This window comes from Lycorma delicatula, chromosome 5 (genome assembly GCF_047948215.1).
Source record: "Lycorma delicatula isolate Av1 chromosome 5, ASM4794821v1, whole genome shotgun sequence".
NCBI lineage: Eukaryota > Metazoa > Arthropoda > Insecta > Hemiptera > Fulgoridae > Lycorma > Lycorma delicatula.
This window is the reverse complement of record NC_134459.1, coordinates 145,323,485-145,387,405: the sequence shown is the minus strand read 5'-3', so window position 1 is coordinate 145,387,405 and position 63,921 is coordinate 145,323,485. Positions and strand designations below refer to the sequence as shown.

At 31.0% G+C, this 63,921-nt stretch overlaps 1 pseudogene; it reads left to right on the top strand.

Annotated features, from left to right (window-relative positions):
* The first annotated feature begins 7,435 nt into the window (after positions 1-7,435).
* On the top strand, positions 7,436-62,308 carry LOC142325460 (methionine aminopeptidase 2-like; annotated as a pseudogene).
* Positions 62,309-63,921: the final 1,613 nt, after the last annotated feature.

Below are 63,921 nucleotides of genomic sequence, written 5' to 3'. Positions count from 1 at the left end.
TTCACTAAAATAATAATAGACAAAACTTGAAAAATTAGATCCGAGATTAAAAAATAACCTTTTTAAAAAAACAAGCCCGATTAGAATGATCCAGCAGCAAGGGACTCTGTCCAGGTTCTGCGATAAAGTAGGGAGTAATAGACTCCTGCCAACTTTGCATTCCATTAAATTCTATTAATCTACGCTTAAATTGTCCCTTAAGAGTAAATTCTAAAGTTTTTTCTGCTAGCTTTCTACAGTAAATCGCAACAATAGGGAATTTCTCTGTTGTTATTACTATAAAACCAAACACTTCTACGCTAGAATTTACAGGTAATTCGATCCGGTTACCTTTGTGTAAATTTTTATAAAATTCAGCGCTATATTTTTGCTCGTTATTCTTTATTTTCAATACTTCTAATGCGCTGGCGATATCTAGAGATTTTTCAGCTTGTTCGAAATTCTTTCTTGTTTCTTGGATAATTCCTCCAACAATTTTACGCCGTAAACAACACAACCTGTAGTCGGCACGATTTGCTGGATGTTGTAGAAATTTAAGTTGTTTTTAAGGGACGATTGTTTCTCTGGAAATCGTGGTTTACAATATCTTGTATTAAGCCCGTTTGTCCGGTATTTAAATTAACACATTTTGCGCTAAATAGAAAATTATAACCGGAAAAAAAGTTTCTCCTATTTTTACGTAAGCGGAGTAGAAAATATTTAATTTGTTGTTTTTCTCTTCCGTTTCCAACAAATTTATCGGCAGCATATTAAAGCTAAATCCGTTTAAAATGTAGCGTATTAATTTTTTTTTTTTTTTTTGCTTGTCTTTATCGAGTTTTATCTTGTATCCGATTAGTTTTTTAGTAAGAGAATTTGCCCGTAAACGATAATACAGTAAATCTTTATAAACAACGCAGCAGGTATATTTTAACACGCTACAGATTTTTCCCCGTTGTTTCGTAACAGACGCAGAATAGAACGGTGCATTCGTAAATATTTTTTTGTACTTTTCTAGTACATTCGTCGTGGTATTTTTAAGCTATCGCAAAAACTATCGCATGAAAATAAACAAGAACAAAACAAAAGTAATGAAATGTAGTAGAAATAACAAAGATGGACCACTGAATGTGAAAATAGGAGGAGAAAAGATTATGGAGGTAGAACAATTTTGTTATTTGGGAAGTAAAATTACTAAAGATGGACGAAGCAGGAGCGATATAAAATGCCGAATAGCACAAGCTAAACGAGCCTTCAGTAAGAAGAAATATAATTTGTTTACATCAAAAATTAATTTAAATGTCAGGAAAAGATTTTTGAAAGTGTATGTTTGGAGTGTCGCTTTATATGGAAGTGAAACTTGGACAATCGGAGTATCTGAGAAGAAAAGATTAGAAGCTTTTGAAATGTGGTGCTATAGGAGAATGTTAAAAATCAGACGGGTGGATAAAGTGACAAATGAAGAGGTATTGCGGCAAATAGATGAAGAAAGAAGCATTTGGAAAAATATAGTTAAAAGAAGAGACAGACTTATAGGCCACATATTAAGGCATCCTGGAAAAGTCGCTTTAATATTGGAAGGACAGGTAGAAGGGAAAAATTGTGTAGGCAGGCCACGTTTGGAGTATGTAAAACAAATTGTTGGGGATGTAGGATGTAGAGGGTATACTGAAATGAAACGACTAGCACTAGATAGGGAATCTTGGAGAGCTGCATCAAACCAGTCAAATGACTGAAGACAAAAATAAAATTTTTAAGCTAAATCCCTCTTCGTTATTGTTGTTATACACGTAAAACGTAGCTTCCAGGCGCGCCATCCCGTGTTTCTGTGAGGCTGGGCTTGTAAAAGTACTCTTAATCGTTTGTCTGGACGATTAACAAAATTTGCAATGCGGTATCCTATATCCTTTTTTACGCCTGGAGATGTCATTCGGCATACAAATTTATTGTAGATTTTTTCTCTTATATTCTTGTGCGACCAAGTTAAGCAGTCCGATCCAACAGTATTATCGTTTTGTACAATAATATTCGAGCATCTGTCATTGTAGTCGGTACAAGGAAAACAAAAGTCGAAATTTTCTGTTAAATATTGTTCCGTTTCTCTTATTAAAAATTCCTGTAAAATCCTGGGTAATATCGATGTCTGTCATAAAAATATCGTATTTTTCCAGCTGTTGTAAAATCTCTGGTAAATCTCTCAAAATATCGGATAATTTTTCGTCTGCTAGTTCTATCTTATACGGCAGAGAGACAAATTTCTTCGGATAAAGATCGTAATATCGCTGTGGAATTATCGCCCGGTATTTTTCTCGGTGAAATTGGATATTTTTTTCTATAATTTTTGTCGACATTTTTGCTTTTACTCCGCGTCTAGCTAAATTATATTTATGGAAAATGCTACGTAATAAAGAATCGTTAACGCTACACAAATTTTTCTTCACTAATCGGTCGTTATTTTCGTCCGTGCTGTCTGGTGGTAAAATTTTTATTAACATAATATTATCGCAAAACATTTCTGTTAACGGCGGGAATAATTTTTCTTTAGTTTTCCCTACGCCGCTATTCTCGGTGTAATTTATTTTGCCGAAGTCCGTCAATATTTTCCAGACAAAAAGTTCTTAAAATCAACTCACCACCTGCGATGGTTTTTCCCGGTAAATCCTTAACTGTTGTTTGGTATACCGTTTTCTCTGGTTTTCCACAATTTTTTACGCAATACTCTCGTAATTTTCGTTTTTCGTAAAGATCCAAAATAACCGCGCCCGGATTCTTCCTATTTTCTCTAAATTTCTTTAAATAATATTCTTGTCGTAAAACCTCTCTAATTTCCATCGCCGGAATCACCAATTTCCTAAAAGATTCGTTAATAATATTTTTAAGCCGCATGTTTTTATTATATACGAAAATTTTTTTAACAACCGTTTAATTTTTTTCACCGAAAATGTTTGCGCCACTATAAAATAATCCATAACGCTGTTAATTCTAAATAAGAGTCGTTTCGTCGAAAATATTTTGTAATTTTCTCTTGTTTCCCGTAAAAAATTATTCACATCGTCGAACTCAAATAGGATAGGCTTTTTCTGCACCCTTGAAATGAACGGTGAAATTACGACAGAATTTATTGGTCTTCGATCAAAAGTGTACGCGACTGCTGTTGAAGGAGATGAAGAAAGAGAGAAGAAATTGGCCGTAAAGAAGTCAAAAGGTGTTAAGAAAAATGTAGTTGAGAATGGTATTTCATTTGAAGATTATAAAGAATGTTTATTTAAGACGGTCGAAAAAATTAAGCGCATGAATTTAATCAGAAGTTATCACCGTGATGTGTATACAATTGAAGCGAACAAGAAAGCTCTCTCACCGTTTGATGATAAAAGATTTATACTGGAAGATTGTATTAGCGCTTTACCTTATGGTCATTATAGTATTGTTTAAGCTAAATCGATTTTAATGGGCTTCAGCCCGTTAAAATTGTGTTTGCAGCAGGTGTTTCCTTATTTTGAAATAAGGTATTACCTCTTATTTTGAAATAAGGGGGCGGTCGTACGTTTCTAATTAGAAATAGATACGCTTAAAATAAGTATGGTTTTCAAACCGGGTCTTATTTTGAAATAAGAGGGTAGTGTTTTCAAAAAAGTGCTCTTAATTTGAAATAAGGGGGTGCGGTCCAAAACCGGTAATATTATACTACTTTTGTGTGTGTGTGTGTGTGTGTGTTTAATATATGAAATATAAAAATGTTGGTTTTTTTTTATTACTAGGTTATTTTTTATATTGAAGTAGGAGTTTGTTACTTTTAACCGGTAGAATTTTTTTATTATTAAAAGTGTATTATTTAAAGATACTGTTGATCTTTACACCTTAATAATGTAAACTGGTAATCTGTTAACTCAATTCTTCTATACCGTCTTATTTAGGTAACTTTTTACTACAACATAAACATAGTACCTGAAAGATCTTAATTAGGTAACGAACATTTTAGACATTAAAAAAATGAACAAGCTTATAGTGAAGTTGTAATGATAAAATCATCGATTAAGTAATACTTAAAATTGTTTATAAAAGGATTGCCCCTAAGTACTACAAAATATGTAATGGAGCTGACTTTGTATAATCGCATCTGCTAAAACGAAGTTTATTTGGTTTTTTACGATTAAATCACCATAAGCTCAAAGTTTGTGCGTGTGGAATACGAACAAATTTTTCAGCGTTTAAAATGCGCCCGATCAGGATTCAAACCCAGGACCTCCGGATGAAAGGCCAAGACATTCAAAGTATCTTGTCTTGAAATGATTACGGTTATTAGAAATAAGGTTGTAGAATACGAGTTCATTTACGTACTTGTTAGGCTTATATATAAAATAATTTTTCTAGTTAAAGAAAAGTTAGTTTTAAAAATAGGAATTGATTTTGCCTTTTTTTATGCGGAATATTAGCGTCTTCGGTTCATCAAAACATTAAATGAAAAAAAATCTAATCGCGCATCATTTCTACGCTGAAAAATTAACTCTGTTTGTCTTGCTATGTTAAATATATATATATTTTTTTAAATTATTATCGATATTTTTTGTTGTCGTTATTTATTCGTGAAGCTTTAAAGTATAATATAGAAGAGAAACAACATGCGAGCAACACAGTAATATTTCATTAAGAATTAGGCATAAGTTAAACTTGTGTCGTATTGAAAGGTTTCAATGCACTTTTTAAAAGTTTTTATGCGTTTTAAATTAAGAATTTTTTTTTTAACCACCAAACTATCGTTTGAAAAATTACGTTGACTTGAACATGTGCTAATCATCTCACAACATCAAAGTTATTGTACGTTAATAATTTTATTATTGATTGTAACTTAAAAAAAAAATATATATATATAGCACATTTAAAAATTTTGATTTTTTAGATCCAAGATTGATTACAGCCATTTAAATTATTTACTGTTTATTTTCAATCGAGTTTAATTAGTTCATAATTGTATTTCACCCGTCATTTATTTATCCAAAACTTGTCAGAATATAAAAAAAAGTAAAATGTTAATCTAATATTTAAATATATTTAAGTAATAAAGAAAATTAAAACTTAGCAGACGCCACACGTTAATTAGTAGTTACTGTCTGGGTACAAGTTTATACAAAGTAAGTTTCTTATAAGCAGTATGTATATAAATATATTACAACTTTGGGTTACTGCAAGGGGCGATTGATAAAGTTCATGCAAAAATACTCAGTTTTTAGGAAAATCATTTTATTTAACAATCTTTGAAATCTATACACCTATTACATTAAAGGTAAGTTTTTTGATCCCATCCTTATAGTATGACAGTCTTCAAAATCGACAGATATATTGGCAATAACATCATCATTTTTTTATAAATCTCTTGCCGGCAAGCCACCTTTTCGTATTTGGAAACGGATAATAGTTTGAAAGTGTTAAAGTACTAAGTCTGGTAAGAACCTTCTTTTTCATCAAATGTATTTTTTTTACTCGTATATATGATCCATCAAAGATGCATAATATTGCACAGTTGCCATTTTACTCTTCTCAGAAAGTCAATTAGGATTCTTGCATAAGTAGCCATCACCTTTACTCATGATGAGTAGTGTTCTTCTGCTTTAAAACATATTCCCTTACCTCAACTCACTGTTTTAACTATTGAAAAATAGTTTAAAAATTCTTCTCGATTGAAACAGCTGCAAACTGTACTTAACATTCGTACTTTTGATCATTGGTGAGCAAACATGGCACCCAAATCTCACTGGACATTCAAATTCATTGGATGTTGGCTTGTATACTTGGATTATTACCGCCCTGTTTAGTTGCATATCAATCGTGACTAAGATTAAGGTCCGTTCAGTTGGACGTATCCACAAACTTTGTTTAAAATATTTGCTTAAAATAATTCCTCATAGTCTATCCTCAGTGCAATTGCTTTGAGTCGCTTCCAAAAAACTCCTGTTGCTCCATCTCTTCTCGCTTAATCCCAGTACATGTATTCCATTCTCTTAATTTGATATTCTCCAGTTTACCGCACCAAAGGAAAGTCTAACATTACACGATTCAATACATCTTATAAATATCTTTACATTTTTATCATTTTTGTGTTTGCAGCACAATCTTTGCGATTGTATAAATCATATAATTCTTTAGATTAATTAATTTTAGAACTTAATATTTAATAATAATTGAAGATGAAGTCGATAAGTTCAGAGAAAATTTCATTCCATCGATCGATTAGCCAGTAATATATTCTTTTCATTTTTCCCATATAGGCATTTGAATTCGAAATTTAATCGTATTTATTTCGTCAAAATTTAAATTCAGATGAAAAACACACTTTTGAACTTACCGTGTTCAATTTTTATATTATCACGTGATTTTCCGCATTTTTGTAGCCGCACACTTTGTAATGCTTCATTCTCTAGGAACGGAAAATATTTCACGTTCTTTTTCGCTGGTGAATCAGTTCTGCTCAAACAATTGGGGAAATAACACGACGGCATATTTACATTTGTATCAGAATAAATTTGTATAAAAAATAAACACTGTTTAAAAGCGAGTAGTTATAAAATCGATTGAATTCAGAGACAAACTATCCGTGTAAAAGCTAAAACAGAATTGTGTCTTCAGAGAGAAAATTCTTTTCTGCTTTGTCCAGGTAAAAAAATGAGTCAGAGTTGTAAAACAAAACAGATTAAGATATCAAACCTGAATGCAGAACAGTTGTTCTCTTTATTGCACGCGGTTTAAAATGGTTTACCTAGAAAATCCCTTGCATTTCATTTGACTCGTTAGAAAAATACGTTTATCGAATATAAAATTATTTTTCACTTAACAACAACTTTTTATTTTATTTTTATTTCAGTATTATAAAGTAATATTCATTTTGGTATCCGTAAAAAAATAAGTAATATCTCATTTTCCCGTGTAAATTAGATTATTAAAAGCAATTTCTTTCAAAAATTGTTTTGCGATAATATTTTTAATTAAACTAAAAAATCATCAATTCTGAAGATCGACCAAAATAAATAATATCAGATCTTTAGTTATAAAATTTTGAAGTTACACTTCATAAGATGTGTCCCCTGTTTGTTTGTTTAGGTTTTCATTCGTTATTTTGAATTTTATCTTAATTAACAATCAATTTCAATACTCTTAAGAATCAATAGACTTGTATAAAATATTTTTTTTTATTAAGGATTATTAAAAAAAAAAAAGTTATTATATTTAATAAATATTGGATTGTTAGCTCGTTTAATCATTATCATGTATTTAAAACTTTGTAAAATTTTTGTACGACTAAAAACTTTTGTCCCAAAATCCTTTACTTATATGTTCAAATAACCCGGTAGAAAATGAGATTTTGGGACGAGCGTATACGCATGCGCGCCGAATACTGTGCTACACCTTGTTATAAAATCTTCCAATATATATTTATTAGCTTTAGTTTTACTATAACATCTAACGTATGTTAAAGTATTACGGCCATATACTCGTCCGTTTGACTGTGATGAGATTCGGCGTCCAGGTTCTTCGCTCGTGTCTACCCTGCGTATTTGTTTTTACATTAGACTGTTATTATTGTGGGTGAGTACGTTACGTTAATTGTTTTAATAATTTTATTTTATTTACTTAATATTGTTTACTTTTATAAGACATAATTGCTTTAATTAGTTATTAAATAAGTGATTTTATTGCACGATATAAAAGAATTGTAAATAACAAATATGGCGGATGCAATACATTCGTAGTTTTGGTCTGCGTGGACAGTGATATTTTTATAGATATATTTTTTTAAATTTTATTATTTTTCCTGGATTGTAATATGACTTGAGTTTTAAATTATTATTTTTTCGATTATTTAATTGTAATTAATGTAGTGATGTGGACCGAACGTAAATTTATTTTCTAGCCTAACACTATAAATTTAGTGCGAAGTGTTGTATCGAGTAAAAGTTTTATTTCTTTTATTCGGTTAATTATAAACTTCGTGTACATTAAGTGTTTGGTGTTTCTGCCGGTGTATTGAGAATTTTTTAATTAAATTCATTCTTATTTTGTTGTAAGAATAATTCATGTTATATAGTGGTGTATGCCTACTTGCTGACATTGTGCTACAGTACCTGTACGTAATGTTTTGTAGCAGTATGTATTTTATTTCTGTTATTTTTAATTCTTGAAAATTCCATTGAAAATTATTTTAATAGTACATGCTAGTTTCTTCTACAAATTTTACATATTCCTGAATTTGTGTTGACCATTGTGCCCTTAATTTAACATGTTATGTTATGTTAAAGCAATAATTTTACCATTTAACATGTTAATTTTCACATATATGATAATGAAGAGGTAGGTTGTTTAGAAGTATAACACAATTATTTATATCTACGTAGAATATAAAATTTAATTTTTTCATGCTGTGTATATTGTGCTTACTCGATCATTGTCAAAAATATAGTATAGATATAAATTTTAAGATATCTTAAAATCTTTTTTTCTCTCTTTTTTAAATATAAGTTTATGTGTATTTTATTGTATTTAAATTATATATTTATTTATGTTTTCTATTTTACTTTATGTTGTAAACTCAAAATTAGTTATTAGTCAGATAGGAGTACACCTCGGACATTTTTGTTGCTGCTATATTTTTTTTAATAAAAAGGAATTCTATTAGTTGAACATTAGTTACGGTTCACTTACAGACTTAAAAATATTTGCTTGCCTTTTTTTGTGGTGTGGTTGGTATAAATTTAATCGTTGCTATTTATCTTCTTGATGATTTAAGTTAACATTACATTAGATTTTCTATTTTGTATGTATATATCAGGTGAACTTCTAATGTCATTACAATTAGAATCACTTTATAGTTTGTCTGATACCACGCCTTTTATGAATGTAATAACTTATAAAATTGTAAGCATTTTCCATAATAATTAACAGTTTGTCCAAACTAGAAAGTGCTGGCTTTTGGAGTTCTCTACGTGTTGAAGAAAGATAGTTTCATAAAACGATTGTAATTATTGCTTTTTCTTAATGTATATGATTATTTTCACTACTGATGGTATTAAATTGCATAACTAAAATTATTTAAATTCAAGAAATTTTTGTTGTAAAATATGGTAATTCTGAGCGATTGATCAACTTCAGTTTTTTTCATATTACCATAGAAGATGTTTAGGATCTAAATGTCCGAAAGCATGTTTGGATAGCGGGTGACCCGTAAGTCCACACCATGTTAGTACTCTAGTCCATTAGTAATCAGTTTTTGGAGTTATTGAGATTTGTTCAGTTTACTGTTCTGTTCTGTGTTCGGAGATTAGGGTTAAGGTTAGGAGTAAACCATAAACTAACCTTAATGGTCGTTAAGAGTCGAATCGAACTCTGATTCTGGTATTGAAGATGACTGATGGTGTTCTTTGTAAGGTGAGGTGACATCCATCATTCAAATGACCAATAGCATAGAAAATGTAGTATAGTCTCTTTATAGTGACCATATTTTCATTTAAAAATAAATTCAGCCAAGTGTTACATGAATGCATTAAGTATTGTCATACCTTGGTAATTTATCTCCAACCTCTCTTCAAAAAAGTTTAACCTTAACTCAACTTCTTGACAGAATGGATTAGCATCTGAGCATGTATCGATGATTCACAGAACCGGTTGCTGATCGGTTAGACTACTGTGATAACACGCTGCTGACTTTAAAATTGCACATGTCACCTGTTGGCCAAACCTGCTTTCCAACATTTAGATTTTTTTCTCCTGATACTAAGCATATTTCCTATGATATATTAAAGTATGAAGAGAATTAAATTGATCTTCTAGTTATTGCGCAAAATTACTTAAAATAAACTTTCCATTCTAAATGCTAATGCATGTTGAATCATTAAAAATATAAATTTTCATTTAATAATAGTAGATGATTTTTAAAACAAAAGTATGTTTATAAAGTTTCTGCATTCAAAATAGAATAAATCAAAATATGTGTGTGTTTTTTGAAAATAAAAATAAATATCGCGTTATAAGATAGATTAAAAATTTGTAAATAATAAATTACAGACTTTGCGTATAAAAATTCATAATTTCTCACTAGAAAATTTCTGTTTATCGAATTAGCATTTCATGATTATTTTATCTGCATTTTAAATAAAACAGATTTTCTGATTGTAAATGCTTTAGGATCTGTTTAGTGTGAGCAAAAAAGACCATGTTATATCTTGGGAAAAATTTCTATTTCATTGAATATACTACTGTAATTTTACTAATATTATAACAAAGTAGCCGAGTATTTCCAAATCATATGCTGTGTGTGAATATTTTGAAGTTATTCGGTTTGTTAAATTTATGTTTTCTATTTGTACTAATTTAAACAGAATTAAATAAATTTTAATTTTATGTTCATTTGGTTTTGTTGTTCAGTCAGTAACGATCTTTCCTGTTGTTCACAACCCTTCTCCCCCAAAAAAGGACAATACATATATGCATTAGTTTATGATTACAGCTAGGACATATTTTCAGTTAGTTCTGTTAATTGACCGCAACTGTTTTATAAGTTAAGTTACAACAAATATTAGTCTGCCATGAATTAGTATGCAACTGCACATTTAACCGACACACACCTTTACTACACCTCCATCTCTCATGGTCGTCACTTACATCCAACACCATATATTTGTACCGATTTTTCTTTAGGTAAAATGTTAGCATTTTGCATAAAAACAATACAACTATTTTTCGTTTTTAATATCTCACAATTAATCCACGACTTATTATTTAAAATGATTAACTCCATTCTCTGACCGAACTAGTACAATATTATTCATTTACTACAACGCACTTTGAAATAGAAAGGACTGGCCAGAACGTGCTTAACTATTAAATTCTGCCGGTGTATTTGTATTATAAAAAATAGTAGGGAATAGCTAACAAAACCTGTTATATATAACCGGTTTGTAATATATATTATTTAAAAAACAGTACATGTTACACCTTTTTGGGTCGAATGAATCGAGTCTTTTGACGGGATATTGCACTTAATAATAAGTAAATATGAACTGCGTTAAATGACGTGATCCGCATTTCTCGGTAGTTATGTCATTCCGTCAAATGACGGGAACAGCACTCTTAAGTGTTAAAGTACAATGATGTGTGAATTTTAGACATGATGGTGAGCAATAATTGCATTATTTAATAAATAGGGGCTCTTAGATATAAAATAATATTAGTATTAAAATGGCCGTCACATATTTGTTTCTAGAAGTAACAGTTACTACTGATAATTAATATCAACTAATTAAAATACTATTACTAATAATAATAGTATCAGTGTTAATTAAGTATTTAAACATTTCACATATTTAAACATACAAATGTTTAACTTGATCGGTAAGTAAAGTATTTAATTATTATGTTTAATTAAATTTCCTGTTATACAAACATATTCAAACATTACATGTTTGAATTCAGCTGAATGGAAATTAGTTAATAGTGACAGGATTAAACCGGGAAAAAAAGCTTAGTTTTTCAGCTACTTAATTTTTTTCCAAAGATGTGTTGTTGTCTTTACCTAAATAGATGAAATATCAAAGTATTAAGAAATGAGATTTCTGGGATAAAATAATATTTTTTCTGGGTGCTGCCCCAGGACTCATAGTTTGATAAATCAGATACATAAAGGTTGTAATATTTTGTTTCTGCTAAGCAAATGATCCCAGATATTTGGAGTCGGCATTAGTTTTGCTAGGTTAATTTTTCTGCTTTATGTCATCCTTTCTCTATGGCTTGTAATAGTTGATTAAAGAATAAAAAGTGAAATATTGACATTAATTTTATTAGAAATTTTACAATTATGTTTCATTCAAGTTCTAAAATGAGCACATCGTATTGTATTACTTACATAAACAATTATTATTTTAAACTAATCAGTCTTAAAATAAATTTTAGTTGTAAATTACAAGAATATATCTCATATTTTTAACTTACAGTCAGGTTTAATTTATCCACTTGCAGACTGACAATATAAAATTTAAAAAAAGTATACTTTATGCTTATACTAAAAACGTGGCTTATCATAAAGGTATCATATTAAAAATTATGATTTACAAAACTAATTAATAAATTATTATACATATGTAATAGTTAGATCTAACTAACATAAAGTAAAATTTTTCTTTCTTTTATTTTTGTTTATATTTGTACGAATGATTAAATCTAAAATTCCTTTAGTACATCTATAAATATACTTAAATAAAACTTAAAAAGTTGTTTAATCTAATTCCTATATTAGATCTTAAACTTTATATGAGCAGCATTCTCTAAATGATGTACGTTACTTATTTTTAATTTATTTGTGAATTATGGTACCTAAACGCTAAATACTATGCACACCGACTTATGATTTCTGCTGATTTTGGCTCACCATTTTGTTTAAATGATGGTGTACCGGTTTCTATTTGAACTCTCCATATGCGCCATAGGTTTGGGGTTCATGTCTAAGCCGGCTATAAATTTTGAAAATCTGTACCTATAAAGCAACTTTTCCTTAAAATCTAGTGATGATGCATATTTTCACTATATTTACTACAATATTTTTCATTAAGGTACCTTGTTAATAAATGAAATCTTATGTTGTAGCTGGCTAAACCTATTAGCGACATACCTCTTAGAGCACACTTAGCAGCAGCGAAACAATACCTCTGATCGTTTGTGTTTACAAAAGTAACAAAATGTTAAATAATTGTTAATTATTGAATTTATCGATATGTTATTCAACTACTTACTAATTGTATGCTGATTTTGAAATAAAACTAAAAATTACTATTTTTTTTATTATTTAAAGTCGGATATTTTGACACTTTTATGCATATTTTAAGCATTTTTCATGCATATTTGCACGCATACTTCAAGCTTTTTATGTTGCATATAATCCGGTCTCTAGTAAAAACTAATCTGTCTGAAATCACTAACTAGTAAGATAAATACAGACACAACCTGCTGTAGGTAACTTATGGTATTTTAGGACTTCATGATCTGTAATAATTGTTAAAATTGGAGACAAAGAAATAATCTGAAACGATTCTTACTTTTACAAAATTATTTTGAATGAAGCTTAAGAAGTCCTTTGACTGACAGTCCCAGGCCCAAGGATTGTTATATAAGTAAATTTGTTGTAATTGGTGTGCATCGCTTAAAAATTTTATCGAGTCTGCTTCCAGGTATGTCATGTTGTTCTAAGATCTATGAACAGAAAAAAATAGTTTTTAATAAAATAATATGTGATCAGTTGAAATATCAACCGATTGATGATTAATTCACCATTTAAACCCAAAACTTTTTACACTGGGGTATAAAATGGAAATTCTTTCAGATGAAAGGCTGCGATACTATAACTCCACCCTAGAGGTTCACACACACACACACACATATTTTTTTTTTTTTTTGTCTTCAGTCATTTGACTGGTTTGATGCAGCTCTCCAAGATTCCCTATCTAGTGCTAGTCGTTTCATTTCAGTATACCCTCTACATCCTACATCCCCAACAATTTGTTTTACATACTCCAAACGTGGCCTGCCTACACAATTTTTCCCTTCTACCTGTCCTTCCAATATTAAAGCGACTATTCCAGGATGCCTTAGTATGTGGCCTATAAGTCTGTCTCTTCTTTTAACTATATTTTTCCAAATGCTACTTTCTTCATCCATTTGCCGCAATACCTCTTCATTTGTCGCTTTATCCACCCGTCTGATTTTTAACATTCTCCTATAGCACCGCATTGCAAAAGCTTCTAATCTTTTCTTCTCAGATACTCCGATCGTCCGAGTTTCACTTCCATACAAAGCGACACTCCAGACATATACTTTCAAAAATCTTTTCCTGACGTTTAAATTAATTTTTGATGTAAACAAATTATATTTCTTACTGAAGGCTCGTTTCGCTTGTGCTATTCGGCATTTTATATCGCTCCTGCTTCGTCCATCTTTAGTAATTCTACTTCCCAAATAACAAAATTCTTCTACCTCCGTAATCTTTTCTCCTCCTATTTTCACATTCAGCGGTCCTTCTTTGTTATTTCTACTACATTATTATTACGATTATGTTCCAAAATATGTCTGGTAAAATTAGATCGTTGCTAGTCGGTGTATTCTTTATGACTGCTAAAATAGAAGTAAACTATTTTTTAAAATTTTAATCCTCGATTAGATTTTAACCTTAAATATGAACTAAATATAATTCATATGAACATAAGAAGCATAAGAAAAAGAACTAAATATAATTCATATGAACATAAGAAAAAATTTTGATGAAATTTTTTTTTACTTAAGTAATAGTAAAGTTAAGTTTCAGATTATTATATCGACCGAACTTTGATCGGTGATGACATTGAATTTAATTTCAGTTTAGGTTATAACGTATTTATTATTCAAAATAATAAACTCGCAAAGAGTGACTGGTATATGTTTATTTGTAGATAAAAATATTAAACACGAAATAGTGTAACTAGAGTTAGAAAATGCAACACATCGGGTCGGTCTAGTAGTGAAAGCGTCTTCCCAAATCAGCTGATTTGGAAGCCGAGAGTTCCAGGTTCAAGTCCTAGTAAAGTGACTTATTTTCATACGGATTTGAATACGAGATCGTGGATACCGGTGTTCTTTGGCGGTCGGGTTTTTAATTAACCGCATATCTCAGGAACGGTTGAACTGAGACTGTACAAAACTACATTTCATTTACACTCGTACATATCATCTTCTGAATACCTGAACGGTAATTCCCGGAGGACAAACAGGAAAAAAGAAAGAAAGAAAAAAGTTAAAAAATGCGAATTCAGTCGGTATTAATTTTAGAATTAATAACGGGAACCGTAAACTGATTGCCGTTTATCGATCGCCTTTCCAGAACATACGTTCTTGCCTGACTAGCTTAGATGCTTATCTACAAAATATAAAGACGGATGATAACGTAGTTTTAATAGGGGGATACGAATTTGAATATTATTGATAATAATAAGCTAATAAATGAATTTCATTTCTTAGTATTGTGCAATTATATGAATTTAAATCATGTGTAAACAAATCTATACGATTACAAAACAGTCTCGATGACGTAATGCTGTCGACCAGCTGCATAGACAATATTTTCTTTAATAGCGGTTCCGTTGGAAGAGTGACGTGATCGGGGCGACCGTGAAGACTGCCATCATTGACCATTACTATACTTTTTTCATACGACACTTGTAAACTTCAACAACCGATAATATTATCGATAAAATAAATTATGATGAACTTAATCTTTCTTTCACCTGTTTAGCCTCCGGTAATTACCGTTTAGATAATTCTTCAGAGGATGAATGAGGATGATATGTATGAGTATGAATGAAGTGTAGTCTTGTACATTCTCAGTTCGACCATTCCTGACCCACCGGGTTGGTCTAGTGGTGAACGCGTCTTCCAAATCAGCTGATTTGGAAGTCGAGAGTTCCAGCGTTCAAGTCCTAGTAAAGCCAGTTATTTTTACACGGATTTGAATTATCTAAACGGTAGTTACCGGAGGCTAAACAGGAAAGAAAGAAAATTACGTTAAATAAAATAGACTAATATTAAATAGATTAAAAAAAATTCTGTTTAATAAAGATTTCTATTTAATATTAAAATAGAAAAAAATAAAATAAATAGATCTATCTATCTCTAATAATATGGCTTCCCATGGGGGACTGAGTGAGTGTAAGGCTACTGGTGAAGTGATGCAGAAACCTCGTGCGATCATCAATCGGTAATACACGCATAATGCTCGTAGGGTGCTGTTTTGGGAGGTGCAATGGGATCTTCTTATAATATTTTTGCAAACAATCGTCCGATTTTCAAAATTTGTTACTTAGTAGATTGAAAGCTAACTTTTGAAAAGTTTATCAAATACTTTCGATTTAACAAATAACGGTTATTCGGAAATATTGCATCTTCGCAACCGATCTTCCGATTTTCAGAATTCAAGCGGGGTGTTTACTAGTATAGAAAATCATAATGGAACCAAACCAAAAGAAAAAGAACAACGTTTGTCAGCAGTTTCTTTTGGGCAGTCGTGTTTTTTAATTTTTAATATTCATCTCTTGTTTATCTTATAATTTGTTTTTGTAATTTTTTTAGACGTAATCTATATAATGTATTATTGTGTCTCGATCAGAATGAAGGTTTATCTATAATAATTAGTTTTATAATGTGAGATTTGCCGGTTCAAATACTACCTGCTGCGAGAGGTTAAAATTTGTAAACCAAATCGAAAACTCTCCAACTAACTCATAAAGGGTACATTGATGGTGGTAGTTTAAGATCAGGCATGTTCCTTTACTAAAAATAGTTCTTTGTGTACCGTTGACTATCAAATTAGGCTAATTTTAACGTCTAAATTTTACCGTGATCTCTTGCTTGTTTCTGTTTTTTCTCGAGAACAATTGGTCGGTGTTTTTGTGCCCTCAAGTGTTTCTTTATTAATAAAATATTACTTTTTAAAGGACCTGCCAGAAAATGTTCAATAATATTTTGAGCATTTTTGTCAAGGTATCTTAAAATCTAAGAAAGTTTTGTTTGTTACGTTCTGTAACCAAACGGTGGACGGTGACATGATTTTAAACTTTTTTAGTTATTAAAAAAAAAGCGTAAGTATCTCTAATATTTCATACCACGAGTACTAGAAGAGTAGCGCGTGACTTTCCCGTTCCCTACTCGTTGAGCCGAATACAGAATCGGACACCATTTTTGTCATTCGATCAACTTTTGTAATAATTTCACCAAAAAATTAATGTTTAAATCAGTCGAAGTACGACCGAATGATTTTTTTAAAATGTAACATTTATTACGACATTACAAAAAAGTGTAAGATTTGTAAAAAAAAAACTTCATTCGCGAACCAGGTTGTATTTTCGAGGGTTAAAAAACCCCATGAAAACGCTTTCGTGCTTTTAACGCAATAGTTCAGTCTTTATTTATTAACTGTTCTATAATGTATATCCAACGAGTTAACTGTTAAACAAATATTTTGTTTAAAGGAGGAGAACGCCGTTCGAAGTGTAAGACCCTTTTTTTTTCTATAAGATAATTTTTTTTAGATTTCTTTGAGAAGAGGAAATGAGGTAAACGCTAGTTTTAAGTTAAAACAATTTTGTAAAAAATTAATTTTCTTAATTTATGTCCTTTGAAATGTTCTTTAAATTTATTTTCAAAGTATTATATGAAAAAAGTTTCGGTTCGGTTCAAAATTTCCAAAAAAATATTTGCAATCGCATTTCTTGAAATTATATTTGTACAAATAAAGAAAATCAATTCAAGGTGATGATAGGCTGAAGTAGAAAAGGATTTATTCTAAGCGATATATTTTTGTTTAAAGAAAGATAAAAATTAGTTTTATTGCACCCAATGAGGTGTGTGTTATTATTATTTATGTTTTTTTTTTAAGTTCAAACTCACTTTTAGGTTTACTAATGTAGATGTAAATACTGCGTATATCTTTGTGCAGTAAAATTGTAATTTAAATCTACTGTTAAAACATAATTTTGAAAATTATCTAAATTCTGATTTTGTTTAAAAAAATAAAACGTCGATTATTATTATTAATATTTTAATTGTTTTAAATGAACTATCAGAATGTAATGAAATTTACTATACGTTCCTGTTATCGGGTTACAAATAATAAATATATATATTCCTTAACCTCTTTGATGTAGCGAAGGTTTTTCCTCTATTATTCTCCGTTTAGTAGGTGACACGTCAGGTTGGCACCTCAAAGTTTTTTTGTGTGAAACTTTTCTGCCGTAAGTAATTTTTACACGTGTACGTTGAATGAAATGCGATAAAAAAAGCATTGAATTTATTTCAAACGCTAAATTCCAAGTCCTTAATGTTATATGAATTTTCTTATAGTTATTTGATTTACTTGATTTAACTTTATGGTTTTGTACTTACTATTATTTCGCCTCTCAAGCGATGATGAAAATATATTTTGGGTTACCTTGACCGGGCAGTGGAGTTTATTATTAAAGAACTTTGGATCCGACTAATTTTTGAATTCGGCTGACCCATTTCACTTATTACTTTTGTATGGAAAAAATTACGTTACCATTTTTGCGTAATTAGCAGATTATTTTGTTAATTGAGGAATTTAACTGTGCAACAAAGTTTGTTTATATTATATTTTTACGATTTCGCTGATCTTTTAGTACGGTTATCTGAATTCTCACGCGGTGCTAGTTTCTTTCACCGCCGTAATGTGGACATCTACTTCGTCGAATCAAAATCGTAATGCATTTTAAATCCAAGATAGTTCCAAATACTGCCTTAGGTATTAAATAAATACTATGTACTGTATGTTATGTACTGTACTGGAATTTTTCTATTTTGTTAGTTTTTATATAATGAAGGTAGAATGTGATACGTACTAAATTTATCAAACGCTATTTTTACCGAATTCCCAATAGATTTTAATTTAATAAATAATTCAAAGGATAATTAGCCAAACCTGTTTTATTACAACGAAATTCAGTTGTCATATACCTCGCATAGTTACTCTTGGTTTACGAATTCTGTATGCGATTGTTTTAAATTTTATTTTATTCCAAAACCGTACCGAAAATTAACTACTAGTGAGCGAAATTACTTTCATATGTACAGGATGAGAGACTTAAAACCGAACCGACCCGGTTCGAACTGTAATTATTAGCGTCACTTTTAACATTGCTGCTACTACGAACTCCACTATTAATTGTTTATTTTATTACTCTCGTCTAGCGACGGGCATAATCGAATTGAGATATTAGTAGAATAGAATGATATAAATAATCGGACGGCTCATTTGAAATATGAATGTTACTTATTTTTTTCTCAAGTACAAACATCGAATAAGATTAATTACTGTTGAATAATATTCTAATGTTTTGACTGTCTACGGGTTATTGGCGCCGCAGTAATGCCACCCGAAAAATTATTTTCTGCAAATGCTGCGGTTTCATTTTAATTATCTCATTCTCAATCAGTAGTTTTTGTTAATATATCTGGCGTGTTAATTCGTACAATGTTATTTATTACTGTTTACTAAATTTACTTTTTATTCTTTGGTGATTGTATTTTTACGAAAAGAATTCACGTTCAAATTTTATTTGATTACTAGCATCCCTCGTCGCGGGTTCGCCCGTACTATATGCGTAAAGAACTTCAAACATTTGGAATAGATTTTTAGTAATTACGTGTGGACTGTTGATCTCAAGATTTATCGCTATTCACAATTACTTGTTAAAAGTAAAATGTTAAGATAAAATTCAAATTCCAAATTCTCAGATTCAAATTTTTAATAATCATATCAACATAAGTATTGCTCAGCTTTGATTTCCTTCGGACGCCAGTTTGTGATAAGAAAAAAAAAAATATATTTCTCAGGAGCGGGTAAACCTACATTAATTAAATTTAGAAAATCTAGTTTTTTATTTTACAAAATACAAATTTTGAAAATTCACCTTCAAAATGGCGGCCATCATAATTTTTATTCGTCAATATCTTTGTAATTGTTTGATAACATTTTTACTAATTACAAAATTTATTAAGCATTTTATTTTGAACAAAATGACACCTCACTTTTAAAATTCAGTTGACAAACAATCAAGTTGTAGCAGACAACCCGGGGCAGTACGCTTTTGGACCGTAATGGAAGCTGATAATTATTTTTTCTGTTTCTATTACCTCCTTTAAATGTAATAAAAATTAATAACAAATAATGATAGTAAATTAATAAAAATTATCAACTTTTAATATTTTAAAAGCCCTCGTATCCCTTCTAAGTTATATGCTTGGAAATGTAAAAATTTTAAAAACATTTAATCAAAGACAAAATTATATTCGTATAGATAATGTAGTTTTAAATAGTTATTTCATTTAATTCTGCAGTCTAAACATTTTATTTGCCTTGCCTATGCGATTGAGATATATGGACGCACAATAAGAACGCATAGTCAAAAGACCAAGAGAATAAAAGAAACGAACAGATTTGTTAGTTGTTCATAATAATTCGTTCACATTGCACAGCTGCGCACTTACTAGCTCACTCATTATCATCTCTCTCTTTCTAAACACATACATTTGTCATACAACATGAGTTACTAAACTGTTTTTTAATATACTGGACAGCTGTCGTTATTTGTCTATTAATAATGATTTATGTCTTTTGGTTGTGTGCGGTGTCACTTTGTTTTTTAACGGCAATGTATTATACTACTGTAGTCTGCAGTTGCTTCATATCTTTCTTTTCTAATGTACTTAAATCAGTTATATTCTTTCTAATAAATACAATAACATTTCTTCAAAGATATCTTCACTTATTTGGATTATTAAAAAATCAACAATCATTTCTTTTTTTTTTAAATATTTTTTTAATTTGAATATTTTTATATTTGAATTTATTAAATAAATCCCTTGTACCAGTTTAGTTTAGTTACACTTTCTTTTTCATTCCTTTCTTTCCAAAAATAATATGATTCTAAATTATAATTTTCAATTATTATTAAATAATCAGATGTTTCACCATCTCTATTACGTACACACACATGTAATAATGCCTGTGAAATTACATATAGTCTACTCATTTTTATAAGTACATAAAATTTTATTTCACTAATAACTTTTGATTTTTTTTTTCATATTTTTTTATTATTATTGAGTAATTATTTATTGTAAAATTCTTTTTACAATCACGGGTTAATAATTATTAATAAATCAATATATTTAATTAAATAAAAATAAAAAATAAAAAAATGTTAAAAAATGGAAAAGGAGATGTCTGATCGAACCGATATGCCCTTCCCGTTATAGATCCAGATATTTCATAAATTGAATTTTCATTTAGGTTCAACTCTAGAACCGATGGAAAAAGTATCACTTGTGATATATCATTGAAAAGCTCTCGATGAACGCTTATTACTGCGGTTAAGAAAAAGTCCAAAATCAAATTTGTTTTGGATTTTGGTTTTTTGGATTTCTTAGATGTCAAAACCTGAAGATCGGCTGAAAACCACATATGCCCGATTCGGACCGATTATAATACTTTCCCTTGTAGAGCTACAGCTCTGCTATAGCACTACGTATTTGGGAAAGTGAAAACGCTAATATTGTGCAATATTAGCGTTTTCACTTTCCCATCTACGTAGTGCTATAGCAGGAGCGCATGAATATTTCCTACCGAGTTAAAGCAGTGTTTATAAATCGTTTCAAAATAGAAAGGAAAAAATTAACATGTAGCGTTGGACTGTTTGTCCCGGTCTCTTTTTACAACTATAATGCATGTAAAGATAACAAAGCACAAGAGATACCGGTTAGAGCAGCCTTCTATGAGAGCAGTGATGTTTACTAAAAAGCCAGTCCGTGTATCGAGCGTAGTAAAAAATCCATTGTCAGCTAAATATTAGTTGAATTTTTTCTGCAGACTCGGCATGCTGATATGTTTGACTCGATGAAGAAGGCCGTAGGAAACATATCATTTCTCGCATTTTTTGGTAAATCTGGCACATGATTTTTATTGTTCTTGAGGATGGCTCTACTGTTTTTAGAAGTAACTGGGATTCATTTCAGGTCATCTACAACTTTATGTCCTTATGGAATTTAATCGTACATAAGAACGCATAGTCGTATTTGCTGTAAAATATTAAATCAAATATTATGGATGTGTAATAATACATATATGTACTCTCAGAAAAATAAAATAATTTAAAATATTAATATTGGAAATTTCAATAATCTATATCTTATGAAATAACATGGCATTTACAATCGGTGTTAGTAATATTCATTAAGTTTTTTAGAAAAAATTGAAAACGCACATTTTGAATATAGACTTGGTCGAATCTAAAGATTTTTTCAAAAATCTAGTTATCGGTCATCCAGTAAAGTTTAAGTCAAATTTTGTATATATACTGAGCATCAGGAATGCTGAATATAATAATCGATGTGATGTAACATTTTTTACATGAAATTACAGGCGGTACATGCAAACAACATAGAAACCTGGCTGAAATGTGTTATTAAGCGTGTAAATAATACATCTTGATAGTATGAAACAATTTTGAGGCGGGTATCTTAGACCAGGTGAACAAAAATTCTGTTTCACTATTTACTAATTAGAAAAAAGTTAATAAAGAAAGGTTTTATTATGTCCAATTCACATAGGAAGAAGTGTTAAGAGTGTTGTCTTTCTGTTCTTACGAGTTCATACAGCGTTTAACCGATGAAGTACATATCTTTTATTTTTAATAAAGTTTCATTCTGATTTATAAAGTCAGAACAAATATTTAAAAGCTTGAAATTGTTCAGGTCATTTGTATTTAAAGGAAATACCGTGTTTTTTTGTTTAAAAAAAAAAAATTAAAAATTGTAGGCTTCAAATTACACGAATGCGGTTGCTATTCAGTTTTTCCTTTGGTGGCTTAAACATTCATAAAAATTTTGATCGAGTTATTGTCTAGTTTAACCCTAACTTGCTCAAAAATCAGGATAACACAGATAAAGGCACCGGGGACTGATCAACTTGACTCGGATATTTTCTATCATATGTTGCTATTTTCTATCAGAGCCGCTTGGCAGGCTGTTCTCGGGGTGCCTAAGCTAGGGTTGCTTTTCGACTTGTTGGAAGGTGGCTTTGGTGAGGGTGCTCTTAAAATCAGGAAAGGATCCGAGTGAGATCAGCAGTTATCGACCCGTCAGCCAAGTTGCTTGAAAGGCTGGTTGTGGAACGGCTCTGGAAAGCATCGATATGAACTCGCTTCTTAATCGAGGCCAGTACGGCTTCGTTAAAGGGGTTGGAACCAAGGATCGCATCTTAAATGCTCTTGCCGAAGTGGAAAGCGCCGACTGTAAATATGTTTTGGCAATTTTTACTGACATAGAGGCAGCATTTCCATCCTTATGTTGGAATTCTCTTCCTTTTTCCTGTTTAGCCTCCGGTAACTACCGTTTTTAGATAATACTTCAGTGGATGAATGAGAATGATATGTATGAGTGTAAATGAAGTGTGGTCTTGTACATTCTCGGTTCGACCGTACCCGAGATGTGTGGTTAATTGAAACCCAACCGCCAAAGAACACCGGCATGTGTTGGAGTTCTGTCCTCTATGAGTTGGAACGCCGCAATGTTCCCGTAGCCCTGCAGGCGGTAGTGCGTGACTATTTGTACAAGCGTACGGCTCTGTTTAGAGATACATACCTGTATCTCGGCTGTAGAAACGTCCGTCACCAGGGGAAGCCCGCAGGGTTCTGTTCTCGTTCACCTGCTGTGCAACCTGGTATTTGACGGATTTCTGAGACTGACATTCGCAGAAAGGGTCACGGCCCAGGCGACCCTCACATTAAGTATAAAGGCTGTGTGATCAGCCGAGTTAGAGTTCATAAGTACGTAAGTGTCTCTGATGCACAAGCTTAGGAGGATTGCTGGGAAGGATTACGGGCTATCGGGCCGTCATTTGTACACGGTGTACTGAGGTGTCTTCGAAAGTATGGTCTTTTATGCTGCGTCCGTTTGGGCCCGTAGGTTGGACAGAAACAGAGCACTTATTCAGAATTTAATTAATAATAATTGTTTATTTAATCGGGTCGGTTCCAATCCGACTTCATCTCTTTTTTTAATTTAAATACATTGATTTATAAACGATTATTAACCTCTGATTGTAAAACGATTTTTACAATAAATAATAAATAAAATAAAGAATATGAAAAAATATCCGAATTTATTAATGAAATAAAATTTTTTTTAACTTTTTATTCTAAAAAATGTGTATATGTAATTTAATAGGCGTACAATTAGTCATGCGGTGTCCACGGTATTTTTTTTTCTTTTTGTCTTCGTAACTTTGGAGACAATATTGGTGATGGGAGAATCGATCAAAGTTTAAAAATATCAAATTCTGGAATTTTTAAAAAAGTTTCTAGTTTATTTAAATCTTTATTAATAATATTACAATAAAAAATCATCATAATTCACCCCCACCCCTTAAAAAGAAACCTTAGATAACTTTTTGTTGTGCATTTTTCAGTGAAATTTTGTTATTTCTTCCATTTAACATACTAAATGAAAATAAACCTAATCGTTTTCTTGGGATGTGATTTTGGGGGTAGGAGAGCAGAAAAAGTAATAAAATAACGAATTTTTTAAACTTTTTTCTTGAATCATTATTTTTTCACTATATAGAAATAATTAACCGGTGTCAGGAAAATATTAAAACAGCCTGACACCGGCCAAAAGCCGCAACTTCAAATACATTCTTAAGAACAACAATCAAAATATACCAAGTTTAACTAGGAAACCTCAGGAGTGAAGCGGTTTCCTGTTTCCTTTTTCGTTAAAGCTGAACGAACAGCTTCTACTATATACCTGCGTTAAACTAAAATTCAGGTGATTATCAGCTCTACAAATGACATCTCTCCGTTCTCACTATGATCGCGGATGTATGAACATCATTACTATCAGAACAAGTATTATCTGAATGACGGTTCTTGTACCTCGTTTGTTTTAAATGTGTTCAATGCCAAAAAAAATATACTGTAGTAGATAATAAATATATTTAAAATTTAAAACGTTCTTTAATTTACTGTATTTACAACTAAAAGTAATAAAACGCAATAAATCCACGATCGGAAAGGATTTTTCTTGGTTATAAAATTATATTTTCTTTTTTAATATTTATTTTATTTAAATAAGTATTCGGATATAACAAAAAATAGAAAGTAGTTTGTAAAAAAATATTCAAAATCTATTTGTTTATCCCACAATTTCTTTTTTCCTTATAGCTTTACAAAGAGAAAAAATGTAATTATTTTTCATAAAGTTAACGAAGATTCATTCCAGCGTAATAGAATTTAGAGTTATTATTCAAAAGCGATACCGGCAACAATTTATTATGCGTCTAATCTTTGTGATCGTAAATAAAAATTAGATTATGCCGAATAAAATAATCGTAATTAAATAAAAATATATTTATATACATCAGTAATAAGCGTTGTAAATGCAATAGATAGAAATTTAAATTAAAAAAAATGAATTTATAAAATGATACCTTGTAACCGGCCGCTACACTTCACTTTTCTTATTTTAAGTTTGGTATTATAAAAAAGATTTTAACTCAAGACTCGATGACATGAAGATTCAATGCCGTCAACCGTTAAAGAGTAACGTTTAGCGTTCTAGAAACTTTTGCGAGAAAGAAAAATTAAAAGAAAAAAATTTTAATTTTAAAGTTTTTTAAACGGTGTTTCCGTACTTTTATTTAACGATAGTTTTCTGCGTTGCTGTTACAATAAGTTCCCGATAATTGTTTTCTTACTTAAATTTATTTTATTTTTAGTCGCCTAGCAAAGGCGTATTTCTCTTTTCTTATAACGAGCCAAATTGGTTTTTATTCTAATTTCAATATAAATTTTCATTTGCCGTAGGAATCTGTAACCGGTTTTATTTTCTTTAAAGAATAATTTCCCACCGTCTTGACAAAATTAATTTTATTTTTAATATTTCCAATCGTAGAGATTAATTTGCTTAACGCGATCTCGTTAACGCTAAAATTACGTTTATTTATTTTTATTTTTTTCAGTGTCTGTATTCTTTTGTTTTACGAAAAGTGCAAGCCAGTTGTTGTTTGATTATTATTCTGTCCTTACAATCTTTTTAAAATGAAGATTGTTTGTAGAAAAAAATTTGGTCGATTTCCTTTCTACGTTCACGTATTAATGACCGTTTTAGTAATACCGTTGAACTCATCTGTGTTTAACTTCCCGACTAAAATTCTGTCGATGCTGAAACAGCATAGCTATAAACAAATAGTATAACGATTTGGGTTTTGGGGCTTTTGTAGATGCTGAAGTTTGTAACCGCCATTAGATAAAACAAATTATGTTGTTTATACATCTGTTCAACTGTTGGTGTCGGTCGGTCGGTTGTTATGAGAGTGGAAGTGCATTTTAGAGGGCGGACTTGTTACAGGGGTGGGGACCGACAGGGAAATCACGTGGTGACAATGAAGCTTATGAAATACAGCGGTCAGTCTTGGGTTGTTTACACAGTTAGGTTACAAATTGGTTATCGTTTCTGTGTCCACTCTTGTTTAACAGTTATTGTTACTTCTTGTACATTTTAGATAATGATCTTCATTATTGATCGCGGTAAGTTTTTCTTATATTATTTTAGTACAGCTTAAAATAAGTGTTATTATTTTTGTTTGCCTGTTGTAGGTACTTATGCGGTTTGGTCCACCCGAAACAAAAGTTTAATTGTTATGACGATGCAAAAAATGTGCAAACAATGAAAAATGCTTAACGCGCATTAAATTGAAACTGAAAGACCTGATTAACCAAATTTTATTTGAAAATTACAAACGTCAAACAAAACTTTAATTGTAAGGCTATTCCTCTGAAACGTGTTTACAAAAATAAAAAATCGTTATAAGGATACATTTTACGCCACATATGACTGCAAAAGTTCTCTGTGGGTACAAAAATGGTTGCTTATGCATTTCTTTTGAATTTTGCCGTGTTAATTCGATGTGATTGGTGTACGCACCGGTTTGAGGGTCAACGAAATTTTTACAACGATAGACTGTAAAATGGGTGTATCCAAGATCCTTAAAATTTCTGTCAACTAACCTAACCTAACTTAACAATAAAAAAAATATAGGGGTGGAACAAACCGCATAAGTGCCCTATTGTATCCGTACTTATAGTGTAATGCATTTTAGAATATAATTTGCACGCTCTTCAATAAACTCTGGTATTATAACGGTCAAGGTCGCTATGTTAAATAGAAAAGAAGAACTAAAAGTTCACATTACAGCAGATGACTGTCCAGATCGGTGTTTCTCAACCAGTGGGGTGTGCCCACCTAGTTGTGGGGGGGGGGGCGTGATAACTTTAAATGGGGCATGCAAATATATCTGAAAGGAAAGCAAAACAAAATACATTTTTACTTAATAATAAAATACACATTTACACTGATATAATACACTTATAAATAGGATGGTATCGGTAGTGCACAATGCAATGTATTTAATAATTAACTTATCAGTTCTAAATTAAAAACAAGTTTTACACCCGTCAACAAAATTTAATCTTTTGTTTGTAAAATAAAATGGTTATTTCTTATAGTATTTTTTATGCTAATTTCTTATATGTTAATGAATTTTTTCTATCGGGCTTAGTTTTTTAATAATCGAAATTTCTTTCGAAACAAAAAGTGTTATAACACTTTCTCTTGACTTGTTTCCCACGTAAACTTTAAAAAATGCACCAAAAATGTTGTCAGATTAAGTTTGTTTCGTACATCGTGTAAGCAACATGACATTGTTGTGCACTATCAGCGTCCTTTCTAACCGTGCCGTTAACAACTATTACTCAATTTAACGATGTAGATTAATTTGTTACATAAAATAATCTTGCTTGAATGCTTACTAAGAGAAATAATTTTTGGTAGGTCTACCGATTGGTTTTTGCAGATAATGAAATACTATTTTGTGCCGTAGTCCATTACTAAAAGTAAGAATGACATATAGTTAATTTTCTTAATTGTACATAATATGAATGTGAATTTTTAAACCCGTTTTACATTAATTAATTATTTACAGTTGTATTGATTCTAATTGTGTTATCTAGATAATATAAAACTATAAGTAACTCTTAAGGCTTTATGTTTATAGTTAACTTAGACCTAACTTTTTGGTGTATCTTTTGTCTGAAACTTTTTTACCGTTTTAATATTATTTTTAATGCTTGTAAACAAAGTTGCGTTTTATTATTCGTGCTTGTTGTTCTAATTTTCATGTTAATTAATTTTAATATTATTAAAGCATACTGGATATTGCCGCCAAATAAGAAGTGTCTAATGATTTACCTATCCTAGCTATCTATTTCTAATTGTGTGCTTAAGGTGTTTAATACTTGTATTTAAAGAAACGCATGAATATTTACTTCCTCACACAAATGATTTAAATGTAAGCCTCAAAGGTTTTTGCTTATAAACTCAAATTTGTAATAATGCTATTGTGAAATGCATAGTGCATTAATTCGTTGAACAGCATGACAAAAAATGACATAAAACTAAAGTTATTAATAATTGAGTTTCAGATTAATGTAATTTTTCTTCCAAGACATGTGTAGCTAATTATTGGCTCTTTCTTGGAATAATAGGAATAGCTGATAATAATTAGCTGCATAAGGAATTTTGGAAGAAAGAGTTTCGTTAATCTGAAACCGGTCAAACTGTAATCCTTATATACTCATTAATTAAAATTAAATGTAAAAAACATATTCGGAGAATTAAAACTAGAATTCAGATTTTTAAAGGAAGAAAAAATGGAACAGATTAAAGAGTCAGTTTTTCTCCAATTTTGTTTTAATCGTTTTAAAACAAATTTTAACTTTTCCCTTTTACAAAACGATTCAAAATTTATTTATATTTGTGATTATAAGCTCAGGTTATGTCATTTGAATGCTTCCAAAAATTCTACTTGTTTATTTTATAATGCTTTAGTGTTGACATAAATTCTTTCAGTATTTTAACTCGAGCTTCTATTGAATCATATGCCTTTAATAATCTTAGAAATATAAATATTAATTCCGGATCTCCAATTTTTTTGTATGATTGTTATCATTTTATAATTATTTTTTTTGTTTGCAAAAACAAGTGTTTTAAATTTTTACATTATTTATTCTCAAACTAGCTGATATTTTTAATTTTTCAAATTTTTTATCTTCAGTAAATAACTGTTTTTTATTGGCTTTTAAAATTAACTCAGGTAATACTTTTTATCTAAAGGAAATAAATCAGATTTTTAGAATTTCTCATTTTTTAAAACCAGACACAAAGTATGAATCACTTCTGAAAACAGTAGCAATTCTAAAAAATACTTCTTTTTTTTTAAAGCAAAAATATTCCATGCAAGTATATTCCAACTAGTAGTATTTCAATTACAATAAATAGACTTCAATTGAGAATTATTTAGACTAATTCAAGTGAAACTTATGAAAAATGTATACTATAGTTTTCCTTTTGAAAAACTCATATTTTATTTTTGGTTAATTGAAACCCAACCGCTAAAGAACATTGGTATCCACGATCTAGTATTCAAATCCAAATAAAAATAACTGACTTTACTAGGACTTGACCGCTGGAACTCTCGAATTTCAAATCAACTGATTTGGGAAGATGCGTTCACCACCAAACAACAAAATAATTAGTATGTTATACTTTCATTAGTTTTATTCATACTGTACAATCTACAGTAATAGAAGCGTTATATTATGAACTTTGTAGACTAAACAAAGTAAATTGTTATACTGGGCGAGACATAAAATAAAAACACAAATATCAGAATTGATAATTATTAATTTTATTATAATAATCAAACAAAATGTTAATATTTAATCAATTACGATCATAATACATTACATTACAGAAAAAAACAGTTCAAAGGAATAACATAAACAGTAGTAAATATAATAAAATATTGAAATGGAAATAATAACAATAAAAAGTTGAAACTAAATGTAAACTAGACTAAATGTACTTATGGTAGATTTCAAAACAAGGAGTTAAATTAAGAGCTGGTTGCAAAGCACACAATGAACAATAATATTGGGATTCTCTTTTGATTACACTTTTTTTTGCACGCAGACTCGAGATTCATCGGTTTCCATTTGCTGTGAAATATTAATTTGGGTCTTGCCAATGCCTCTATAAATTGCTAGTTCCAGCCTTATTTTCTATCGGTTAACAGAGATTAAGTTTTAATAAAAAGTCAGTAATGATGTTCTTACACTTAAATTTCACCTCATCTATCGCACAGCTGATAAAATTAATTTAAAAAAATAATTAACACAATTGAACGTAGAATAATGCTGTAAGAGTCCATTGAACATTAAAAACATTAATTGTAGCGGTTATAATATTTGTAATCCATTGTGCATTGAATAAGTATGAAAGATTGATTAACCGGTCAAGCAGACAAAGGTAACTTTTACTAGGAAGCATACCCGAGTCCAGATTAAATATGGGTAGGGAGAAATTATACATATATTACAACAGCTATAACTTCAATAAAGAAATGGAAATTTGATTGGCCGATAAAGGTAATTGCATCCAGGAAGGATGATAAAGACAGTTATTCCCTTAATACCAATGTCGGTGATAGAAGGGATGAAGATTTAATATGAAAAACCCGTCATTCATTTCCTCTAAATTTACAGTTATTAGTAGTTTGTCTAAAAACTTTAATTCTTTAATGAAATTTTTTTTTGTTGAAACTATTTCAGAATTTTGAATGTAATCTCAGTCATTTCAAGTAGGTTATTTAGTGAAAAAATGTTGTTCTACATAATTCCTGTATCTTTTCATAAGTTTTATAGACAGTGACAAATTGTATCGAAAAAAGTAATTTATCGGTGGAAAGTATAGTTTACAAATCTCAAAGCTAACCTACTTGTAAAAAATCTTAACTGTAACCTTATGGTAAAAGAAAGGTGAAGATAAATCTAAATAAGAAACGATATCCTTGCTTCCATTAAACCTAAGGTATTTAAGATGTAACAGATGCAATTAGTCCTGATATATTAGATGGAATGGAAAGAGATAAATAAAAGAACTCAAAGGTAGCCTATTTGTCAAAAATCTGAAATGTAACCTTATCTGCAAAAATGAATGTGAAAATAAACCTAAATAAAAAACGTTATCCTTGCTTCAGAAGAACCTAAGTTATTGAGAATGAAACAGTTCTAATCGGTCCTGTTCTTAGACAGAATGAAAAGAGAGATAAATAAAAGAATAATGTCAGAAACAAGTTTTCTGAATAAGAGAATTCTATGTTCAAAGAAGAATCGATTAATTTGAGATCCACATGTATTTCAATGGTGTTTTTCTAAAGTGAAACCTTGACCTATAGTTCAACAGATTGTAAGCTCAAGAGATGTAACAGCAGAATAATTAGTTAAGAATAGGGAGGACCACATACAGAATCTTAATACAGTGTTAACAGTAATTACCGCATTCAAAAATTGAAAGAATCATAACGACTAAAATGACTCGAACATCTTTTATAAATGATTAAGCAAAGATACTTCAACCAATAACATGATTGATTAGTAATCCTAGCCATTTTGTTTGTAAAAATTATATTAAAATTAATGTTAACTTGAAATACAGACTGAGTTATTCTACTGTTTTTTCTCAGCCTTTTGAAAAAATTTCATTCTTACTAATCTCTGTTAAAAATGACAGACTATAATAAAGCTCAGGAGACCAATAAGAGTTTAACATAACATTTGATATTGATGACTGAATATGAAATGACATTCCAATCGATAAGGTGTTGCGCTTGAAGTCAGTGAATCTAAATTATCATTTCTGTACTTTATTTTTATAAACATAAAATTTTGCTGAATTCAATAATTTCATAAGGTAACTAATAAAATTCATTGAAGAAATGCCTTAATTTACATAACCTTGAAAATAAATGATTTCATGTATGGAAAGCAATAAAATTTAATGAAGAAAAAACAATCATTTTTTTCTGAAATGTTATCTTATTCCTGTTTAGCCTCCAGGAATTTCCATTTAGGTATTACTTCAGAGAGTGGTATGTGTGAGTTTAAGTGAAGTGTAATCTTGTACAGTCTCAGTTCGACCATTCCTGAGATGTGCGGTTTGAATTCCAACCACCAAAGAACACCGGTATCCATGATCTAGTTAGTATTCCAATACATTCAAAAGTAACTGCCTTTACTAAGATTTGAACGCTGGAACTCTTGACTTCTAAATTAACTTTGAGAAGATGTGTTCACCACTAGACCAACCTGGTGTATTTTCTGTAATGTTAGTTTAATTTGAAATTATGTAGTATTACATATGAGGTTGTAATTGACCAATTGCATGCATCATTGTGTTTATCTCAGTTTAAGAAAAAGTTTAATTTTATTTAAGAAATATATATACATAAAAAATAGGTACTTTTGAGTTGATCACATTTAATATGAATACAAGCATTTTTTGGAGATTGTTTAAAAAAAATATTACATGCTTATATTATTGTTGGTAAAAAAACTGTGCAGTGCCTAAACCTGAAAATTTCATGATTTTTGACTAGAAATTGATAAATTTTAGTAAAATCTGTAAAATTAAGTTTTTTTAGAACTGTCAGTACACAGATCACTATCAGATTGAACCTTCCTAAGATCCTGATCAATCTTAATTGTGTTTGAAATTTACCACCCATTTTATGAATTATTACAAACATCAGAAACAATGATAAACGTGCAGTGTTCTTGCTTATCTATATACTATACCATAGGCCAATAAATACAATATTGTAATATAAATAAAATAAAGCTTCCTTTTCATTCTGAACAAACTATGATTTCACAGCCAACTCAATACAATAACAATTGTTTGTTTGTTATATTACTTAACAAACATGATTAAATGTTCTATAAAAATAAGAGCATAAACAGTTGTTAAGTTCAAAGTAATTATTTTTGTTTACCATCTGAATATTAATTGCGTTGTTATGTTTGCCTTTAAACAATAACAAATATAACCTCTCTCAAGTGGACTGTCCTGACACCCAAACATGTGATCAGTACAAACATCATTTTGATACTGATGAAATTTCATCAGTTCATCTTTCTCGCTCAAAATGAGATTGACAAAAAATCAGCTGTTTGTCTTTTAGCATAAACTGAACGTGATGAAAAACTGTCAAGTGGTCTTTAAAGAATTAAGGAGAGTTCCACTAGTTGATCTTGAAGTCACTTTGTCGCTAACATAGTTTACATCACTGTTTGCCTCAATTTTCTACTGTTTGTTTTACTATATCTTCAGAAATAATTTCAAATATCTGAAAATTCCTTTTTACCAAATTAAAATTGTCCTTTATTGCCTGACTGTGCTCTAGATGGAATAATTAAGGCAAATCTTAAGTCTGGTGTGTGTGCCTGAAGCTAAATAATTTAAGTTTCCAACCATTTCCCTGTAATGTTCACCGGGAGATTAGAGGAGAGTTTCCAGGTTTACAACCAAATTTAAGTGGTAAAAGTAATGGTTTACAGTTGTCAAAACTATATTTTTGTAAAATTATCTTTGCATGGTCATATTTATTGCATAACTTGTCTATCTGTATAAATTTTTCCGTTAAAGTAATCTTTATCCGAAGATAATTGTCCAGTTCATGTGATTATAATTCAAATTCAGAATTTAACTTTGTTATTATGCTCATGATCTTTGAAGAAGGACTTATAATAACACTTATCAACATGAAAAACACCACAATTTCTTAATGTGATGCATGCAAGGATCATTCTTGCTTTCTTCTAGAACACACTGTTATAAGAAGTACGTTAAGTATTTATACAAACACTTTGAAGCTTGTTTAAGGTCGTAACAATGTTTTCATAGTTTGCATACATTTTTTTTAATCTCATATCCTTGAGGTTATCGCTTGAGTACATTCTTGTTTAGTTGTCCATTGAGCAACGATGTCTTTACATGAAACAGCGTTATGTTCCATCCTTTTTCCAAGGAGTAAATGAAAAGTTCGCTGGATGTTGGCTATAGCCCTTAGCAATGAGTCTTGCTTTATAATTAATTATGTCATCCAAATCAGTTTTGACAGTAAACACCTATCCACCCTTGGCAATCTGGACATTTCTTCGGTAGCTGCCATGTTTGATTCTGATGAAAAGAATTTATTTCTTTACTTATCGCTTCATTTCATTCAGATGCTTTGACACTCTATATGGCCTCTTTTATAATTTGAAAGTGTTTCTTGAAAAAGAGAAAACAGTATCCTTTTTGATAACTGGAAGGTTTTGGTAGCTGTCCTCGTTATTATCTGTTGCTACTGGATGTGAAATCAAATTTTCATCTGTTGTTTCTTCTTTAGAAATCTAAGTTATTTCCTAGTCATTTTGGGTTTTTCAGTAAGGTCTTTACTCTGTATAAGAATCAGATAGCCACAAGCCGTGTCACATGGCCTCACAGACAGATGTAAGGTTAGCTGCACGTGGTAATCATTATGTTAATATTATTTTGCTGTTCTTATTCTTTTCATTAAGAATGCTTGCATCAATATTAAACATAACTTCATTTAAGCCTCCATAAAACAAGAACAGTCATTAAGTAATTACAAGAAATGTGTTTATAACAGTATTTATATATGTATATTTTTATTATGGATATATTTTTAATTTTTATTTGTTTTCTTTTTTTTTACAGATAATGACTGCACCTGCAAATAATACTTTTATTAATGAAGTTCTGCCTCTTAATAAAGATATTAAATTAGGGACTGAACAGGACAATGTAGCAGAAATGACATGCTTTTTTTTACCACCCCATGTGACTGAAACCGATAAATCATCTGAGCATGTAAGCCTTTTTCTATGTTTGACCATCTAACAACTATGAAGCAATAGTTTGCATTAATTTCTCATTCTTTGTGTCTTTCTGGTTTTTTGTTTATACTTCTGTTTGAAATCTTTAACAGTTTTCTATAATGTACTATCGCCTTCAAATATTTTCATTTCATTTCATTTAAAACCTCTGAAATCTATTGTTGACTTCCATTCTTTTTGTTGTAAATGTGGTAGAAGATTGGTTTTGTGAGGGTTAAAAATGATTTGGCTCTTCTTTTTCAGGTGGATATTGGCATTTTCTTGGTTTCATTGTATTCGTAATCTCCATTTATATTCTTGTATTCTTATTGGTCATAGGACTTTTCTTAAGTTTTTTCTTTGCTGTTTGCATGATCCTTTTTGTAATGTGTTTTTGATTTGTCAGTTCATATTGCTTAATTTTGGAATTGAAATTCCAAAACAATAAAATAATACAATTTTAATTTTTATTGCTTATCTTATAGGCTTTGTGATTTTAAATAATATGTGTAAAAAATGCTTACATATAAAACTTGTTCAAAACTTTTTGAAAATATTAACAAAAATAATTAAAGTAAACTTTAAGACGGAAGTTAAAGCTAATGGTAGAAGAGTTTGAAGTAAAGGTAAATTGCCAGCATTATAAAAGGCGATTTTCTATTCACTTTCTATAAAGTCATTTCTAAGTGTAAATCATTATTAATCTGCTCTGATACTGGTTCCTTCAGCCATGTCCTTCTTCACTCTGCTCTACTGCTAGCTAGAATTTTAAGATTCCGATATCTCCAATTTTCTTTTACATCTTTTATTAATTGATTTGTATGAAACTTCCAGAAGTCTCCAGATATCTAGTGTAGTTTTCTTAATTTGAGGTAGCTGTTTCCCTTGTTTATGTAATGAATATATCTTAGGTCAATACATTTATTTATATGTTAAAATAAATGTTCTGTTAAAAAAATAGCTCTTAAATTTCCTTGGAAGAGACTAAATGTGAAAAAACAAAAATGAACATAAGACTTGCATTTCTTATTATGATCTGTCAACAATACCAAATATTACTGTGTGTTGTATGGATATCAAATGGTCAACTGTCGCCATATCAAACCTTTTATAGATGGTGGATTTATAAAAGTCAATAAAATCATAGCATGATGGCAAAAAGATATACAGCATTTTGTTAATGTACAACAAGAACCACCAGAAGTTGCTGAAATGCGTTCAGTTGGTACTGTTAGTTATGGCGTTTATGGAGCTTATCTTAGAGCTGGTGGGAATATTTGTACTATTGCTATATGCTTATTATCTTGCATATTAACGCAAATTCTAGCTTCAGGCGGGGATTATTGGATAACGTACTGGTTAGTAAGTCTATATTTTCTAGAAGTATGGTTTTCTAATTGCGCAATTATTAAAAATAATTAATAATTTGTGGTGTTTGAATCCATGATGATTGATGGTGAAAGTGATTTAAAACATTTATTTTTAATAATAAATTGAATAGATTTTAATAAACAAATAAAATAATATTTATCTTAATACATGCTATCTGAGAAAATGTCAAAGTTGTATTTCATAAGATGGTACACTAACGTCTTTATACATTCTAATCTATTAGTTGTAAAATATTAGAACTGGTAGTTGGATTATTACTAATTACTGTTTATTTTTGGTAGAATTCAAAATGTTTGGGGTTGTATATGAGCTCTTTTTTTTGTGTATTTCTCATTAATAAAAAAAAAAGCTGGCAAAAGGATGCATTACTTTGCTTGCTTTCTTGTTGACACATTTTTATTTCAAATACACCGTACAGTTTTTTTTAATACTAATGACTTAATTATGTAATATTTAGAATAAAATTTGCAAAAAAAAGATCAAAATGTTCAGTAATAAAAATTAAAAAAATTGAGTCCAATTTAATTCCTTGATCAAATTACATTTTTATCTTAAAGACTATGCACTGTTAAAATTATAATTGAGAAAAAATCAAAATTCTTGGTAAAAACTTTTGATCTCTTTCATCAAATTATGTTACCACCAAAATATTGCTAAAAAAAAGGAAAATAAAATTTTTAGTAAAAAAATTTGGGTCTTGATTGACCACTTGGTTGACAACTAGTTAATATAATATTTTAATAGCAGTCACAATTTGAGAACCACCATACCAAAAACAGTAGTTCCATTATTAGTAACAAATTTTATAGCAACAGAACATTTTCTACACCTAATGCAGTTAGCTTGTTGAGTTGATGTAAACAAACTGTGCATAAGAGTGGTCAATTCACAAGCATCTCCTGTAAATCCATATAAAAGAAACTATGCGACGTTAATATGCAGTGATGTTGTGCTATTATATTTTACAAAAATTATACATATATTTTAAATTTAAATAAATTAAGCTAAGTTAAATGATATCATAAGTTAAATGGTAATTTCACTGCAAAATCAATTACAAATAGATAAATTTCATTGGTATTACTCAAAAAAAATTATTTTTGTTTTTTCTGAAGGTGCTGGTGAAGCTTCTGCTGATGTTCCTGGTGAAGAGGAAGAAGATGTTGCCGATAAAATATCGACATTGGCTATTAATGAAAAATCATTAAAAAAGATCGGTGAAGTTGTCAATGGAGAAATTAATAAAGAAAATGAAGATGTAGAGGCAGAAACCAATCAAAAACCCAAAAGTAAACGTAAACGTGGGAAAGGCGGTAAATGTAAACAAACTGATCCGCCTACAATACCTGTTTCAACTTTGTTTCGTGATGGTATTTATAATTTTAAAATTAAAATGTAAATGTAGGTTTATTTACGATAAAAATAATTTTTATTAAACTTTAAATTCCTGTGAAATATGTAATGCGACTCTCGTCATTAGTATTTTATTAATATTGGGCTATATAGTAACAGCGATGTTTCAAACCCATCTAGTTAGAGAAAAAAGCGTGACAAAGATACGTGAATTTTACATCAGAATGAAAAGAACTCTCCAAGAATCTTAACCAATCAGTAGATATATACATTCCTTTTAGTTGCTCTGCAGGCATGAAGGCAACATTCAAATTCTTCTACATATTACAGAGAATGTGGTGTGACAGAACAGTTTTAATAACCTGTTCTTTTAAATAGTTCAGATTTCATATTAAACAGAAAATGTTTATGTATTTGTGCAACTCCTCAAATAAGGATCAACAGAGCAGGATCTGTAGATGATGGAGGACAGGCTATCAACCTTCTCATATGACTCGTTGCTGAGGAAATGTTTTGTTTAGGTAAGTCCACATGAATCTGGAAAAATGTGGATGAATTTCATATAATTTATTTAAAGCACTGTAAATCCATGTTACATATCTAAACATAATGTCTAAACAAATAACCGTTTTCATAATGATGAATGCAGGTTCAGCACCCATATATATTTGAATGTTATGCCGACGTATTCGTGTCAAAACATGAAACAGAACTTATCCAGAATATACGTAAATTCAGATCTGTTAATGTTGTACTGTTGATAAATTTTACATAAAGCATTGTTATTTAAAAAAAAAAAAAACAATTATTTTTTGGAACGTTTTACTCTACAGAATAGTTTTGCACTGATTTTTTAAGGTTATGCAAATATCTTGTTCATATTACTTCAACGTTGTTATCAGATAATGATGATTGACTGTTTCAGTAGGTTGCCCATTTCATGTTGTTTTTGTCTATCCGTAAATGTTATTTTTCGTTGTAGTTCTTCATTGAATACATGATATTCACACCTAACAACTGTGTAACTGATTCAAACGTAAGCCATAAAACATATTGAATGTTTCTTTGCATTTAATAATTTAGTACAAATAAAGGTTATAAAAGAATTAATTACAAGTTTATAATTAGTAAATATTACCGCATACATTATGATAGTAAGTAATACTTTGATTTTATATGCGGAGTTGGTGTTTTCAGGCCGAATATAATACAAGTACACTTTCCTGTTTCAACTTTTCCATTTTCTCCTTTCATTCATTTCTTCACAGACCCACTCCTTCCGTACTCTATCTCTGTTCTTAATTCCTATGAATTCCTCAGCTGCTTTTTTTTATACTGTTTTTAATATTTAACCAATGATCATTCACATTATTTGGCTCCCATCCCATTCTTGTTTTTTCCAGTTCGCTATTTCGCATCTCTTTGACTCTTAATTTTTCCAAATCATATGTACTTCGGTTCTGACCAACCTTTATTTTCTTGATCTTCAAATTGATTCTACTACTATTAAGTTTTGATCAGAGTTTATATCTGCACCTGGTAAGCTTTTGCATTTTTCATACAGTTCTTATATCTTTGTTGTATGAGCATACAACGTTTGTTGTATGAGCAATCAATTTGGTACCTCTCTCCATCCAATCTCGACACCCATGTATGTCGCCTTTTATGATTTTCAATTATCGTGTTTCCCACTACCATATTATTTTCCATGCAGAACTCAACTAATCCCTCTTTTCTTTTGTTTCTATTATTTAAACCATATTTTTCTATTATCTTGCCTTCTTGTCCACCAACCGTAGTATTCCCGTATCCCATCAGTACAAATACGTTTTTCCTTTCTCTCTCTAGTGTATTTTTGAGCTTTCCATAATACTTCTCAACCTCTTCTTCAGTATATTGTGATGCTGGCATATATACTTGCATTATTACAAGGTCTTCTATCCTTATCATCATCAGGTGATCATCAACATATTCCACCCTAATTACCTTACCTACTATTCTCTTTATAATTAATACACCAACTCCATTCCTACCACTTCTTTCAACAACCGAGTGTACAAGTGGAAGTCCCTACTTGACATTTCTCCATTTCCTCCCCATCTTACTTAACTCATTCCAAGTACATCTGATTTATTTCTAATCATTTCTTGTGTTGTGTTTTCAATCTTACCTTTTTGCAGTAGTGTCGGTACATTCCATGTTTGTATTCTTATCATATTTTTTGTTTTCTTTTTCATTTGTCCAGCCCTCCCTGCACAGTTACCCTTTCTGTGTTCTTCATCTTACTTCTTCATAAGCATGAAACCTTTTATTCCCCTCCTGGAGATCTGAATGAGGGGAAGTTTTAGCTCCAGAGTCTTTTACAAAAAGGTCCATCCCACTCCATGATCAACAAGGATTAAGGATATCTGAAATCCTTAAGGATCTTTAATGCTGTGGTTTCCCACTGCATTACATTGTCTTCTGTATTCCAGTGCCGTTGATCTGGTAATTCATCTGCCTTTGGGGGCAATTTCACACCCCCAGAACAATAGTACTCTTCCTTCTACCTGCTCATCAAAGGCTGTTGGCACTTTATAGAAGGGGGGGGCCATTTATACTGATGGCCACTCAGTCGCCAGAGCTATGTCTGTGAGAACAGGATGCACCATGATAGCAAGCCATAGCTACACTTTGTGAAGGTGTGATTGACATTTACATGGGAGAGGGTTTTTGAGACGCATCCCATATCTTATCCCTCCATCATAGTTCCAACTAAATAAATGCTGAAGCAGTTTTCTTCTTTTTTTTTATCCATGATTTGTCATAATATATGCATTTGTGACATGATGTATATATTTTATACCGATCAGAAAAAAATTTATTTATTAAAAATTTTTTTTATTTTACCAGGAGTATATCCTGTCGGTCAAGAAATGGAATATCCAACCTTGCAGGATGGTCGAACTGCTAAAGAACGTTTTACCAGTGAAGAGGCAAGGATGTTGGATCGTTTGCATAATGATATATATAATGAGGCTCGTCAAGCGGCTGAAGCACATCGCCAGGTCAGTTTTTATTTTTTATATAAATTTAAAATTGAATTAACTTTAAAATTGAATTAAAAAAAAAAGTAAAAAGTAAAGAAAGCAAAATGGAATCCTATAGTTTAATTGATTGTGGATGGTTTAAAACAAATCTTAAATAGGAATTATAATTGTAGAATTGTAGCTCTATTTTTAGGGAGACCAGATATTGATGTTTGATGGTTCAGAAGATACTTTCCGTATAAGGTAACTCATGGAATTAAACATGATAGAATGTAGTGTAGTATCTTGTGTAGCTGATGAGAGATAAACTGAAATAATTAGTGTCATCATGAGTAAAGGAATGACCAAAGTTCATGCATTCTGTCATTAGTATTGCTTTGGTGATAGAAATTTTCATTCATCACAGTCTTTTGTTCATTATTTTTAAGAGAATTAGTAATTTCCCATTTTAGATGGGGAAAAATGTATCTTTCCGCATGTTACAAACAATCTTCCGTAAAATTGAATGGAAACCTGAAATTCTGTTCAACTGTTAATTGTCAGAGTGCTAAAAAATCAAATAAAAATATGATTTGCTTTTTTTTTAATTAAACAATTTTTTAAGATATTGTAAGTAAAATTGATTGATTTGGTTGTTTGAATAATCTCGAACAAACCCAAAATGTTTTTAGTAGACTGTGTCATTGTTATGTATGAAGTCTGTTCAAGAAATACGTAGACTGTTTGAATTGCTGGGTCCAGTTGGTTCCACTCAAATCCGCTAAGCGTCGCCATGTTCGTACAGATCAGCTGATTACAACGCAGTTTTTTGATTGCAAATATCATTATTGGTTGCTTAGCTGCACGGTTGTTTGTGAAGTGTGTTTTTTTCGTTGGCGGATTTTAGAATGAGTGACTTGAACGAGCAAAGAGTTGCTGTGAAATTTTGTGTTAAACTTGGAAAATCTGCGAGCGAAACTTTTGGTATGCTCAAGATGGCTTACGGCAACATTGCTATGAAGTGTGCGACATGTTTTAAGTGGCATGGATGTTTTAAAGATGGTCGTCAATCGATTGAAGACGATCAGCGTTTTGGACGTCCTTCCACATCAACTGACGACTCACATGTAGACAAAATCAACACCCTGGTTCGGGCAAATCGATGTCTGACCATCAGAGAGCTTGCTGAAGTGTGTGGGGATATCAGTTGGATCATGTTACGAGATTTCGAGATCATTTTACGAGAGTGATTACTGGTTTTTTCATCACGACAACTCTCCAGCCCTCAGAACTCGTGAGTTTTTGGTCAAACACTCGATCACTGTTCTTTCCCACCCACCCTACTCACCTGACCTCGCTTCTTGTGACTTCTTGTTCTCCAAACTCAAAAGACCTTTGAAAGGAAGAAGATTTGAGACGATTCCTGAGATTGAGGCAAATGCGACAAAGGAACTGAAGAACATCACAAAAGAAGCATTCCAGGACTGTTTCCAAAAGTGGAAAGACCGTTGGGATATGTGTGTGCGTCAGGGAGGAGAGTACTTTGAAGGGCACCCAGACAAGTAACTTCTAAATAAAGTACATTTTGTTTTATGACATTGGTCTACATATTTTTTGAACAGATCTCGTCTATGTGTATGTATATATATATATAAAACCTGGCAAAGAAATGCATATCCTGCCAGCTTGCCAATCAAGTCATGATTATCAAAATAAAAGATTTAATCATCAAAATTCGAAAATTTTGAATTAAAAAATTTTTTATTTTAGGGGCTTCCTTATTTTGTGGGGAAAAGTTATTTATAAAAAAGTGTTTCCTAACAGAAAAAATTAATTTAAAAAAAAATTGTTAAAAAATATTGAGAAAATAAAGTATATCTTTTATGAAAGTAATGAAAAATTGCTTCTAAGTGAAGAAAAAATACAGAAAATTTCTTTTAATAAAAATTAAGAGTTAGATCCAAAAAATAGAATATTTATATTTTATAGGAGGGAATAAATTCTTAAAAAGACTTTTAAAAATATTCATATATAGGATAAGCTTAAATTTGTAAAGTTTTCTCTAAATAATAATTGCTTTAATACAAGCTGAAGTAAGAAAGAAAATTCTCAAAAAAGTTTGCATTTTGGGTCCAGGGTCTGTAATTTAAAAATTCGTAGACATTTTGTAATAGCTATATGAAGTATAAACTTTCAAAAAATTCTAGGAAAATGTTTAAACCAAAGGAAATAGTACAAAGGAACAAAACATAAATCATTGTTAATAGGTGGAGATTTGAAAAATATCATCTCATCTCTTTGAGTTCCCTCAAAAAATCAGAACAAACTATCAAGATACAGAAATTGGCTGTTTGGTGTATACTAGTACGAATAATGTAGATCCATATTTAGAAAGTTGAAAAGGTTTATTGATCTTTATGTTTATGTTTATGAATGTACAATCTATACTAAAAAGAATGCTCGTTAAAAAAAAAAAACAAATAATATCCATGTTTAAAAACTCAACACATGTAACTCAAAACACAATACTTTGGCTTCTGAAAAAGGGTTTTGTTAGGCTTTAATAAATTACTGAACCATTCTGAAAAAATGTTTTCACAAATTTATTGAAAATACAATTATACAATTTTCTTTTACAGAAATAATATTACTCTTCAATTGAATTCTTAAATAATAATTAATTAAAAATTAAAAAAGCGTGAATTTTCTGTAGCTTGTTAAACATGTACATAAATACATGCTCATATAATTTTAATTAACATCTGAATTGTGAATTAAACAATTAATACCAAATCACATTTATTTTTTAATTGTGTATTTATGGTTTTATCAAGGTTTTTATCACAGTATCCCTTTATCCATTCAGGCAAATGCCTGGAACATTCCTTTTTTTTCTTTTAGCTGTGAATTGAATATCTATACATTTCTTATGTTATAATAGGTAAATTCAATAAAATTACTTCATTTTTTACAATTTTTCACAGTAATTTCCACAACACAAACACCTTTCAAAACCAGTCTTCAAAGAAACCCTGCCATATTCTGTTGGAAATCTGGACACACTCATCACCTCAAGCCCTTAGGAAGTTTTTATCACTTGTAATGCAAAATGCCTCCCTTTCAGTCTGTTCTTCACCTGGAAAAAAAGTCAAGACACGTAGAGCAAAGTCAGGACTGTAGGGAGGGTGCTGTGACAGTTGACAGTTTTTTCTGGTGCTGGCCAAATACTTGAAGCAATCTTTAGACCAATGTGCTGGAGCGTTATCGAGATGAAAACCATTTATTCATGTTGAGTTTCGGTGCAGCTTCTTGAGAGCTTAGATTATTTTAGGCAAGTATTATTCAGTATACCGCTTCTCTGTGACTATCTTCTGATTTTCCAGTGTAACATTCTAAAAGTTTTTCCACATTAAAACATACGGCCACCATTCTCTTCTAAACCGATCTGGATTTTTGAATAGTTAAGGGGGCTCCTCATCTTAGAACACTCGCACTTTGCTTTGAGGCTGGGTCAGGACATTACAATAGTACAGCCAAGTTTCTTCACCGATCACAATACTGTTTACATAGGGAGTTTTCCCATTTTCAAACTTTTTTAGCATTTCACAGCACCGTGAAATATGACATGCCATCTGATTGTCATCAAGTAATGCGGCACCCAAAGGATACAAAGCTTTCTAACTTGAAGGTGATCTCATATAATAGCACGAACTGCTGCTGCATTAATCCTCAAGTACACCTCTATTTGGTGGTAGGTCACATGGCTGTCCGTCTCAAGAAGTTTTCATACTGCAGCAATGTTACCCTTAGTCACAGTTGAAGGTGACCGACCCGACCTTGGAGCATCCTCAAGGCCAAAATTTCCTCTTCGAAACGCCGGTACCACCGAAATATTATCGATGGGGACAGTCCTCTCCAAGTACAGGAGTCATTTCCTCTAAACAGTGATCATCACTTAAGCCGCATGCAAAATTGCGCAGTATTCAGTTTTTAACCGTTGACGACATGACTGCGTCTTTTCACTAACAATTAAAAAGCAGATCACACAGGTAGTGACTAGAATGGCTACAGTGCAGGATGGGTTGGGAGCTGCCTAAATGTGCGCTAACTTGTGATAACGGATACCTGTGATGATCTATTATCGCAAAACCTTTCTAGCGTCTTTAATTTGTATGAGTGCATTCAGAGAATTGAATCTCCATTTTATCATACGGTACTGTACCATTTTAATAAAACTTGTTATATGTTTTTATGTAGTTTTTTTTTTTTTTTTAATCAAATTATATTTTATTATTTTTAGACTCGACAATATATCCAATGATGGGTAAAATCAGGAATGACAATGATAGACATTTGTGAAGAGCTGGAGAAGACTTCTCGTGCATTGATTGGAGAAAATGGGTTGAAAGCTGGATTGGCTTTTCCTACTGGGTAAGTACAGGATTTTTTTTAAATTCTATTTTACATTTTCATTCTATAGCTTGTTACTTACATTGTTAAAAGTTAAAAATTCATACTTTGTAGAGTAGTTTAAAGTTGCACCAGTTTTTCAGAAGCTGATTTTGTATATTGATATAAACAAAAAAAAAAAGGTTTCTAAATACAGATGTCCTGAAATAACCTTTGCTTTTTGTTATGACTACTTAAATATCTCAAACTGATTTTTACTCATAAGAATAAAGTACTCTGTTTTGTTGGGGCAAATTTGGTGATTTTATGTGTTTTTTGTTCTGAAAAATTGATAAAATATATCTCATACTATATAGAGTGTAGTTTTTGAGAAAACTGTTGTAATGGCCAAAAAACTGCTCTTTTTGTTTCGCTGTAAAAATTAAATTGTCAATAAACAAATGAAAATTTCTAATAAAATTTATAGAGAATTTAATTGTAGGAAATAAAGAGAATAGAAAAAAAAATGTTTAAAACTTATTGTCCAGTGTTTTATTAAGATGAGCAAAAGACTTTGATTTAATGAATTTATTCTCCAGACAACAGGCCTAATTGTCATTACTTTGTGATAGCTGAATTTTATAGTGTATGAATAATCCAAAGTTTTACTGGGATTCACCCAAAACCTTCTGAATAAAAGGCAGAAATGCTGATGCTAAATAAAAATCTTTGTAATCAATTTAAATTGACAAATTATTTTATGATTTTTTTTTTTTTTTAGAAAATGTGAAAAATAAAGTAAATATAGTTTGAAAAAAAAATTTTTTAATGCTAAATAACTAACCACAAATACTTAAAAGATGGTTTTAGCAAGTATTTAACAAATTGATTTAAATTTGTTGTATTAATTTTTAAATAATTTTTCAGGTACAAATATCAAACATTATTTAAATTTATTTAACGTAAAAAAATTGGTGTTTTATTGTATGTAAACCCTAAAACATAAAATGTTTTAGGGTTTACAATAACTTGATTAAACTGTCGGTAAACAAATGAAGTTTGTAGAAAATTTAATTCTGAGGAAATTTATTTTATTGTTGGATTGATTATGAAAAAGAGTTTAAGAAATTTGACTTTTATTTATTAAAAACAAAACAGACCAAAATGTGACAGAAAAATATTGTAATGTCATTTTAAACTGAAACAAAGATCATTTTGATACTGGAAAATGTCTTAGAAACAAAATCAGTCATTTATGTTTACTCTTTCTTATCTTCCAATACTCTTTCATTTTCCTGGAAAAATCCCTTTTCCGTTCCTTTGTCCAAACCATCCCAGTTTTCCTTTTTAGGCTTTTCTGCAAATTTAACACCGGGCAAGTTGTTATAATTTCCAGATCCTGTCCTGATATCTTGCAGTGCAATGCCTGCTTCTTTGATGTCTTGAAGCACCTCAGTGAGCCACACCGGTTGCGTTTTTAGCTTTAGCGATCTTTCCAAGAGTCGTTTACTTTTCCTTGATTCCTCCAAACGCAAGAGGTGGCCGAAGAATTTTATTTTCTTCTTTCTTATTTCTTCTGTAATTGGTGTAACGACCTCATAGATTTTATGGTTCAGGAGTAATCTCCACTTTCCTTTCACCAAATATACCCCGCCGATACAGGTCCTTACGATCCTTTATTCTATTTTGGCTAATTTTTCAGTTCTCGATGCTATCTTGATTTGACCCGGTGTTTCACACCCGTACATTACTACCAGTTTGATCACCGTACTATAGTGTCTTATCTTGGCTTGTTTGGAGATGCATTTCTTGTTATAGTTGTTTCGTGTGACCACTTGTGCCATTGCTAGTCTGCGTGCTCTTTCTTGCCAGGCTATTTTCTCGTTTAGATTCCATGTGATGGATTCACCTAAATATTTAAATTTTGATACTATTTTAATTCTGCGACCGTTGATTTCCAAATGTTTCCGCTGTGTCTTTCTAGTGAACATCGCTTCTGTCTTCTCGTACGAGATCTGAAGTCCAATTTTCGCTGCGATAGAGGCCAGTGATTCTACCTGGTGTTCAGCCTCTTCCTATGTTTCCGCAAGGAACGCTAGATCGTTGTTAAATTTACTTCCAATTTTTACTTTCTCTGGATTTTGTTCGTACCAATGTCGCATGATGTATTCTAATGCGCAATTAAACAGTAATGGTAACAATCCGTCCCCTTGCCTGAGACCAGTCTTTGTGTCAAAAGGTTCTGATATCTCCCCCCTGAACTTCACCTTCGACCAGGTGCCCGTCATCGTCAGCTCCAACATTTTCACCAGTTTTGGGGTGCAGCCCAAAATTCCTCAGAATTCTAAGCAAAGCACAGATGGTCATATATCTGAAATCCACAAATGTAATGATGATTAAGCCCTTGCGTCGCAACTTGTACATATCCATAATTAGTTTTAAGGTGATAATTTGTTCTGCACAACTTCTCCAGGGTCTGAATCCTCCCTGATATTCTCCTAATTCTTTCTCCAGTTGATCCTTTATACGGTTATAAAGTATTCTAGAGAAGATCTTGTACATACAATCTAATAGGAAGATCCCCTGTATAGTTGTTTGGATCCATCTTATCGCCTTTCTTGAATAAGAGGTGGATGATTGCTGTTGACCAATGTTCTGGAAGTCTCTCGCTGTTCCAAATTTTAGTAAGTTCCCTTTGCAATATCTCTAAGATATGTTAGGTGCAGCGTATTTCTAAAATCAGTTTTGTTTTAAATAAATAAATCAATAGCTTAAATTTCATTATTAAGCTATTAAAAATATTAAGAAATGAAGATTCATTATATAATTTAAATTAAGAATTAAATAGAAAAAATAAGTAGAGATTTTTTATTTTTACGTTGATAATATTAACAGCCGATCAGTAAATGAAATTTCTTTATTACATTTGAATAGATTTGTGTGCTTTCAGAATTAAAGAAAAATACTGTATTCACATATGTCTTCTTTTGATTATATCTGCATATTCAAATTAATATGCCAACATAATTTTTGTTTACTGTTGTGATGGAAATATGCTAGTTGGACATTGTGAATATCAAGAAAGATTCCATTATAGATGGATTCCAAATCTGAAAACTCTATGAAACCTCAAATTTGCTCCTTAATTTAACTTCCAATGGCTTTATTTTTACCCTTTGAGTAGAAGAAATGTTTTGCGAGCTGTAATTAAAAATTGAAGCATTTCTAAACACATGTTATGTATTTTTATTTTCATTGTAAAACAGTCCCATATTGAAACATTCAAAATTGAAACTACTTGCCAAAAAAAAAAACAGAAAAAATATTTTTTAGAGGTGGGGAATAAACTTTAAGAAAACTTTTTCCAAAAATATACATACATAGGTTTAACAAATTTGCTAAGTAAAGCTTTTTCTTAATCTAAAATCATCCAATAGAGGTTAAAATAAAAAAAATAAAATGTTCTAAAAACTTCCATGCATTTTAGGAATATAATTTTTAAAAATACAGAGGTTTCTTGGTAGTACTATGTACGAAGTGTAAACTTTCAAAAATATTTTGAATCATATTTAGATCAAAGTGAGATGGAGCAAAATAAAAAACATGTATTAAGAGGTGGGGGTTGATTTTTGAAAAATATATTTTGAATATATGCAATGTATTTTTCATATCTAAATGTATTTGTCAAAGTAAAATTTTTTCTAAGAAAAAAAATCGGTGTGGTCAGTCCTGAGATATAATGCCAAAAGCAGTGCGATACATATGCTTTTTTTGGTCTAGATATACTAACTAGTTGGACCCTAAAATGTAAAAATTTTCAACAAAAATCTGATACCTCATTTTTGACATGATCACCATACTTTACCTTTAATATAGCTATTCTACTTGTATTCATTCTAACTATATTCATTGAGAAAGTAAAACATTCTAATAAATGGAATATACATATATGTATAGGTATTTCATTCTAATTGCTCTAGGCGATTTTCTTGTGAACTATGTATAATACAAAAAAATGACCTAAACAAAAGTTACTCAGATTGGAAGGGGACACCTCAGGAGGTGACCTTGAATTTGACTTTAAACTTGACCTTAACTTTATTTCAAGGTTAACATGATTTTTTTCAAAATGGAATGACCCATTTTTGATCCCGCCAAAAAAGACCAGAAAATTTTACATGGAAATATGTGGTCACATATATGACCTTGGAACTTTTTTGAAGATGATATGGCCCGACATCAGAGATAGTGTTTTATGAATGGTGGGTTCTTTTCACAGATATTTACTGTCACCGGTTTCTATGTTATGAAAAGAGGTGCTATCTGGTATTGTCTTGAATCAGCTAATTGTGTTAATCAAATACTGTATGTGATTGACCCCTAAACCAAATTTATGGCCGTATGACCATAAATTTGGTTACCCCATAAAAAAATTTCCTACATCATTTGTGTGACCACATATTCCAATGTATAATTTTCTGCTCTTTTCATTGATGGGGTCAAACATAGGTCATTCTATAAGAAAAAATGTTGTTAACCTTGAATTAAGGTCAAATCCAAGGTCACCATGAGGTGTCCTCTATCCAATCTGAGTAACTTTTGTTTAGGTAAATTTTGTATTGTGCGTAGTTTACAAGAAAATCCCTGGGGCGATTAAAATGAAACATTCTATATATACACCAGCAAATTATGAAATTAAAAGCAAGCTCACTGTAGCTATTTATATATAACAAATACTGTTGTATATAATCTATTGATTTATTATCAGCGATTTAAATATTATACATTAGTCCTCACTATTATTTACATTATGCTGGAAATGTGGTAAGTGTTTGATTTAGTAAATGACAGATGGAAAATGTCTATTGGATAATGCTATTTTGTCTTTAAAGTAAAAAAAAAAAAAATTGAGGTTTTTTTCTTTATAGGTGCTCACGAAATCATTGTGCTGCGCATTATACCCCTAATGCTGGTGATAAAACTGTTTTGGAGTACGATGATGTTACGAAGATTGATTTTGGAACACATATTAACGGTATTATTTAAAAAAAATATAATTTTAAAATAGTAAATTGAATAAATCAATTTTATGCCTATTATGTAACAAGCAAGCCGTAGGAAAGCATGATTTAGATCGGTATGATTCTCAGGTATTGGGATTTTCCTTAGTTTAATACCGAATAAAATTTTTGAGGTCTTTCATTTTTTATTACAAAAAAAATATCAAGGTAATTTGATTGAGTAGTTTTGAAATTATGTATTTAAAAAAATACTTTTTAAGATACGAGGGCTATTCAGAAAATAAGGAATGTTTTGGAATTTTAAAAAACCAAGTACAAGAAAAACTTTTTATTATATACATGTGAAAGAGGGACTAAAATACTACTTTTCAACATAATCACCATATAAATTCATGCGCTTAATAGCGGTGGACTAGGTTTGAAATTCCTGTGTCATAGAATTCTGCCGCCTGTGATCTCAACCGCTCAGTGACGCACCCATCTTGCACAAAATTTATGGTAGCTTAGCTTCTGTGAAACAATTTCAAACAATAAAGTCTGTGAAAGTTTGTGGGAAACATAGAGAAAGCTCAGTTATTGTTAAACGGCGGTTTTCACGAATCTTTTTGTCAACTTTAGAGACCAGATCGTCAGTCACAATGCTCGGACATCCACTCTTCTCTTTATCGTGAACGTTTGTTCGGCCATTTTTAAACTGAATGATCCACTTCCTGACAGAACTTTCACTTATTACATTGTTCCCATACACTTCACACAGTTCCCGATGAATTTCTATTGGTTTTAAGTTTTTTGCCGACAAAAAACAAATCGCAGACCGCACCTCACAATTGGCAGGATTTTCGATTGCAGCACACATTTCAAATTTGTATATAAAAAAAAAGGCCAGTGCGGAGATGTTCCCGTTGTCACGGCTGGACGCTGACTGAGGTGCCGAGCACGAGCACACCAATATATATGCGATTGGTTTGGAAGAATATGAATGAATGATTTTTTCATTACGGTTAATTTTTTTTTTTGAAAATGTTTTAATAAAAACTAGGAAAGAGGCATATATACTTTAATGAATTAATACTTGATGTGGCTGATGTACAATCATGAATCCGAAAAAAGAGGAGTCCCAGAGGCAGTCAATGGTCAATCTCCTCCTTAATAATACAAAGGAATGTATTATTTCTTCAAGTTTTGGTATTATCAACTTAGAGACATAGTGGGGGGTTTGTCAGGATTGTGTTCACAGAACTGATATGAGGAAGAATTGTTCAACGATAAGAGTAATGAGCGACGGTAAGAGAGGAACAATTTAACTGTTATCTTAATTTTTACTACCTTTTACCCAGTGTTGCTTAATTAAACCAGTCGCAAAATTATTAATTTTTGTATTAACTGAATGGTTTAGATGGATTTCTGATTAGATGAATATACTCAGTTTTATAAACCATTCAATTTAAGTTACATAATGAAATTTTTATTTGTAATGAAGAGAAGTAGAATTTTTATAAAATGACAGAATCAGAGAATCATAAATTGAGAGAGGAAAGAGAGTGTTAGGAGTGGTTGAGATAAATGCTGTATTGGCCAAATAAATTATTTTTCTTTTCTTTTTTATTTAGGTATCCATGCCGGTAAGACTGTTCCCATTGTGAAGGGTGGTGAAGCCACGGTAATGGAGGAAAATGAGTTTTACGCGATAGAAACTTTTGGCTCGACTGGACGTGGTCAAGTACATAACGATATGGATGTTTCACATTATATGAAAAACTTTGATGCCGGTTACATACCTTTAAGGTAATACTCTTAAAAATTTTTTTGCATAAATTTGATTAATTGTTAACATTTTTATTTTTCTGGCTGTGTAGTTATATTGTTTTGTATGGACTGATTTAGAAGATATTCAGCAATTATTTTTGTATAAGGGAAATCGATGCTGTTTAATTTTGATCACAGTCAGTGAAGGAGGAAGCAAGGGAGTAAAAATCTGGTTGCTGTATCTCAAAATTTCACTGTGTATAAATTTTTTACACTTTATATAAATATATACATATACTGAGTGATATTTAACTATGGAAACAGCTTTATACTGCACATCTTAGAAATACAGAGTGTCCCATATAAAACGCAATCCATCATCCATGAAATTTCAAAAGTCAAGCTTACTCCCCTACTCGTTACTGAAATGGACTCGTCCAACATCTGAACTTCGTGGCGACGCAGTAGAACACTACCGATAGTAACAACAATGCGACGATCATAATGGTCAGTGTATTGCTAGAGACAAGATGGTGTTTTCGCTAGATGAATGTGTTTTCATTGTCGAGTCATACTTCAGTACGAAATCAGCGGTTGCAGTGCAAGATTTGTTTCGCCATAAGTACCCGGATAAACCGGCTCCTAACAAAACATCAGTGTTAAGGTTAGTTGCAAAATTTAAAGAGACCGGTTCTGTTAATAACAAGGAACACAAAAGATCTGCGTCCGTATTGAATACTCAAAAAATACTTATCATTTTTCAACTCAAGTCACATTCTCAAACTGATTAGTTGATTTCATTACATTACTATTTCTCGTCAATTGTGCATTTGGGCAATTTCATTTAGTTCTGAGGGCCAGTATAAAATATCTATTATAAATATCTGATTTTTTTGCTTGATTCTGATTACATATCATTGATGTTTATTAATTTTGGTTACAATGTATGGGTTTACAACTGCCATGGGTCATTCCATAATTCTTTACTTGCATGCTTGCATTCTCTAATGTTCTATTTAATTTTCTCAGGAAAGTTATGAAGCTCCGCTAGCTTTTTTTAAAGATTCTCATATCTCCAATTTTCATTTTAGATCATCAATATAATTTTTACTTTTTATACACTACCGATTTTATTTTAATCAATCTTCCTCTCATAATTTGTCTCAGCCAGTTTTTTCTGAATTGCTTTGAATAAGTTTCTACTCTTGTTAATTCTTCACGTTACCTTTTCATTTTGTCTGCCCATTTGTTAGTTTTCTTTTCACCTCTTCCTGGCCCATATTAAAATCGTTCAATTTATTTTCTTAGTGTCCATATTTCACATCCATTTAGAAGTACATTTCTTCTTATTTTGAAATGTTAACTCCATTTTATGGTGTGATAACCATTTCTTTCTATCAAACGCTTTAGGCACTACTATTCTTTGTTTCGTTCTCTCTTTTTTCCTTTTTTCACTGTTGTAATTTTCTATTAACAGTATATGTATGTTTTATTTATTCAATTTACCATTTTTTGTCCTGAGATTTATCGTCTTATTATTGCCTTTTATTTTTCATTAATTTTCTTTTCTCGATATTTATTTTTATTCCGTATTATATTATAAATCTTGTAATTTTAAAATCATGTGTTTGAATATTTTTGATCATATCTTTAACAATGTGTGTATCAATTAAAATCTGTTACAGGCATTATTATTTCTTACTCTTTTTCATTTGTTAAACCATTCAGTTTGAGCTGCTTTTTTCCTTTGTCAAACCACTCGGTTTGAGCATCCTTTACTCTTATTACTTTCTTATTCGGGTATAATCTGTAAATAATCTTCACAACAGTTCTGTTTTTTCGGTGTGAAATGCTTTAATAAAATTCTAAGCTTGTCACCATTTTTAAATACATAACATTATTATGCTTATGTACATTCCCTTCTTAAGTGTATCATCCCTTGAGTCTTTCTCAAAAGGTAGAACAAGTTTTCAAAATACAAAAATTGGCTGTTTGGTGCCCATAAATCTTTGAATTATGTAGATTGTATTTTGTAAAATGTTAATTTATCTGTTTTTTTATGTTCATGAATGTGCAATCTTTGCTAAAAAGAATAGTCGTAGCTGGGAAAGTCATGCAACACTTTGCCATCTTTTATATATATACTAGCTGTACCCGCCACGCTTCGCTGTGGCACATTGTGGTTGCATGGATGAGAAATGAGAAACAAAAAAAGCATACGTTTCCTAGAAGTTAAATTTTGCAATACTTGTGGATATACAATATTTTTTTGTTTTTCCACTGTCTGCGTAGATATAAAGGTTATCTGGTTTGCCGACTCGAGAACACGCACATACAGTTGTCCATGTGAGAAGCAATCCGCATCTAAATTTAAACCACACAATTCTAAAGATTGACCTTGAGCTTTATTGATTGTGATTGCAAATGCCAATCGAATTGGGAATTGCAATCTTTTAAATTGAAATGGTGTATCGGTCAGGATCATGGGTATTCGAGGAATGAGGACATCTTCACCTTTGAAAGGTCCCGTTAAAATCGTTGCTTCCACTACGTTATTCATCAATTTCTTAACTGCAAGTCGCGTGCCGTTGCAGAGTTTTGTCTGATTAATATTCCGCAACAGGATAATTGGCACACCTATTACCAATTTTAATATGTGTGGTGGCATCCCTGGCAGATCAAGTGAGTTTAAAAATTCCGTTGGATAATTAACTACTTCATCTGCTTCCACAACGATGTCTATCGACTTATATGCAATTTCCTCACTTTGAATGCTGGATTGAAAAACATTATTAAGTTGATAGACATCTTTATTCTTTGCGGCAAGGATAGCTCGTTCACTGAGCCGATCGTGATTTCTATGATTAGTTTGAATATCAGGAAATACTTTTTCGATCAGTTCTTCTTTCGATGTTACTAAATTACAAAAATTATCAGGAAATGATATTCGTCTAGACGTCTCATCGACTGGCAGTTGTCCGTTTCCAACGCCCAGTAACTGTCGTGAGAATACCTCAGCTGATGGATCGTTCTGCAACTGGACACGCATATTCGTTGTCGACTGCAATGTACATACGTGTCGCCACAGTGTTGAATATTTCAGGCAAGCATTTATTTCGTCTACTGGTGTCGATCGAGAAATTACAGGCAATCTTTGCCTAAAATCTCCTGTGATCAATATCAAAGCATTCCCGAACGGTTGAACGTTTCCACGCAAATCTCGTAACGATCAAGAGCTTTAAGCGATTTTTTATGTGCCATCGTGCATTCATCCCAAACAGTGAGTTTACATTTTTGTAATACTTTTCCCATACAGGATGCTTTGGAAATATTGCATGCAGGAGTCTTGATGATTTGCATGTTTAATGGCAACTTCAGAGCTGAATGCGCAGTCCTTCCACCTGATAACAATGTTGCAGCTATTCCAGACGAAGCAAGAGCTAAGGCTATGCCATTTTTTGATCGAACCATTGCTAGAATCAATCTAATGAGGAATGATTTCCCAGTTCCTCCTGGCGCATCCAAGAAGAAGGTCCCCCCAGCTCCGTCATTTATCATTTGCATTATGCGATCGTAAATGCCTATCTGTTCACGCGTTAATTTGGGAATGTTTGATCGGACATATGACTGAAGATCACCGATGTTGTAACTCTGTTCACGGCGTAAATCCACATCAAATGAAGCAATCTCAGCTCGGGTGGGTGCTGGCATTCCCATTGACTAAGAACTTTATATGCATTAGCTAAGCACTTGTCTTCAATATTTATCAATGCTTTGTTGTAAGTGCCTTCTGTAAATTCAGACAAAAGTGAATATTTAGCCTAACAAAGGATTTTTTGGTCATTATGTAGGGATATTATTTTCTGTGTATTTGCTTATTTTGACTTTTTTTGTTTGCATAGTCTTAAGTCTATCTGGCTATAAGAAAGTTGGGTGTTTCAATTTATTTACTGTAAGTCATCCTTCTTGGTGGCTTTTTCTTTTTGTTTTGGTGTTTTTTTTTTGTAATAAAATACTGATGTTTTAGCTGTTATTTAACAGCTAAAACAATAATTCAAAGAAATTTGATACTTAATCAGTTGTGATTTTGTTTACATTGGCAACGACCATGCGGGCTCTTTGTGATTCATCGTTGTGTTTGACAGCGGCCATCTTGCATTGATCTGATTGGTTTTCCTTTGTTTACATTTCCAAATTAAAAATGTACAAATTAAAAATAGATAGATAGATTTATTAAAAATAGATGAAAACAATCTTTGATGTGGGTTATATATTGTGATAAAATTTGAGCTCAATCGGTGCAGAACATTTTGAGTTTTTGAAGCGTACACAAATGAACTTAACATTTATATATATATATATATATATATCCAAGCAAATGCCGAATAAATCAAGGTTTCTTTTTTTATCTGTGGAGTAGTATTTCTACAAGGTCTGTTCAGAAAGTAACCCAATTTAATGTTTTTAATCTTTATTATTAATTTTACAGATGATTGGTTTTTGTCCTCTTCAAAGTATTCATCTCTCTTACTAATACACTTTTTCCAGCGTGTTTCCACTTCGCGAAGCAGTTCTGGATAGCTTCATTTTAAATGGCCTTTAAGGTCCATGACGAATTTGCTGTAATGTCATCAATAGTCTTAAACCTTTCATCGCCGATTTTAATTTCAGAAATAAGAGAAAAATAATTTGACCAGCAGGAAGGCAGATGGAGGACAGTTGTCTGATTTTTGGCACAAAACTGAGTGCGGGCGCGCATTCTGTTGAAGGAACCATGAGTTGTCTTACCACAGCTCTGGTCCCTTTCTGCGGATTTTTTTCATGTAACCATTGTAAAACACTTTGATAGTATGCCCATGCCCGGTTCACTGTTTCACCTTGAGGCAAGAATTCAAAATGCACAGTTCCGTTAAAATCAAAAAAACAGAGAGCATTACTTTGACATTGGATCGAAATTGACATGCTTTCTTAGGGCATGGAGATTCTTTGTCAATCCATTGTGATGATTGAACTTTTTGTCTCAATATCGTAGCTGTAAACCCAGCTTTCATCTCCTGTTATGATCCATTGCATGAATATTTCATCGTCATCTGCTTGTTCAAGAAGTTGCTGCCAAACATCTACTCGATGTCCTTTTTTGTTGAATGAACAAACTGTACTGCAACTCGATGCGTGTTCAATTTTTCACTCATAATGTTATGGCATTATCTAATCAAGATGCTTTAACCTCTTGTGCAAGTTCTCTGACAATCGGCGATTTGCACGCACCAGGTAGTTGATTTTCTGAATGCAGGTGTCATCATCAGTTGAAGTCCAAGGCCTTCTTGGTCGATGACCACCTTCAATTGACTGATGACCATTTTTAATCGTGAAAACTGTTCGTAACATTGTGTACACCCAAAGTGTCATCTCTGTAAGCTTGTTTCAAAAGTTGAAACTTTTCTGTAAAAGTTTTCCCCAGTTTCATGCAAAATTTTATATTGTATCCATTGCTCCCAAAAATTGCACATTACAAAAATAGTTTTACTAACACTTAAACACGTTGCACTCAAATAATAATAACGTGAAAATTAAATGAGATACCAATAATCCAAGAACATGTGGTTGCAGAGGAGTTTATGCAGAATAACAGTGCTGCCAACCACAGTCACTAAATATCTGTTGGCGCATAATTAAAATGGTTGGTTATTTTCTGAACGGATCTCGTATACTCATTCCTAATGTGAGCTAAATAATATATTATTATGTAAACATCAGAATAAAAGATCTATTTGTATATTTCACCGGTAGTTCTTGTGAAATTAATTTCATCGTTGTTTGTATATGTCTTTTATCAGAATTTAAATTCTGTTAAAAACAACTTAATTCTGTTCCAATAAATTAAGAAAATTTATGTTATTCTTTATTTCATTTTATAGTTTTGCATGTTTTTATTTATTTATTTAACTTCTTTTTTTTAATGAATTTGGCCGACAACCACATGAAGCAACATTTTGCATTCTTTTTTCTGATCAGACGTTTTCTTTTTTCCTCTTGGGAATCCTCGAAATCTTGTAACAGTTTTCTGATCGTAATCTTATACTATTTCTTCAGGTTTTTTCATTTCTTTTAGGCCTTTTTGCACTGAAGTTTATTGAATTCTGTTCTTTTTGTTGTAAATATGATTGAAGATTTGTTTTGTGAACCTGCTATTCGTTCTTATTAAATGGCCAAAGAATTTGGTTCTTTTTTTCTGATGGAATCTGATGTTTTCTCAGTTTGATTGTATTTGTAAATACATAAATACGTGTAAATATTCATATTTATTACTTCTAAATATTTGTTTTCATCTATTTTTATTGGTCCCAAGATTTTCCTTTCTTTATTAATATTGGATTTATTTCACCTGATTTCAAACTAAAGGTATGTTCTTATGTGTTTAGGCCTTCCAGCTTGATTATTATATTGCAATGCCTGATATCGGTTTTTATTGAGATGCCTTTTTTATGTAAATATCTTTTGTTGGTAGGCCAAATTCTTTTTTCTCATTCTTCTTTGATCAGCTTCTTTCTCTAAACCATGATTTAGATTATTTCCCCAAGATATTTAAGTTTATTGACTTTGTTGATTTTTCCATTTTTTGTATTTAGGGACTTAATTTATTTATCGTTACTTTTTTTTTATTTGTTCTAGATTGGGATCATCAAGAAGTTTACTGAATACCATCAATACTCATTTTGGTACTTCAGCATTTTGTAAAAGATGGTTGGACAGAGTCGGATGTACTAAATATCAGATGGCACTTAAATATCTTTGCGAAAAAGGTATTTCTTTTTTTTATACAGGGTTATCATAAAAGAATGGTGCAGTTTTGAACATGGTTTAAATTAAAACTAAATTACAGTTTGTTTTTTATTTTTCACATTTGTCGTCTCAAACATTTTTTTACATAATTAATAAATTTCAATATGTGCACCCTTAGTCGCTTGACAAATGTCCAAACTATACTCGACTTCTCTCCAAACATTAGTTAACATTTCTTCGTTAACGGTTGTCATCGCTTCATTAATCCTGTTTTTTAAGCGGTTTAGGTCGCAAATTTTTTGTGTATAAACAACGCTTTTGATGTACCCCTGCAAGAGAAAATCGCAAGGTGTCAGGTCTGGAAGCCAAAGTACGGGTCCTTGCCAGCCTATCCATCGATCTCTAAATTTTTCGTTCAAAGTGTCCATAACCGGTGCATTGAAGTGCGGGGGAAGCACCATCTTGTTGGAAATGAAGTCGATGAATGTTTTTGAGTTCACCCGGCTGAGGACAGCAATAATCTGTTAACATGTCAAGGTACACGACTCCATTAACTGTTTTTTCGGCAAAGAAGAAAGGCCCTATTACATGATTTTCATCACACCACACCAAACATTAACTTTAGGCAAATCACATTATTTCTCGATAATTGCGTGTGGGTTTTCAGAGCTTCGTATTTGTGGATTGTGTCTGTTAACACATCCATTCACGTGGAATGTAGCTTCGTTTGTAAAAATTATATCGTCTAAAAATGGTTCGTTTTCAATCATTCTTGTACGACATTTGAACAGCGAAATTGGAACGTTTTACACCATTTCGGGTTTCAATTCCTGCAGTATCTGGATTTTATAAGCATGTAAATTTGGTTTTTTACGTAAAACTTTGTGAACTGTTGATTTTGGAATACCTAATTCGACGCTTCAACGGGGGATGGACTTCCCAGCACTTCTAATTGCCGATCATCTAATTATTCACCCGTTTCGTCCGGTACACTCGGTCTGCTGGTTGATTTCTGTTTCTTAACCGATCCGGTTTCTTCGAATCGTTTGAACCAACGCGTTATGTTATTTTTGTGCGGTGGATCTCTTCCGAAATCACGTCAAAACACACGTTGAACTAAAATTACGGATTTTAATTCGGCCATCAATAAAGCACACTTTGCTTTGTCTTTATCTGAGAACATAGTAACTCGCTAAACTCACCGCAACAACAATACAGGAACTGACTTTGCGGTTACAACTGCTGATTAACAAACTTCTGGGTTGGAGGCTTTTAGGGATACCGATATAACATCTAGAAATTTTCCTACAATCTTCCTATGAATTACTGAAACCGCACCATTCTTTTACGATAACTCTGTATATATATTATATTAACTTAGTAAAATATTTTTTTAATTTTATATTTGTTTATTTTGTTTTTGTTTTTTGGTGTTTTTTTTAATTTTATTTTCCTCTGTGCTAATTATATCAAAGACAAAACTTAGCTTTCCGTCAATAGTACAAACTCTAACAATGTTTGTTATCTTATTGCTTTTTCAATTTTTGTATTAAAAGCACTTTCGAGGGTTTTTCCCCTCATGGTCAGTTAATAAAAATGTTTGTGAAAATTACACATTAAAATTAAAACTTGTTGCATATTGTAAAATATGTAGTTTAACATTAAAACAAATAAAGTTAAAATAAATATTGCTTGTATTAAAATAATATTGGCTGTAAGACAGACAGTATTTATTTAATTTTATTCTATTTTTATTTAATTTGTTTTTATTTCTTGACTACATATTTTACAATATGCAACAATTTTTAATGTTTTAATTTTAACGTGTAATTTTCAAAAAGATTTTTATTAACTGATGATGAGGAAAACTCTTGACAGCGCTTTTATGATAAAAATTGAAAGAGCAATAAGATAAGGTAAGCAACATCGTTAGATTTTGTACTCTTGGTAGAAAGCTAAGTTATACGTTTGTCCATTATTATATATTATTTAATATATGAAATATAAACAACCAAAACACAGTAATTAGATAAGTTATACTTAGAATATTAATTCCAAGAATTAATTTTTGTGGAATAGAATTCAATACCGACTGAAGATGCAGGATCCTGTGAAAATCAATTATTGGAATTAATATGGTAAGTATAATTTTTCTGATTACTGTGTTTTGGTGATTTATATTTTGTATAATATTAAATTTTATTATGAAGTGGTCAATATGTTAATGAATTATTTGAATTTTCAAAAATTTATTTATGCAGTATACATATTTATAACTTTAGAGTTTTGATTGAAATTAAAAGTATCAGAGAAGTAATTTGAAGCGTGTAAAATGATCTGTTTTTATTTGGGTTGGACAATAACTTTCCTGCTAATTAGCATTCTGATGAATCGTTCCTTTTTGTTTATCGATAGAAATAGCATTCTACACTACAGCCATATTATGACAATATATCACAGTTCTGTGATATATCAGTTCAGTAATATATCATAATACTGTGATATTTGTACCAGGAGATAATATTTATAAAGTACGGGCAATCTATGTCCATCATTCAAAATCTGGTACAAAAGAAGTAATACATTGAAATTTGACATTGAAGTAACAACTATTCAAGGAAAAAACTTAAAATGTAAAAATTATCCTGTGATGTTATCTTTTCAAAAGAAAATCAAAGATAAATTAGAAGAAATACTAGATGTCATGAATTTATTCCTAGGAGAGAATTTCTGTCTGAAAATAAATAGGGTAAAAAAAGGAAATGAAGTGTGACAGAAAGAAACATTACTTTAAACATTATCTTACTATTTAAAATGTATATGTAATTTAATAGGCGTACAAGGAGGAAGTCATCTGGTGTGCACAGCAGATTTTTTCCTTTACTTTCGCATTTACACTAGACAGAAAAGATGACACTTTCGCCTAGTTTTTTCAGAAACTAGGAGAGCTTTTCAGAAAGTCAATTAAGATCCGTGAGCATTCCAAAAGATAGTGGCCATTGATTATCTTTGCTGTTGATATCAATGGTTTTTCTCTTCTGTGGAATGAATTCCTGTACTTTGACTGCTGTTTTTGACTGTTTGTTTTCAGCAGGTCAGTAGCAATATACGAGTGTTTCCCAATATGAAATTGCACAAAATTTCCTCTTGAATATGTTGAAACAGCTCTAAACTGTGTTTAAAAAATGTTTACTCGCTCACGCTTTTGATAGATTGTGATATAATTATGGCATCCATCTTGAAAACTATTTTGGATATTTATCCAAAATATGATGTACTTAATCATTTAAGATGTCATTAGTCTTTGTGATCGGTTTCTATTCTCAGTCATCATATGAATTTTTATTTAATATTTTGCTGTTTAATCTCTATAGATCGTTATCCAGAATATTCAAAACCGGTTCTAATCGATAAAGCTAACTCGCAATAATTATCTCCCCCGGTTTTAATTTCTTTGTGGTTTTCACTTTCAAAAAGTAATGATTGATCACCACACATAATTCTCTTTCATTCGTTTTTTACAAATTAAAATACTCGATCGACTCAAATGATTGCCAGCAACAGATTTATGAATGTACCTGCCAGAAAGTCGGTGTATGCTCTAGTGGAGATGCAGTAAACTAAGAACAAAGAACAACTTAAGTAATGTAGTGTGCATGGAAGTAATCAGACACCCTTCATAAGAAAGCGTGTGAAAAAATCTTTTCAGAGGATGATGTAAACTGAAACCTGGTTTGACCGTGGAATTAAAAAAGAGACAGATTTTAAATTGATCTCTCCCCTGTTGAATATTTCTTTGTAAGTGTGTTATTGTGTTGTTTATAAATTTTATTTATTTTTTCAGATATTGTTGAAGCGTATCCGCCATTGTGCGACATAAAGGGTTGTTATACTGCTCAGTTTGAACATACAATCGTGTTACGACCTACATGCAAAGAGGTTATTAGCCGTGGAACTGATTATTAAATAAATGTGTACAGTAACCTCGTCATATTGTTCTGTTTTGTTACATTGTTATTATTTTTTATTATTATGATCATTATTGTGGAGTTTTATATATGTTTCTTTTTTGTGAAATTTATTTATTTTTTTTGCTTTGTTAATATTTTTTTTTAGTTTTGATGCGATCCTGATTATGTATCTGGATTCAGTAAGTGGAATATTGTGTTTACATTTTGGATAGTGTATTATGTGGTTTATTGAAAATCCATTAAAACAGTTGATAAAAAAAAATTGTTATTTTACTAAATTTTGAAACCCGATGGAGCAATTTAACATTCTGAAATGTCACATTGACTTCTGAAAAAAAAATGGTTTATATAATTTTTTCCATCAAAGCTAGGAAAGTTACGTTGTGGTTTTAGGTTTCTTTGCCCTCAACAGACTACTACTTAGAAAGAGAATTTTAAAGTATTCAAATAAAGTATTATGTTAAAAAAATTATTGTAGTCTTCGAGTAAAAATTTCAGATACAGCATCCACGGTGACCGTTTTCTTACTACCTTCTTGATGAATTATAAGCAGTATTTTTAGCATCGGTCAATTATAATCTGAAATAATTTTACAAATCATAATCTATTAACCTTTTTCGATCATGTAGCCTTGGAACTGGTGACGCACGGCATCAGTTTTAAAACGCTGTTACAAAATCATTTTATATGGCATCTAAGTCGGTTTTTTTTTTCACAAAGGAATCAGTTTTATTACACAATTTGAACGACGTTTATACGATGTAAAATGTTTTATTTAGATTAGAAAGAATATGACCATTTTTTTATCAGAAATGTGCTTGTGTGTGTGTCTATGACTTGTGTATTATAATTGCTATGAGGATTACTGATTTATTTATTATTTACAAAAATAGCTTATTATATTAGCAATATATCGATGTATTGAAACACATAATAAATTATGTTATACGGCACACAAAAAAAAAGAAGGACTTGTGATCATAAATACGTCACTTTTACTTGAGGTCTATAAATATCTTTTCTGACAAATGATATCGGTAAACGTGTAACACATATCGATTCGTAATGAATAACAGTGTATAGTAAAAATGGTTTTTGTCAATCTGAATAGCCTTTTGAGTGGTGGGGATTTTTATAAAACGTAATTTTCAAAATCTACTTTTATTTATACTAACATATGTTACTAATCTGTGATTTATGACACGGGTTTTTCATCATATTTTGTCCAGTTTTCAACCGATTTGCTTGAAAGTATTATTTTTTAAATCTGCAAACTATGTTTCACAAACGCAAAGCAAAAAAAAATTTCGCTAATAAAAAACACTGTAGAAATGCGCAAAAAAATTCTGCAATTAAATTATCGTAATTTTTGTACCGTTACAATTTTTTTGTTACAGGCATAAAAAATATCCAATCGTAACGGTTTTTTTTGTCAGAATCTGTTAAATCTCTTTAATATACTTAATTTTTAGAAATTTTTTTCACAAGAGGGTAGCAGCATAAGACTATGAAGGGAGGCAATTAAATACCAACATATTTTCACGGAGCGCTAATCAACCGCGGATCATCGTGATGGGAAAAGGTTAATCCATTCTGAATATATAAATTAAAATGATAATTGACAAAAAAATGAAGAAAATTTAGGCTTATTATCTTTCTTCCCTGCATGAAATTGCCCAAATACTTAACTATGGTGACGTAGTGGAGTCATCTAATTAGTACAAGAATGTATTGGAGTTTCAATACAGAAACAATAAAAAGGAAAATGGATTTTACTCCCCCCCCCCTATGGGATTTGAATCATTCCAAATATCATTGCGTGCATGTTTATTGAAACATAATGGACGCACACTTAGATCGCTTAGAC